The sequence below is a fragment of the Podarcis filfolensis genome (assembly GCF_964270895.1).
Source record: "Podarcis filfolensis genome assembly, chromosome: 5".
NCBI classification, from domain to species: Eukaryota; Metazoa; Chordata; class Lepidosauria; order Squamata; family Lacertidae; genus Podarcis; species Podarcis filfolensis.
The window spans coordinates 64,675,548-64,736,495 of NC_139608.1; the positions used below are offsets into that span (position 1 = coordinate 64,675,548).

The following is a 60,948-nucleotide window of genomic DNA, read 5'->3' on the forward strand; positions in this document are numbered from 1 at the left end:
TGCAGTTCTAGGTATTTACAGAAGAGGTATGTAGATCTTCTACCAACAAGCCCCTCACCTAGCTTAAGTTCAAAGTATCTCCAATGAAAATGAATGGAGGAAAATGTTGGTGTTGTCATTTTGCTTAGGTTTTTTGTGAGTGTTGTGAATTTTTGAAACGAAAAGCCGCCCTGGATATTACTCCACATTGTCCCCAAATGAGGAAGATGTGCTCCCTAATCTCAGACACAGCAGAGGTTAATTATGATTAGTCTAGTACGATCTACTCTACAGGAGTAGAGATTATCACTGCACATTTTCAGGACTGAAACATGGATTGCAAATGTGTTTTGATGTGCTCTGCCTCAAATGAAACCATCATTTTTTGTGAGTTGGTTGGAAAACCTGTTCCTTTACTTTAGAATATAAAAATGTTTTGGATAATAAAAAGTTAAATTGATTTTTTTGAGACAAGAAGACTGCATTCAGCAGGAAGCAAGTGTTCTTCAAAAGTTTTTTGTGTTTTGTTTACTTTTTGGCAATGGATCTGGGTGCAATCGATGCATGAATTCAAGAAGCTTCACATCTCCATTTTGGCAGAAACAGAACACAATGTATTCATTATTCACACTTTAGAATGTTTAGGGAGATGTATGGTACTTGACTATGCAAAAGCCTTTGACTGTGACGACCACAGCAAACTATGGCAAGTTCTTAAAGAAATGGGAGTGCCTGATCATCTCATCTGTCTCCTGAGAAATCTCTATGTGGGACAAGAAGCTACAGTTAGAACTGGATATGGAACAACTGATTGGTTCAAAATTGGGAAAGGAGTACGGCAAGGCTGTATATTGTCCCCCTGCTTATTTAACTTATATGCAGAATTCATCATGAGAAAGGCTGGGCTGGATGAATCCCTAGCCGGAATTAAGATTGCCGGAAGAAATATCAACAACCTCAGAGATGCAGATGACACAACCTTGATGGCAGAAAGTGAGGAGGAATTAAAGAACCTTTTAATGAGGGTGAAAGAGGAGAGCGCAAAATATGGTCTGAAGCTCAACATCAAAAAAACGAAGATCATGGCCACTGGGCCCATCACCTCCTGGCAAATAGAAGGGGAAGAAATGGAGGCAGTGAGAGATTTTACTTTCTTGGGCTCCATGATCACTGCAGATGGTGACAGCAGTCACAAAATTAAAAGACGCCTGCTCCTTGGGAGAAAGGCGATGGCAAACCTAGACAGCATCTTAAAAAGCAGAGACATCACCTTACCAACAAAGGTCCATATAGTTAAAGCCATGGTTTTCCCAGTAGTGATGTATGGAAGTGAGAGCTGGACCATAAAGAAGGCTGATCGCCGAAGAATTGATGCTTTTGAATTGTGGTGCTGGAGGAGACTCTTGAGAGTTCCATGGACTGCAAGAAGATCAAACGTATCCATTCTTAAGGAAATCAGCCCTGAGTGCTCACTGGAAAGACAGATCGTGAAGCTGAGGCTCCAATACTTTGGCCACCTCATGAGAGGAGAAGACTCCCTGGAAAAGACCCTGATGTTGGGAAAGATGAAGGGCACAAGGAGAAGGGGACGACAGAGGACGAGATGGTTGGACAGTGTTCTCGAAGCTCCAAACATGAGTCTGACCAAACTGCGGGAGGCAGTGGAAGACAGGAGTGCCTGGCGTGCTCTGGTCCCTAGGGTCACAAAGAGTTGGACACGACTAAACAACAACAACATGGTACTTGCATTTTTATGTACACAAATGCAACTTAATTTTGACTATGTACTTAAGTTTACTGACAAAGCGATAAATCTCAGTGACTCGTTGGAAATGTCTAACTAGACATTTGTAAATGTCTAACCGTTGTAGCTTACTTGTTTTATCACATATATTTGTCACACTATTATATATTTAAATCAAACACTAGTCTAGGGTGTTTGAAACAAACGCCTGTTTTTTCCAGGAAATTCAATAGGATATAATGTATCACTCTACATAGGGTACCTTCCTGATGCAATAAATAAATAAAACCTCCTTGCTGATCTTATATTAATACCTTGTGGTGCTCCTACCTGGGCCTGGGTCTAAAAAACTTCTTTTCATTTCAGTCCTTTTTGGAGCTGATTTTCATTGTGATCCTTTCTGGCTCCCTTGGAGAAGGGCTGTCTAGGAGGTTTGCAAGCAAGGCTAATTGAATAATCAAAATGAGGCGACATATATTTAAACTTTATTTCTGAAGATTGTGGGGATCTCAGGATCCCACCTTGATTTCACCATTAATAGAGCAACAATAACCAAACAGTTTCCCAGCTACTTCTCCATCAGGTCAAGTATTTCTGGGTACATCAGCTGAAAAGCATCGAGGCCCCAAATGAAATCCCAGTGGTTCCACTTAGGAAACTCTGTGTCATGAATGAGGTTAGTAATTCGAGGCCTCAATTCTGCAATTTCCTTGGGCTGTGAAACCCAGTCCTGTCCTCCACTCCACATCGCTGTTGGGATGGTGATCTCTTCAATTCTGTACAAGGGAGGAGTCGTCTAGGAAGAGACAGATAGATTGAATATCGCCTAGATACATGCACACATCTGCAGCTTAAAAAAAATAATCTGTGAAACTGCACACAACAAACTTTCACCAAAGTAAGCCAAGTGATGTTAAATTCAGTTCTTTTATTGGATTATCAATAAGTTGTGAAAATCAGAAGTAATTTGAGGGAAGTGTGGACTGCTACTTGAATGAGGATGGTGTTGTGTGGATGATGCACAAAAAATGCACACAAGGGGTGTATCAAATCCAATTTAAACTGCCCCTTGATACATACCCTCACTTTTAATCACCTTTGCAGACAACACAAAAATCCAGCAAATTCCTACCTGGTTGTATATATCTATGTTCTTTGAGCCACAGTCAAAATATCTGAATTGACCTGCCATAGCTGTCTAGAAAACAAAATAGATAGGTGAGTATACAGCCTGCCAACGAAATCAAACAACAAGCAAAGCTAACCCAAGAGGAAGATGTTGGGAGAGGGCACTCACTGAGAGTATCTTTCACTTTCATTTCATTTAACATTTAATTTGTATACCACCTTTCTATTTTACTATACCCAAGGCGGTTTACAAGCTAAAGAAACAAAGAATGTACACCTTATGACACCTTGTATGTACACCTTATAACAATCTAATCCAACACAAAAAATGTGATAATAAAACATAACTTTAAAATAAGCAACTTATATCAAATAAAGTAATATTCAACAATCCATTAGAATAGTATAGAATATTAAATATCAGCATATAAAAATTAAACAAAAATCCACCCTTAAATTACAATAAATAATTTATAAACTGTCATCAATAAAAACAACGGCAAGCCACAGTGCATAAAATAATACAATACAAATTGAGAAGCAGAAACTGGAGGGTGGGGCAAGGCAGGTGGAAGGAGGCCTTGCCTGATGAAGTCTCTCCCCTCACAGTTCTTCCTCTAAGCACAGCTCCCTTATGAGGATTCCTAGGGCTGGAAGGTGGAGCAAGGCAGGTGAAACAACGGTGATTGCACTGGCAGTTGAATCTTGCTGGAACTCTAGCAATGGAGAGCAACTTATGCTGCACATGAAGGCAGCAGGCTAGCTTAAGGGCCACAAGGCAGCCCACACAGCTCTCTCCTCCAGCACTTTGCTTGATCCTTGCACACTTCCCAATCAAACAAATGCCATGGGCCAGGCTAGTAGCTGCCTCTTTTCCTGCTCACTCAGCCAAGGACCTTTCTTAATGGTGTTCTCTTTGATGCATTGGGAGAAAGTAAATAGGCAAGACTTCCATACTGCCCAGTTTAGCAATAAGCAAGCATTACTGCTACTGGGGCACAGGCTCAGGACAGGGGCACTGGCTTAAACATGAGGTGGGCTTCTGCTGCTGCACCTCCAGCACCTACCACCTAAATCGACAGCTTCACTTAACCTCATGGTAAGGCCAATTTAGGCAGTGTCTGGGTTACAATGGCTTGTTGGTTCTGGTTTTGCCACTGCTAAATTGGGGGGTCAGCTATACAGCTGCAAATATAGCGTTAAAAGTTTGTTTTAAGTGCATTATGCAAATTTGTCACTAGATGACGATAGTGAGCTTATGTAAAATTCAATACATTTTTCAAATCATTTTTCACATCGTTTTTTGTGTCATTTTACACTGGAAACTCCGCTACAATATATTCTGGCTCCCTTCTATTCAAACAATATCTAAGTTTTTATAAGGCAGACAACATTCAACAGAGAGAGAATGAGAGAGAGAAGGGAGATCTTAGTATCTCTACCTGGCCCCAGTGGATCATATTTTTCACAGACGTATAATCTGGGAATCGTGATACATATACATCAGTCCGACTCTGTAAGGGAATGGTAAATTTAGAAGTCATTTCACTTAACCAAAACTCATTGTACTGGACTGTTGGCAGAGGACAAAAGCAGATATATGTTATTACATGTTTTTCTGAAGTGCAAAACTGATGCTGAGGAAACCCTGACATGCAGTTCATAGCAACTCATTCATCATGAATGAGTTGTGTGAACCAGCTGGGTGCCTGAACTCCACAGTTCTAGGATTTTATGATTCAGATAACTGTGAGCAACCCTTCAAATGAACAGCCCTTATGTGCCACAAGGAGTTGGCTCATGGCTATCTGGCCTATTTCCCCACCCAGGACACACCTGTTGTCTGTGCCCACCACCACCCACCTGCCCATTCAGTGACATGTCTAGAGCTCCCTGATGTTATATGGAGTCTTGATTCGGCCAGGGTCTCCCCCATCCTTGCTCATGGGCCTGCAGAGCCCCTTCTTCCATTTGACAAGCCCCATCTGCCTCTCACTTCCCTCTTCAGCATGTGCAGAAACTGCTTTCTTGAGCATTGGATCCAATACTAGTCTTGTCCACTCAGTCTGCCACAGCCTGTCTATGCATGCAAGGGAAATCTCTAACTCACCAAAGGTTTGAGACCCATTGCTTACCCTCACCAGATTTAGCAGGCCAGGTGAAAGCTGACTGTAGGGTGGGGGGACCAATGGTGTACAAACTACCCCAGAAGGAGAAGAAGAGGAGTTTAGATTTGATATCCCGCTTTATCACTACCCAAAGGAGTCTCAAAGCGGCTAATATTCTCCTTTCCCTTCCTCCCCCACAACAAACACTCTGTGAGGTGAGTGGGGCTGAGAGACTTCAGAGAAGTGTGACTGGCCCAAGGTCACCCAGCAGCTGCATGTTGAGGAGCGGGGACCCGAACCCGGTTCCCCAGAATACGAGTCTACCGCTCTTAACCACTACACCACACTGGCTCTCCACCACACTACACCACACTGGCACAACATGTCCCCCAACAGAAGTACTACCTCTCCTTTAACATTACACCCCAGTCATAAATATGATAAATAAATGAAGAGACATACCGCATTTAGATTTTTTTCATTGAATCCACTGACAAGAAAAAGAGCTTGTTTGCAAAGCTCATCTACCGGGCGACGGCTGCACTTTGGGGCCAGAAGGGCTTTCAGTTTTGGACTCAGCAGACAAAATTCCTTTGTGCCAAATATAGCCTGCAGAAAGTCAGAGATATTTCATAATCCCAATCTCTCAAAAGCATTCCTTAAATGGGGCAGTTTAAATGTCCCTGTAGCTGGTTCATATTAAGGGTTTTTTTGTTGCTGATTTGTAAAAAGGTTTTAATCGCCAAATATAAAAATTGCAAAGTTATCGCATTACAAAACAAGGGGATAAAGATGAATCTATTGGAATCTTTTAGAAGTTATTCTTTAAAAGGTAGAAATATTATACGTATCTTCCAAATGAAGAGTTTTAACTTCAGAAAGGTTGGGTGCAAGTTGATTTGACTGATTGATTTAGTTTGCACTGTGTGGGTTGGCTCTCCTAATATATCCATGAAGCTCAAACCTTGCCATTGCTTGTCTTGCACATCTTGGTAAACTGCAGTGACACTAATGTTGTGACAGAAGCTCAATGGCACCAGATCACTCAGTAGACCAGACACTCCTGCCATTTCCACAACTCTATTAATTCTCCTCCAGGCTTTCCCTTTTTATATCCTTATAAGGTGAGCCAAAACATCTTGTCTGGTCTTCTGTGTTATGATCCTTGGTCTTCATAATTTGGACTCTATATATCCAGTCTCAAGAGGGTACTTTTTTAAAAATAGTTTATCCTTCATGCTTTCTTTTCTGTCATTTGATAGCCATGATAACATTTTAGTGAAAAACAAATTGCATGTATGTCTGAAAATTTAAGGGTGTTGGAATCTAAATTATTAATTAACACCCCCCCCCCAAAAAAACACCATGTTTTTCCAGCTAATTTACCTACAAAAAAACTGGGCTTGAGCCATAAAATTAGACATCTCCCATTATGTCATGTCAATTAGAGCTTACGAAAATTGTGAAAAGATAATGATTGCACACATACCTTCACCAGTGCTGTTGGAAAGCGTATGATTTGTAGTGGGACACTGATAGTGTACTGCAACGTATAGGAAGGGGCCAGGGCAAAAAACATCTTAATTTTTTCAGGCATTTGAGGTAAAATAGAAAATGCCACAAAAGCTAGAGAGGAGGGGGAAATGGAGATTCAGTTTAGCATCCCTTGGTTTTGAATTTAAGTAATGCAGTATTTTTAGGCAGACTCTTACTTTAAAACATAGTTGAGCAAAATTAACATTCATTTCATGCGGCACAATTCTTTTTCAAAATGGAAGAGTTAGACTACATGCAATATACAAAGCTAATTTATAGGATGGAATTGGAACCTCACTACAGTAAATGACATAATTACCACCATTGCAACAAAATGACATAGGCTTTATGTCAGATGAATAGATACATGTTTGAAGCCTATGTGCTTTGCGATGGGGCAGAGTTGGGAAGCCCTCTATCCTATATATCAATTTCATTTACTCTCAGATTCTCATTTTTCCAATCTTAAATTCAGTTCTCCTCATTTCTACATCAATTAGAAATATTTTTTAAGCCCGCGTGGAAGGCTCTCTCAATGTAATCATGCCCCTGAAACCTTACTTCCCAATTATGTAGAAATTGTTCCCCACACATACACTTTCAGGCTCTATAAAAGGCTTATGCAAGAGATCAGCAACACACAATCCCACTCCCCCTTTCGTGCATTCAAATAAATATCCAAAGAGTACTATGTTTCTTATAAAGACAGCAAACCTATCACAGGTTCTTGGATAACTAAAACTTCAGTAGATATCTGGTGCAATCTACAGTAGATACCTGGTGCATTCAAAAAATGATGTGGTTTTTATGCCTTTATTTGAATTCTTTATATGACCAAGAACTAGTTCAACATTGGACCATCCCATGCCAAACTGGCCCTCTATAGAGTGCATGCCAAGGTTTATAGTTATCATACCCACAGAGCATCCTTGAGAATGGCAGACATAATAGATGTTCTTCTGTCCAGTTTTCTGCAGAATGAAGTCTACCATGGCAGTAAGGTCATAGATTCCCATCTCATGAAAACTGAAAACCACAAAACAAAGTAAATGAGAATTAAGTGCACTCATAATCTTTGGTTACAAGCATAAGCTCTTTCTCTAGAAAGCACTACTAAAAATATTTAAGGAACAAAAGGGAAGATTAAGCAGAATTTACCATCAAATACCTAAAATTAGGTGACAAGATGAGGGGAAAGAGAAACTTACTAGGGCCAGCTGTGCCCAGGCTGCGATACAACAAGTTAACACTAAAACCATGAGCACGTTTACTAAGAAGAAGGTTTCCGTTTACAGAATCACAGCAAAGTCAGATAGTAAAACTTTTCCTGGACCATAAAATCAGACTGTCGATGAAGGGATTGCAGTGAAATCATTTCATGGATGTGTCTATAAATTTTATGGCCTGGATAAGAACTAAAAACCATTTAGCACACATATAGAATTACTTTAATGGCTGAATATAGCCCGACATTAGCCTTCATCAAGTCTATTCAATGCATAATAAAGTAGGCAAGGGTGAGCATGCTTGAACTACAAAATAACATTGAATGCCAAATTCCAGTCACTCAACTGCAAAAGAATAAATCTCATTGAATGGTGAATTCCAGTGATTACACACCAAATGAACTTACCTAAAATCCCAGAATGCTTCTTCTTCAATTGAAAGGTTTTGGTGTCTTCTAGACCAGGAGTTTCCTCTGTTGTTTCCAATCCAAACATCATATCCAGCATCTGCTAATATGAAGCCCAGGCTCTGATGCGGCAGATTTGTGACCCAGACGCTGCCTTCCATGGTCAAACAGTGCAACAGCAGTATAGATGATTTGGAGCCTGGAAGTAAAAAAGACATTGATTGATTGATTGATTGATTGATTGATTGGCTGAGTGAGTGACTGACTGATTGGTACCTCCAAAACACAACACAAGATACAATTTTAAAACTTAATCTAACATGGAGCAGTAGGCTTGGGTCTAAATGTTGGGTTTGGATGCAAGAAAGATAGGCTCCAGTTCCTGTTCAGTTGGGAAGCTAAAGTCTCAATATTACACGCAGAAACATTGGAACTGAACCTTGAAACCTAAACCCCCTTTCTTTCTTTTTTAAAAAAAGAGCTAACCCAAAAATTCTCAGGAAAGAACATTTGATCTGTTGTTGTTTTTTCCCTTTTGTCTTGTCTTTCTTTCTTTCTTTCTTTCTTTTTGGAGCACCTAATAAATAGACAATTTTAGTCCTTCTGGAAAAAATCTTTGTTTCCCCAGTTTTGCTGCCCACAAATACCATGGAGGAATTATCTATATACCACTTCCTCCTGAAGCAGCTATCTATTTCTTTATAACTTTTATATGCCACCTTTTTTCTGAAGAGCTCTAGGGATTGTGAAAAGTCCCACCTCCCGCATTCGTATTAGAATCATAACAATTCAATGAAGTCATTTAGGGTAAGAGAGAGTCACCCGGAAGCTTCTTGGTCAGTTGGGGATTTGTACCTGAGTCTACCTAGTCTTGGGCCAAAGCTCTAACCATTGCACCACACAGAGTTAATAGAGGCAGAGCAAATCAGTGTTCACTGAAGGAGGTATGCTGCACATTCTAGCCATCAGGCTCTCTTCCTGCTCACAACTGCAGATAGAGCATTTGGGCTGGATTCAACTAACCCAGCGTGCTTGCATAAGCCAGCTCAAGGCATCCCATTAGCATAATGGGATTTTCCCCACACAAACACTCTGTGTCTCCTGAAAATCAGCTGTGGAGAACCTCAAGAACAGCACACAGGAAGGGAGGGAGGAAAAATTGCTCTGTCTAGCAATTAGAAATGTTTACATTCCTGAGAAGTTATGGAATAAGGACCTAAAATTTACTACTTGCTGTGAGCTAAAAGAGAATTTCATGAAAATGATGTATAGATGGTATTTGACTCCTACAAGACTTGCAAAAATGTATAAGAACACGACTAAGATATGTTGGAAGTGTAAAGTTTAAAGAGGGCATATTCCATCATATGTGGTGGACGTGTAAAGTAGCTAAGGCCTTCTGGGAAATGATTTATAGTGAACTGGAAAAAAATGTTCAAAATAACTTTTAATAAAAAACCAGAGGTTTTTTTATTAGGTTTAGTAGGAGAAGAATTACCAAAAGATAAGAAAGTATTGTTTATGTATGCGTCAGCAGCGACAAGAATATTATACGCCCAGGGATGGAAAGAAGAAAGAGCCCCATTGAAAGAAGAATGGAAATTGAAGATGATGGATTATGCAGAGATGGCAAGGCTAACCAGGAAGATCAGGCACCAAGAGGATAACAAATTTAGCGGAGAATGGCACAATTTTATTGAATATATCAAAGAACACTGTAAAAGTTTTAAAATAGTAGTAGGATTCACATAACACTTGTAATTTAAAACAACAAAGGATAAAAATGAAGTATAACAAATTGGAATAAATTAATTAGATGCAGTTAAAAGAGGGAGAACTTCAGAAGCCAAGGGAGGAGTTCAGGGAACTCCATAAAGGTAAGGATTTGATTATGGGGTTTTTTAAAAGAAAAAAAAGTGTGTGTGTGTGTGTGTGTGTGTGTGTGTGTGTGTGTGTAAAAACCCTGTGTTTTATTTTTGAAACCTTGAAAATAATTTTTTAAAAAAAGAAACGTTTACACTGCTGGAAAGATCAGAAGAGTACATTCCTCCCCATGTTTTCTTTCCCAGACCAGACTTCATGTTAGTGGCCATTACTGTACAATGAAATGAGTCACAGCAGAGCAGTGGCGTAGCGTGGGGGGTGCAGGGGGGGCGGGCCGCACCAGGCGCAACATCTGGGGTTAGGGCAAATCCATGGGTTAGGGGGCGCAAATCCACGGGTTAGGGGGCGCAAATCCACGGGTTTGGGGGCGCAAATTACTTGCCTTGCCCCGGGTGCTGACAACCCACGCTACGCCACTGCAGCAGAGTCCTTGAGACATTGGGTCTCATGAGCTTTTCTGTACCTCCTGGGATCCTGTTCAGGCTCAAGTAATAGCCGTCTTCTGTAAGGACCTCATACTCTTCCGAAGGATATCCCCAGTACTGGATTATCTGACTCTGTAAGGATACAAGGCCACATGTTAGACCATTTCCTCCACCAGCAGAGGTTTAAAAGTAATTGCTAGAAGCCGAAAGTTTTCGCCTAAAGGCTCATTTCTAAGCATTAAGCATGGATCCTTCCTGACATGATCAGAATGACCCAGGAGAGCCGTGTACGAGAGTGAATATTTATATTTGTATCTCTTTGGATATTTGGGGAAGAATGAGCCAATACCGGCAAAGTTTATCAGCAACCCCTTGGGGGAAAAGGCAGCACAAAGAAAGGTGAAAACAAAAAGATCCCTGGAAAGTACAAAGTGGAGACTACACAGAGGATGCAAAAACAAAAGCAACTTTAATACAGTTTATTTGAGGAGGAAACCATGCAATCGTTTGCTGCTTGTCAATAGAACAGAAACTAAAAGCGCAGTACTTGAGAAATGACTTACGTAGATAGTTCCTGATACAGCAAGCCAAGAAGACCAATACACCACAGTAATATGCCAATATATGTTTTTTCCACTCCTCAGGGGTGATTCATTTTAAATTAGTTTACAAAACAATGCAGATGCTCCTGCGCAAGACTGGCCAGTGGGATACGCTCCAGTTGTTGCTGGACTCCAACTCCCATCAGTCCCAGCCAGCATGGGTAGTGGGAGTTGTAGTCTAACATGATTTGGAGAGCACTACATTGACTCCCCCCTGTCTGAGTGCTTTCTGGACCAATCCTTTCACACGCAGGAGGATAGCTATGCCAGAGCCACATACCTAGTGCCAGAGCTACACACCCATTGCCAGCAGATAACATCAAACTTACAGAAGCTTTGCCAGCATCATGAAGTAATTACAACTGGGCTTCTTTTGCTGTGTTCAGGCAAGCCTCAGGCTGCCACCCATCTTGGAACACAGCTTGAGCTCTGGCATGTTCTCAGTCTTCGACTTTTCTAAGTTGAAGACCTGGCAAGCTTCCAATCTGAGGGACTAGTGTTCACTATGTGGACAAATTGTACTGCAAATTACACTGACATGCTTTTATGAACAGAGCGTGTGCAGAAGGAAGGGTTACCAGATGTCCCCAGTTCCTGGGGACAGTCCCCGGATTTGCAGATCTGTGCCCAAACAAATTCCATCCCTAGAATGTCCCCAGATTTGCAAATCTGTCCCCGGGAAAGCTCAGCAGCCCAGAGCCAGCTTGGTAGTGCAGTTGGCTCTGGCTGGCTTCAGGAGCTGCTTGTGAAGTGTATACTGCTTGCTGCTACCACCACTGCCGAAGGGGAACCAGGGACGTCCAGCGGTGCACATCTCCTGCCCCCTTCCCCCTTTGATTTGACAGATTGGGGGAGGCTTGGGAGTCATGGGCAGGCAGGCGCTGCCCAGAAGGGGCACAAGATGTGTGGTTTCTCTGCCAGGCAAGGCGCAAAGCCCTTCTTTGCACCCTGTGAAACATAAATGTGCAGAGTTTTTTTTTAAAAAAACTGGGCAACAGCTGCCTGCATGTGACTCCCAAGCCTCCTCCAATTAGTCAAAACAAAGGAGAAAGGGGGCAGGAGATCGGGGGAGGCTCAGGAATCATGGGTGGGCAGCGCTCAGTTGCCCAGTTTTTAAAATAACTCTGCACATTTATGTTTCACAGGGTGCAAAAGAAGGCTTTGCACCTTTATACAATATGCATGTGTGCTTGGGCCCAGGGTCTTTTGCCTCACCATCCCCACTACTGACTCCCTGTTGCTACTCAGCTTAAAAAATAAAAATAAAAAAATATTCATACAATATTCATACATTATTCAACTTACTTACAATATTCATAAACTGTTCAGGATTCAAGTCTTCTGAGCTCACTGCTCCATGTACTGCCATCATGATAAGCAATAGCCACATCCTTGAGAACCTGCAAAACAACTGGATATTTTAGATAATATAGGGGAAAGGTTTACTGAGCTTACTTATTTAAGAGAGTTTTTATATGACTGAGTCTTCAAAACCTCAAAGCAGTTTACAAAGATTAATATAAAATATCTATTAAAACACTGTTAAAATCAGATATTAAAAACAAGTTGACTTTTCAAAATTTCAAAAAATAAAATGTAATAAAATGAAATTACATGTTACAATGCAAATCTGGGTAGTGGTGCTTAAATAAAGGGTTGTTTTTTTTAACAGGCGCTGGAAACAGCAAAGCAGATGTGCTTGCCTAATATCAACGGGTATGTCATCATGCATCATCTCTCAAAGGGGCATTTCCAGCCCTATTTCAGAGCATGTGGCACCTAGATCCTGTTTAAAAAGAAAAATAAGTCAGAATGCTTCTTAATGCCAGAAGCATTTAGCACAGTCAGAGGCAGTGTGCTTCTGAATACCTAGGAAGGGGAAAGAGAGGAGGGAAGAGGGTTTTTTATCTATTTAAAAAAAATCACTTGTGCCATTCAAAACTGGAGAGAACAGAGTTAATACCAGTGATGTGTGTGACTTGCATGGACCATTTGTAGTATTGAAAGAGGACCTGAGTGTAGAGGAAACCTAGTTGACTATGCCAACTTTACCTTGCAAACATGCATTGACTTTTGAAATCCTGAACATTTTGTTTTTGCGGCAGTTGTAAGATAAGCTGTGATAGTAGAAGTTTACATATGTTCAACATTCGCAGGCAGAAAACACTTCTTTGCTGCTTCTAAATAATATGCCATTTTAGTATCAGTAGTTTTTTTTTAACATAAAGTGTCCGGAGGGCTTCCCGCATACCCAATGAAAATGCTCATATATTGGGTCAGTTTGTGCAGTCAATAAAATCAAGAGCTACAATGTTTATTAGATCATACAGGTTTAGACTATGGATGTAGAGAAGGGGGTGTATAATTAAATGGGTCTCTCCAATGCTTTTTTTCCTTAAAAAAAAATGTTTACAGTAGGACTACTCTCACTTTCCTACTCAAATTGAAATACTGCCCCTCAATGAGGCCAAACTTAGTTCACAAAATGTTTAGAGGCATGCGTACCCCTGTGTCCCTGCAGAAAAAAAAGCAGTAGGTCTCTCTCTCTCTCTCACGTACACAGATCTAGCCATGTAAAAAAGAAAAGAAAATTTGTGTGGAAGCATGCTGACTGAATCCTTGCACCTGAAATACTAAGGAGTAAGTATTTGGCAAAAAGAAAGCCAGTATGAATGTCATCAAAAACTTTGCGAATCAGAATTATCATTGTTAAGAACATAATTGTCACTTTCTGTACTTTAATTCCCCTCTGACCCTGCTTTTATATAATCACATACAGAAAGCATGCATATATGTACCTGCAATAATAATAATTATTATTATTTATTATTTATTCCCAGCCACTCAGGACAACATTTCATGCATCTCATGAAGAAGATTTTTGTCCATGAAAGTCTATGTTTGTTAAGTCTTTAAGAGACTACAAGACTGTTTGTTGTTTAAATATGGACTCTGATAGTTTTAGATCTCAAAAGAAGTCTTGGAATTAGATTCCATACACCTAGCATTTTGAATAATCCAATGCAGAACTCACATGAATGATCCTTTCATTCCTTCCACTGTTCTCATTTCACACACACCTGCTCAAATAGAAGAGTGAGTGTTTCTGATGAATGCAAAAGGAAACCTGAAAGTTTCCTTCATAAACACCTCAAGTCATCCAGCCATGCTCATTTACTGGGCTCAGCATCTTTCTTTTTCATTATGTGTACAGTTTCTGGTGTGTGTGTTGTACCTAACAGTGGGGTGATCTTATCAAATGTACCTGTTTAAGGTAGCAGACTACTGGCTGACACGCAACCCAGTCCACAGAGTTTTATCAGGCTTTCTCCCTAGAACCTAAGCATAGAATTGCAGCCTGGGAGTGTATTCACACATGTTTTTTCCGATTGTCCCACGAACATCCAGTGTACTCTGAAGTAGCAAGTTCTACTTCAAGTCCCAGTGGTGTTTAATGTGCATATCATTAAATAACAATTCACATCTTCTGTAGTGCTCTTGTTCAGATGTGGGCCAGTGAGGGGAAATAAACTGAGCTTGAATCTGGAAAGATGAGGGCACTGTGAGCAAGATAGGAGTTCATGCGTCTGAGAAATTGGCCAATTATTCTGAAGGAACAGCTTCTGGGTGTAGCTTTATCACTGGAGATCCAGGTGACAGGGTGACTAGGAAAGCTTTTCATTGACTTCAGCTGTTACAACATCTAGAGTCATTTGTGGACGGAGATAGCTTGGCCACAGAAGTCCAGGCACTGGTAACTTCATGACTGGATTACTGCAATGTACTCTGTGTGGGGCCTTCTACTTGATGCAGAAATGGCATGTAATGCAGAATGCTGCCAAACAAGAATGAGAATGAGTCCACGTGTTACACCCCAGCTCAAAGATTTGCACTGGCTGCTGATGTATTTCCAGGTCAAATTCAAGGTTTAACATTAACAGCTGGGGAGCACAGTTTACAAGCACCATGTATGTTCATTCCATGGTTGCAAGGTTTCTGTTTGCCAGCATTTATATTCTAGAACATCCTGTTCATTGATATTAGGCAAGCACCTTCAGCGTATTGTTTTCAGAGCCTGCTAAAAACTCTGGGTGGTATTAACCTTACAGGCACTGTCGGCAGAAACCATGCAAAAAAACCAAACCTTCCACTTGTGCGATTGGGATTTTGACCCTCTGCCCTCCTCCAAAATTGGCATGGGGGGTGGGGGGGTTCAGGGAAGCCCAAGTACAGTACACAGGGGGAGAAGATAGGGGGTATTGTTCCCTCTGGCAAGCTGAAATGCTTGAGCAGTTGGAAAGTCCGCCATACCACAATGTTGAGTTCCACCCTCTTGGCTTAAGCAGACCTACCCAAACATGTAATTATATTACAGTCTGCATGCATTTCATGCTGGGGTTCTGTTCCCGGGCCCCATACATGTCAGCACTGTGCATATAAGAATGTCCCATTCTGTACTGCACTACCCCCATTCCGCCTTTATCGTGACATTTCTGGTGGCATTTTCATTCCTTTCTGAGTTTGGCACTGTGCACACATGCACAAACGTGTGTCTTTCAGATGCATGTTAATCTCTCATTGCCTTATGTATATTTGGCTTAAAAGTGATATAATTTATATGTTGCTAGATTTCATACCTGTTTCTTTTTAACATTTTGTTTTACTTGTATTTTTAAAATAAGATTTCTATTTTTTTATTTTAAACCCCTTGGAGGTTTTTGTAGATTAAGCAGTATATAAAAATGTGTCCCTGAAAGTTTTCTACAAGAAATATCAGCCTAGGTTTATGAAAATCAAATCTACAGATAAACAAATGAAGTCAAGATTTAGATGAACTTGTGCTGGAGGAGACTCTTGAGAGTCCCATGGACTGCAAGAAGATCAAACCTATCCATTCTGAAGGAAATCAGCCCTGAGTGCTCACTGGAAGGACAGATCCTGTAGCTGCGTTTCCAATACTTTGGCCACCTCATGAGAAGAGAAGAATCCCTGGAAAAGACCCTGATGTTTGGAAAGATTGAGGGCACAAGAAGAAGGGGACGACAGAGGACGAGATGGTTGGACAGTGTTCTCGAGGCTACCAGCATGAGTTTGACCAAGCTGCGGGAGGTGGTAGAAGACAGGAGTGCCTGGCGTGCTCTGGTCTATGGGGTCACGAAGAGTCGGACAGGACTAAATGACTAAACAACAACAATATTTCCTTAATATTTGTATGCAAAAAAATTAAACTATGTCCAATCTATTGCCAAAAGCCATAGCATATGCAATAATGACTCAATCTTTTATGCCTTTGCAACATTTCTATACAAAGTATTAGCTCACATGAACACAGATGCTATTGTCCAAAGCCTTGAAACATATTGTTGAAAGAAGCTGCATTCCAAATGGTTTGCCCATATGTGTTTGGACCTTGAAGAGTCTTCTCCTCGTGCATGGACCTAGACCTTCCTAAAAAATATGGGGGAGGTTGCTTCTAATTAACAAAAAAATAACAGCTCTCTGGGTTTCCAATTAAACCTTAATAAAAAGTTGGACTTACCATGCAGCATACTGTATATTGGTGTGCAGGTTCAATTTGCAATAAATAAATTCCACAATGCAGCAGTATGCAAGACCCTGGAAAAAAAACCACTCTAAATTCTTATAATGCAATTTATTTAAAAACCTGAAAATTAAAACAATATGTCCTTGTTTCATAAAAAAAAGTTGTGTACTCACCAATGAGCTCTAAATCTCTACTTATAATTTTTTAAATAATACTTCGCCTGGTCTAATGTGTGTGTCAGCTTGTGGGTAGGCTCCCTAACCTTTCTTCAAATGGGCCATCAATTCACAAGTAAGCTTTCCAGCCTGCTGTTTCATGGGGCAAGACAGTAAGTCTACCCATTGTTGGTGGATTGATTCTCAGAAGCTGATAACTGATATAGAAGTCAACTGGAAAGTGTACTCTAGCCTTCTAGTGCTGATGAATTTCAGGGCTAGCCCAACGCATTTTGCTACCAGAAGCAAAAGACAAGATGGCCCCCTTTGTATACAAAAGCCTTCAGACTGGCAACAGGCCAATATCCTCCACTACACATGAGGGTAGGAGGTGAGCTTGAGGGTGCAGGGTAGGCTGCATGAAACACACAGCTCTGTCCAGGGCCATAGCTAGGGGTGGTGAGGTGGGCCCCCACCAGGGGCGCAGGCGATGGGGGGCACAAAATCAGCTAAAAGTATGTCCATAAATATAAATATTGATTATTGCCTCATAAGGACGTGGGTGGCGCTGTAGGACGCGGGTGGCGCTGTGGGTAAAACCTCAGCGCCTAGGACTTGCCGATTGCATGGTCGGCGGTTCATATCCCCGCGGCGGGGTGCGCTCCCGTTGCTCGGTCCCAGCGCCTGCCAACCTAGCAGTTCGAAAGCACCCCTGGGTGCAAGTAGATAAATAGGGACCGCTTACTAGCGGGAAGGTAAACGGCGTTCCGTGTGCTGCGCTGGCTCGCCAGAGCAGCTTCGTCACGCTGGCCTCGTGACCCGGAAGTGTCTGCGGACAGCGCTGTCTCCCGGCCTATAGAGTGAGATGAGAGCACAACCCTAGAGTCTGTCAAGACTGGCCCATACGGGCAGGGGTACCTTTACCTTTATTGCCTCATAAGAAATGGTTTTTAATAGAGGGTGAATTGAATGGGTAGAAGGGGGTTAGAGGAGAGGCGGAAATAAGAGCTACTGTATTTTTCGCCCTATAGGGCGCACCTAGTTTTGGTGATGGGGGAAATAAAGAAAAAATATTTATTCCCCCCCCCCAGGCACGGGGCTGGGGCGGGGGAAACCTGAGCTTCCCCCGACCCCAGCCCCCAGAACTGGCTGCTATCCGCAAGCCTCGGGAGCCCGGCAGGAACTCCTGCGGGCTCCCAAGGCTTGCGGATAGCTTCCTGAAGCCTGGAGAGCGAGAGGGGTCGGTGCGCACCTTCAGCGAAAGCCTGCATTCGCCCCATAGGACGCACACACATTTCCCCTTCAATTTTGGAGGGGGGAAAGTGCGTCCTATAGGGCGAAAAATACGGTAATTTGTCCATGGCTAGGGGGCGCAATCTGGACGGTTCTGCCAGGGGTGCAAGATCACCTAGCTATGGTTCTGGCTCTGTCCTCCAATGCTACCCCACTGCTCCATGCATCCCAAAATGTGAGCAAATTTGTGCTCAGTTTTGAGATCATGAATGAGCGTGCACAGCATGACAATAAACAGCCACCCACCATGAATACCAATGGCATGTAACCAATGATAATAATAATATAAGAATTAATAATACAGGCGACGACAGGGATAGTCTAACTTCTGTGGTTTAGGCTCTGGTAACCTCTTGGTTGGATTACTGCAATGTGTTATACGTGGGGCTGCCTTTGAAGGCAATTCAGAAACTTCAGCTGGTGCAAAATGCAATGGCCAGACGCTCACCAGAACAAGACGGTTTGAGCATATACCACCAATACTGGCACAACTGCAGTGGCTGCTGATTCAAGTCCCAGTTCAAAGTGCTGATCATGACAGAACAGCAATGAAATTCCCCCATAACTTGGGCCCTGATTGACCCGTTGGAACTCAGTTCACTGGCCAGGCAGGTACACCTCCACAGCTGTGATGGCTGGGGGGGGGGGATTCCACATCGGACAGTGACCATGTGGGTCTGGCTGCTGGGAAGGAGGTGGAGTGGGATGGTCTGCAACTGATGCCCACTGGGGAAACGGTGAGCGTCCATTATGAAACACAACATTTAGATTTAAGATGTATAGCTTGTTCTCCTGCTTCCAACTCACAAAAACTTTTAGAGGAAATGGAAAACTACTTTTTTAAAATTTATTTAATCATTTTTTCATACAAACATCAACCGCAAAAGACACATACAGCAAAAACCATAATGACAACACAATTTAACAATTCAGATTTGAATACACTGATATACCTATGACTACACCTTTTTAAACAATATTTTCCCACCTCTCTCTCCTCCCCCTACTTCCTGTCACTATCCACCTTATCGCTTAAATATTTGTTCCATATTTCTTCATATTTAGCCATTCTTATTTTGCAGCAACATGCAATTTGTTCGTATGTAGCTAATCTGTCCATATTATCAATCCATGTGCTCAATGGAATCTTATTGTGGCTCTTCCAATTCATCAAAACAAGTTTTTTTGCTTCTAATATAGCTGACACTATATAATTTAGCTGTACATCCAATTTTTTTGACCCTTTGAAATCTCCCACATTTCCAGAATATAATTTAGAATTAGATTCAGTTCTCCTAAATAAGAATTTCTTTTTATTACTCTTGCTATAAATATCCTCACCTCGCACCAAAATGATCTTATCATCGGGCAGTTAATCAACATATGTGCTAATTCTCATTTTTACTCCCACATCTCCAGCAGTTGTCTGCACTTGTTATTTTCCTTTGGTATAGTTTTGCTGGAGTCCAGTGGGCTCTGAATATTATTTTCTGTTGAATAAGTCTTAGTCTTAGATCCATAGAGGCTATTTCTGTTGATTTTATACTTGACTCTCATATATCATTTGTTATCTGTACCCCTAACTCTTCACTCCATTTTTGTCTATCAAATTCTAAATCATATTTCTTCCTGTTGAGTAGGATTTTATATAGTGCAAGTGTAGAGTTTTCTGATTTTGTTGCAGACATTAAATCATGTAGCAGCATGGGTGTTTCCAATGCTGCTATAGTGTCAGTGGAAGACCAGTGTTTTAAAGAAAAATCATTGCATAACAAAAGAGAAATCCCACAGCTATTTCTGCATCAGGTCAAGGATTTCCATGTACATCTGCTGATGAGCATCAATGCCCCAAATGAAGTCCCAGTGGTCCCAGTCTGGATACTCCTTATGGTAAACAAGGTGAGGGATTCGAGACCGCAGCTGCGCAGCTTCCTTTGGCCTGCAAACCCAGTCTTGTCCTCCGCTCCACATAGCAATTGGGACTGTGATCTCTTCTATCTTGTAGAAGGGTGGAGTCATCTGTGAAAAGAAGAAAAAATGAGAATAAACTACGGATGCCACTGAAATGTAATCTAAAGCAATTTTAGAATTTCTAAACTCTAATTCAAGGGATTCCCAGCCATGCCCTCTCAGCAAAGCTCAAGAGCCTTGTGGAAGTATTACTATACCAGTCAACTACTATTTTTGGTCAAAAAATTTCAGAGGTGGAAGTTGCGAATGGAGATAATTAGAACACGTGTGTAACGTAGGACACTGGAACCTGGGGTGGAGGGTGGGGGTACGGTGGGGGAGGTCTGACCCAGGTGTCACCACTGAAGGGGGTGACAAAATGCCAGGCAGCACTCACCATGGGGCCTGCAGTGCACCCGAGCCAAGCATCTCTCCTGGGAGTGACATGGTGGCTTGGGCACCCACAGGCTCCGCACTGCTCCGAACAGTCCACCCGCCGCCTCCCTCTCAGCTGTAGGGCAGCTGAGTGGGAGGAGGCAGGCAGACTCCTTGGAGGCCCCGTGGAGCATCCTGCCCCGGATCACCCTGCTACTGGGCGCAGGGCACGCATGCCACCCCAGGCGCCTGATCGGCTTGCTCCGCCACTGCTGGAACCAGACCTTTCCTAGTCATCCTTATCCAATCCAAGCAAAAATATACATACCTGTTTGTATTTATCTATGTTTTTTGGGCCATAATCGAAGTATTTGAATTCCCCAGTTCTACCAGACTAGAAAATGAAACATAACACCAAAGCTGTGTGAGCCTGTGTGCTTCTGCCAAGACATCAAAGCAGAGATTATCAGGAGAGGAAACGATTTAAGAAGAGTATTTCACAATTATTGCTCTATATCAGAGGTAAGGAATTTCCTAACTGTACCTGGTTCCAGTGGATTAAATTTTTCACAGAAGTATAATCCGGGAATATTGATGTGTACACATCAGTTCGGCTCTGAAAGAAAAGGTGCATTTAAATCTCCTTCCACTTCAGAGGTTTTTGCACTACAAGCTGCAAGAAACAGTGTCTGCAGCTGTGTGCATACCAGGCTTTGAAAGACCATACAAAGACCATCCCCCTAGAACTGCAATTTCCAGCACCCTTAAACTACAGCTCCCAGGTTCTTTGGTGCTTGCTTTGAATGAGCTTTAAAGTTTTGGTGTGTATGGAGACATAGCCTTGTGTGCATGCGTAGCATGGCTTCCTGGGATAAGTTAAGGAGGGATAAGTGCTGTGCTGATCAAAAGCAGCCACGTGCTATTGTATTAGTTGCTCAAGTGTATTGCTGATGGCTCAAGGAACGCATGTATAGATAGGTAACTGGCACCCCTTTAAGAAGTCATAAGTCAGTCCTTCTTAACTTGGAGTTCACAGTGATTCAGAGGCCAGTGACACATCCAACCTTTGACTTTGCAGGAGCCACGTCCGACAAACTCTTGAAAGTGGTCTTATTTTCCAGCAGGTTAAAATCCGTACACCTCAGGCTCGACTTTGTAACTTCTTTACTTTGAAATCAAGCACCCAGAATAATCAATTTTATTATTTGTGCTGGAGAGTTTTCCTGGTGCTTTTCATATTAAGTATTTTTATTGCTTGAATTAAGCCTATTTGAGCAGTGTGAATAGAAAAGTGTATAGTAGGAGGGATATTTATCAAGCACACATAAATACCGCATTTAAATTTTTCTCGTTGAATCCACTGATAAGTAAAAGAGCTTGTTTGCAGATTACATCAACTGGTCGGCAGCTGCATTTTTGAGCCAAAATTTCTTTGAGTTTGGGACTCAGCAGGCAGAATTCTTTCGTGCCAAATATAATCTGTAAAAATCCAGAGACTCTTTACATGGTGAACCAGTATATTTCCTAATACAGCAACAGATGTTCATATTATAATTTTAACCAGGATTACAGATTTTGCTGTCCTGACTTGATCAAATGCATTATTTACATAATTACTAATTTTATTTACTTAATTCCTGCATTGCAGGGGTTGGGTTGGTGACACTCAGGGTCCCTTCTATGATTCTGCTATATTTATAGGCCAGCTTTCAGTTGTGAAGGCTTCCAAAGCAACTCACAACAAATTACCCATGCTTTGATGATGACTCAACTCATTCTATGTATTCTCCTGCATGCAGATGGGTAAGAAAGTGAAATCTGAGCTAGCTCCCTCTTCTGGCAGGTTCGGTGTGGACAATGAAGGGTTTAGAGCTAGGCTACATGGCCTGAGGCATCTTAATGCTGAAGAGTTATTTAACCAATCACCCTCTCACAGCCAGTTGGCTCAAAGGAATGTGGGAGGGGAACTACTCTTGGGCCCTGCTGGCAACATTACATCTAAGCTAAGATGAGACGAGGCAGTCAGATATGTCATTGGCATACTTTAAGATAAGCAGGTAAGAACGAGATATCAGCCAATTGACTGATCTGGTCCTTGGAGTCAGGATGGAAGGCAGTTGCCCATGTTCAACATTGGAACAGTCTCCCTCAGGAGGTTGTGGAATCTCCTGCATTGCAGTGGGTTGGACTAGATGACCATTGGAAGTCCCTTCCAACTCTATGATTGTATGGTGCTATGTAAGCTAGACAGTGGGAGATGTGTCCTCTTAGCTCTTGCCCTGCTGCAGGGGTGGAGTTAGACAACTTCTGCTTATTACAGTTCCCTGTAAATTAAATAAAGTTGTGGCCCATTTTTATACCCGTATGCTTTCCCCTTAGCATCATTCCAATGTGTGCGTGTAGAGGGGAGTTGAGTGGATCCTTTGCACCCTGCTATTTTCATGGTCCCACTATTTCTCTGACAAGCTTCCTGCTCTGTTCTGCCTCCAGAGGCAGAGACAGTGTGCCCAGAATACAGTGGTACTTCGGTTCTTGAACGTAATCCATTCTGGAAGACCGTTCGAGTTCCAAAACATTTGGAAACTGAGGCAACTGAGGCAGGAATACCAGGTTCCACCCAACACTGATAGTGCCCAGCACACGTGCATGGTGTCATACATCGCCCCCGCCGTGGGAGGGCATGACAGAGCGACCCACCGCAGCATGCAACACATTGGGTTGCCTGGCAGGGCACCGACAGAGAACATTTTGTGGGTGCCTTGGCACCCGGTGCACCAGAGATGGCATCTATGACAAAAAGTAAATGAATTTAGTTTTATTTCCCCCCCCAAAAGCTAGCCTTGCTTGTTTATTTTTATTTTCCTATAAAACTTGGATAAGAACGTAACACTTGACATTACTGATCTTGTAAACCCTACATGATAATAAGAAAATCACCCTTTTACACATACCTTGAACAATGTGTTAGGCATACGCAGCACTCGTATAATGGGACTTATACTGAAGTGGAGCGTGTATGCAGGCCCCATGGCAAAAAACATCTTTATTTTTTCAGACATTTGAGGGATTACAGAAAATGCAACAAAAGCTGGGAGGAAAAGATGATAAATTCCATTTAGCATTCTTTTAATGGGGAGGGGATGGTGTGCAAAGCAAATCAGTATTTACAGTCAAAAACTTGTAACCAAATCAGTAATTTAAATTGTCAACCTGTGTGTATATAGAATTAGATTGGGCAGTTTTCTAGACTCTAGATGCCTAGTACTGTTGATTGGTGTGTACCTACCTGTTATGCAGATGAAAGGAAAGAAGGTAAATGGCAAAACTGGAAATATTGTTAAGGCCCTGCAGTCTATACAAACCACCTTTATGTCTGGACCTCTTCACAGCAAGTCATTTTGAGTCTCAGAGTACAAGTAGGTTAAACAATGCAATAGGTGTGTGTTGTGCAACAGTGAATGTGATGACAGGGCTGATATTTGCATTCTCCAATCAGCCAGGATGAAGTTCAGCACTCAGCCTTTTCAGTTAATCTGATTCTTGGATAAAACACACCTGACATGTGTTCCCCTGCATTTCTACTGCCCCTGAGTGTGGGGGGAGAGAGCAAATAATGCAGTCACAGACTACACATGTCTTTTTCACAGCTAAATGCCAACTTTTATGCTTCACATACCTATGGTGGATCCCTGAGCATGGCCACCACAGTAGATTTTATCCCGTCCGGTTTTCTGCAGAATAAAGTCTGTCATGGCAGGAAGGTCATAGATGCCCATTTCATGAAAACTGCAAGTCAGGAGACATCCGTAATAATTAAGTGTGTGTGCTATGCTATGCTTACATGCACTGGCTATTTTAGCAAAGAGAAGGTAAGATTAAATGATCTTCCGATAAATATGTAGAAAGAGAATATTTTCCAGGAACATTTGGTTTCAGGCTGAGTGAAAACAGTTTATGGTTACAATCCTGGAGTAAGTCTGCCAGGAGGTAAGTATCCATTTATACCATCACTGACCTCATCACATGTCTAGTGACATCATTAGCAGTGTGAGAGTTTTCAGAGGGGCATTCCCTCCAAAAAAATGTCAAGCTCTTTTGCTCAGCCGAATTCTGAATCAAGTCAAGAGTAGTTCACCCATCACTACTTCTGAGTAAATATGCTTAGGATCAAACTATTCAGGACCAGGAGTCTGTCTTCAAAGTTACCTGTGGGAGATGCAACTTGGATTGAGACAGTGCCATGATAGAGCTGGGGTTCTTCTGACCTTTGACCCAATATTCATTAACCCACCCTCAAAACTGTGACCAAAACTGTGCGTATAATTTTCCAGGGCCAAGAAATCAAGCACCTGCAATGTCCCAGGATCAATCCTGCCACCCTCAATTATTTCTGGGATACTTTCTCTAAAATTCTGGAGATGTATTTCCAGTCAGTGTAGATGCACTGAGCTGAGTTTTCTTTCATTTCCAGAGTGTGTTCAATGCGTATGTCCTTGTGAACTATTGAAAAACATTTTGCACATATATAAAATTATGAAACTTTATCTCATATTGATTACACTTACAAATCATCAAGTATACCTTGTTGAGTTATTTCACACAGGGGAGATCTTCAAAGGGGGAAAAACACAACAGTCCATTGAGTGCTGAATTCCAGTCTTTTCTGAACTTACCTGAAATCCCAAAATGCTTCTTCTTCAATGGTAAGGTTTTTGTGTCTTCTCGACCAAGAGTTTCCTCTGTTGTTTCCAATCCAGACATCATATCCGGCATCTGCTAGTATGAAACCCAGGCTCTGATGAGGCGTATTTGCTATCCAGTCGCTGCCTTCCAAGCCCAAACCATGAATCAGCAATATGGTGGCCTTTAAGCCTGGAAAATGAAAAAGCTTCAGAAGTTTAAACCTCTATAATGCCACTCATAATGCTCATACTAAGAGTGCAGCGTACAGTGGCTAAAATGTTTTGTATGGAAATGAAGAGGCTAGTTTCAAAGAGTCCTAGGTTCTCTTTTCATGGAATGGAAGACAACTGGCACTGTGTATGACAGAGAGAGAGAGAGAGAGAGAGAGAGAGAGAGAGAGAGAGAGAGAGAGAAAGTATACATGCATATCCACCCTAAAATTATTGGATCCAAATCAGAGTGCCCTCAGCAGCTTTCCCCCATCTCATAAATAGTTTTAGCAGCTTTACAGAAGAGGAAATTACAGCAGATGTAGTTTTAGTCACATCTGCATTACATGGTTGTTTCATTTGGCATTGCACATCAATCACAATTCATAGTCTCATGACCTTTATCAGCATTCTAGCCAATCGCTCACAGGAGGGCATCCTAACTGGTTGTCTGTCAGTCTGTCCTGCACTGTTGGTCCTCCGGGCTGCCTGTTTAAGACGGTACCAAGCGCACTGTCAAGAGGGAGCCAGAGGGAACCACCAATTAATTGCAAGGAGTGACGTTAACGCTTTATTAGAAGAAACAGGATCAGCTCAGGAGTGCCAGGTCTAATAAGCACAGCAGCTCTTTTCGGTAGGCCTTGCCCTGATGAGGCAGTTGTAGAGACTGAAGGTCTGTGCCAGTAACAGTGTTGTTGCACTGTACATTGGTGGTGCTTTTTCCTTATTGGCCCAAACTGTGCTCTTTGAGGAGAAAAGAAGAAGGCTAGTGTGCAAAGAGGCAGCCTTTATTTCCTCTATTACAATCGACTTTCATCCTCAAGTTTACCTCCTGGAATTCTGTTCAGGCTCAGGAAGTAGCCATCCTTTGTAATAACTTCGTATTCTTCAGAAGGATATCCCCAGTACCGGATTTTTTCACTCTGCAGGAATTAGAAAATCCTAACATTGGTGTGACGAAATGAATTTTGTCCTGACTTTACTATGAGTCGAGTTTGGTCTGTTGAATTGTTCATGGGAACAAATACAGTGGAACCTTGGTTCTTGAACCTAATCTGTTCCAGAAGTTCATTCGACTCCCAAAACCGTTCAAAAAACAAGGTGCAGCTTCCGATTGGCTGCAAGAGCTTCCTGCACTAGGACGTTCGGCTTCTGAAAAACGTTCAAAAACTGGAGCACTTATTTCCAAGTTTTTGGTGTTTGGGGGCCGATTTGTTCACCAACTAACCCGTTCAAGAACCAAGGTTCCACTGTATGTATTTTTCCACTCTTTGTATTCACGTATGGGGTGGGGGATGAGAAGGCATCTTCCAAGTGAATGAAGACCAGCAAATGAGGAGCAGCAAACAGAGAGTCATAGCTCAAAAAATAAAGATCTTGTTTTAATATGAGGTACAGTGTACCGTATTTTTTTGCTCTATAAGTCTCACTTTTTCCCTCCTAAAAAGTAAGGGGAAATGTGTGTGCGTCTTATGGAGCAAATGCAGGCTGCACAGCTATCCCAGAAGCCAGAACAGCAAGAGGGATTGCTGCTTTCACTGCGCAGCGATCCCTCTTGCTGTTCTGGCTTCTGAGATTCAGAATATTTTTTTTCTTGTTTTCCTCCTCCAAAAACTAGGTGCATCTTGTGGTCTGGTCCGTCTTATAGAGCGAAATTGCTCTGAAACGTTTTAAAGTATAGAGCAATATATATCTAATGAAACAAATCATGTGCTTCCAGAGAGGTTGTCATGCCAGAAGGGGCTAGCAGGGGCACTTGGATAAACATGTTTAGAAGCTTCTTCACAAAAGTGACCCCTGATAACACAGAGTGCCAAATAGTGAGGAAGCTGGTAAGCCAGTTGTAAGTTCCACTCAGACCTGCTCAACACAGGGAAGCCAGAAGCGGAGAGCTGCGGCACCATCTTCAGGCACACATTTTGCACTTGCATGTTCAGGCTAAACACTTGAAGAGGCCTTCTGTCATAGCATATTCTGAAATCTCTTTGGATGTAGAAAGTCTTTGGGGGGGACTCAGCCATTTCTAAGAAACAAAGAGCTATGAGAATTTGCTTTCCAACACAAAAAATGAGTTCCAAAGCTTTACTGGAAACAATCTTGAAATAGTTCCAAATAAACATTACAAAATGCAAAGCAGCACATTGCTGTTAAACCAGCAATCAATGTGGTTCTGCCTTCTTTTGGGTCTTTAATACAGTTCAATAAACCTTCCTGTCTCTGGTCCCATAGATAGATGCTAAGCAATTTGCATGTTCATCAGCGTGGACAATGAGTTCTCAAGTTTGACCTTCCTCCTATGAAAGATCTCTTGGTTTTCAGAATGAGTCATCGGTTAGCCTAAACACTCTCCTAGCCGCATTTACCTAGAGACAAACCTCTCTTGCCTCTCTAATTTGAAGAGAGAGAAAACTTATGTAAAAGTTTTCATTTGCAGACTTCAATGTGTATAAACTTTATATTTTACGCATATTGGACATTGCTGACAGTTCTTCAGTACTCTTGAATAAAAATAACATGGCCCAAGTTTCCCTGTTTGGTCATGGAAGGCACCAGAATACTGTAGATTCACCATGAACTGGGCCCTTCAGATCCTATTAAGTCAAAATATGTGAATTTTCCCCAATGAAAGAGAGAGAAAGAATTAGTTTAATTGGGCGCTCACATAGTCAGGCACTTATGTAGATGGCCCAGTTCACTGTGACAGCCACCTGCAAGGTAGGAAGATTTGCTGCCACTTTCCACCACTGCATCCCTACCAAACGTGTGAACCAGGGCAAACTATCACTAACACTGCTATAGTGCTGCTTTGTCTCAAGAGCTTAACTTACAATATTCATATATACTTCAGGATTCACTTCTGTTTTGCTCTTGGATTCTACTGGATTCACAGTGCCTTGTACAACCATCATGATAACCAGCAGCCACATCCTGGAACACCTGAAAAACGGATTATTTTAGAGAAACCTTTTTTCTTTTAGTGATGAAATGGATCTACTTTTTAGTTGAAAAGCTGCTGAACATGAGCCAGTCGTGTGACATGGCAGTCTTAGGCTTCATTCACAGATGCAGTTTGCTCAGATCACAAGCAGCTAGGGCTCCACTCTCTTCTGCTCAGGGAACATGCATTTCTTTTTGCATTTTAATTGCTCCCAAGGCAATTAAACAGCTAGGTTGGCGGGAGCTGGGATTGAACAATGGGAGCTCACCCTGTCACGGGGATTCGAACTGCCGACCTTCTGATCGGCAAGCCCTTTATAAAATTACCAATCTATAAAGAAAGGGTTTCAGTCCATGAATGCTTATGCTTACGCATGTTAGAATTAAGTTCAGCAGGTGACTGACATTTCCACTGGATTCAAAATAACAGTAATGCCCTTTATTCCATGTAACTGAAGAATGAAAACTTTACAGAAAAGCAGAGAAATGGGAACTGCCTAAACTCACATTTTTCAGAGAAGTGAATATTAAGGTGCATTCTGCTTTGTTAGAGAAGGGAATTTTCTTCAGGGCTTAATTAAATATAACACATTATTGGTAATAATCACATGTAACACAACTATTGCCCAAATCTTCATTTACAAAGCCATATTTATTTCCCCCCATTATCTTTATTTCTGTTTTACATGACAGAAAGGGTTTGTGTTTTAAACCAGGCAATAGCTGCCCCCTACAAATCCTGGAGACAGACAGTCATGCCACGTATCCACAGCAGTGACCAGATGAAAAAATGAGAATTAGAGAAGCACAGAGAGAAGAAAAACCACAGTGCATCTGCTGCAACAGAATCGGACGCCTTCATCTGCCTTACCTGTGATAAAACATGTCTCTCCTGTATCTGTCTCTACAGCCACAGCAGGTGCTTTAACTCTCCAGCAGTTTGACTTCACTCCTGAAAGTGCACTCCTAAATTGTCTCCCAAGACAGATGGATGCCAAAAACAAATCCAAATCCAAGTACAAATACAAATCATTAAAAGTATATACTGACTATAATATTTGAGCTCTGGAGAGCTACAAGAGAAGCAGAAACCTAAAAATCTCCAATGCCTTAAAAAAATTCATTGTCCCAAAAGACAAAATGAGGACCGAAAAAGGCCAATCGACTCTCCATGCACAGATGTAAAGAAATACTCACATCTAAAGTTCATATAAATAGTTTCCCACGATGTTAATTTGCTTTCATTATTTTGACGTATTCTCATAAAAAAAGTCCGGTATAACCAGTTTAATACATAATGCTTGTTTCATCGTTCCAGTGCCATGGCTTTCACAACCTGCTATGATAGGATATCTAAATTATTCTTCCATTTCACTAACGTATCCAACCAAGTAACCTCATTTTTGCAAGGAATTCTGCCTTTGAAGAGGCGTTTCTTTTCCCCCTTCCCTTTCATCCCTGGGCCCCCTGAAATTTGCTCTGGAAAGTTGGGTGGAGATCAAGTACAGATTTGGGGGAGCATGGTGGGTGGGAGGAACTAAAGGAAGAGGAAACTCCATTGCACAAGCAGAAGTCTTTGTGTGAACAGGACAACTTTGTTGGCTAAATCCTTTAATTCAAAAGTGTTGTTTCTATACAGTAGACAGGGTGCACTGCATTTTATGTATCTATTTATTTAAACAAAATTTCTATTGCTTTATTGTGCAATGGTACCTTGGGTTAAAAACTTAATTCGTTCTGGAGGTCCGTTCTTAACCTGAAACTGTTCTTAACCTGAAGCACCACTTGAGGGGGAGCTAATGGGGCCTCCCGCTGCCACCATGCCATCACCGCATGATTTCTGTTCTCATCCTGAAGCAAAGTTCTTAACCCGAGGTACTACTTCTGGGTTAGCTGAGTCTGTAACCTGAAGCGTCTGTAACCTGAAGTGTCTGTAACCCGAGGTACCACTGTATATAGAATGTGTGAGTGAACCGCCCTGAGATCTTGTGATGAAGGGATGGTATATAAATCTAATAAATAATAGTAATAAATTTACCCAAAAAACCACGAAACTAACATTAAAATGACCAATAAAAGACAGAGTTAAAAACTGGAAATAAAGAATTCAAAAAAAAAACATTCTACTCCAAGCTAAAAACATATAGTAGAGAAAGTTGTCTATGTGGTAAGAATTCGCTTCTGCAACACCACAGAACCAAGGAAACTATGTTCAATTTCAGCATCCAAATTTAGGGACCCAGCATTTATTATAGCTATTTCAGCTGTCCCATGTTACCATGGCAACCTCGCCTTCAGTGAGGAAAGAGCATCATAAAATCCTCTTCCTGGGTCTCAGATAGCTTCAAGGATTGCTGATTTACACTCTGCTGCAGAGACTGTCTGCAGGCAATGACCGCTCCCCACATTAAATGGGGAGCGCCCTTTGCGTGATTGCACCCAGCCCCTGGGCCCTATGCGGCACCATTAGCACAGGCTTGGCTTCACCTTCCTCCAGGTGGGATAATTGGAGGTCTCCGCCTACCTCAGTCACTTGCCCAATCCCGCCTGGGGAAGCGTTGCCAAGGTGACGAGACCAGGTAGGGGGAGGGACTACCAGCCCACACAATAGAAGGTGGATCTTACCTGGGAATTGTCAGTTGGCTTCAGAGCTTCTCCCACCCTACCCACCCTCAGTTAAGACTTCTTTTGCAGGTTAACCTTTTCTCCACGGGTACGCGGGCGCTGCTATGTCAAGGTCGCTGTTGAAGGGCCGGAAAGGAATTTCCCTGCATGACCCACACCCTCCTCCTCTTTGCGGTGGTGATACCAGGGCTCCCCGTTAAAGGGGTTGTTTGAGGGGAGGCTTTGGCCGTATGCCTAGAGATTGTCATTGCTCTCCCCTGGAACGGAGGTGGGATCTCTCTGCTTGAACATATGTTCTGCAGAGCCAGCCCATCCCACACACACACTGGATAACCCTGATGTTCCCCAGATCCCCAGATGTCCTCTCATAATGGAAGTTCAGCTTACCTTTCCCTCATCCATCCCACCATTGCATCGAGGCACTAGTCCAGAACCTGATTTGCATCTTCAGGTCCAGATTTTGTGGAGAAACAGAGCTGAGCATCATCAGTATACTAATAACATCTTGCCATCAAAGTCCTAATGTACAGTTGAGGGTTTAGGGCCACAGATAATAATCTAGGACCTAGTAGCAGACACATCTTATGATGATGATTTTCTCATACTGTCGGGCAAAAGGCAGTAATTCCACAGCAACAACACCCTCCCCACAAATTTCCCATTGAGGGGGAACCCCACCAAACCCAACTCCCCATCCCGCAAGGTCTCACCGTGGCTAAGGGTCACAGGCCTGTCTCTTACAGTGCCTGGCCTACAATTCCATTTCCTGATAGACAGAAGGGTCACCCCCTGCCCTGTGCCCCCCCCCGATGTGCCAACCCACAATGCAGATCCCTCTTGGTGTTGGCCCCTCTCTTATAGCAAAGGCAGACCCTAGAACAGTGTTTCCCAACCTTTTTTTGGCCACGCCTCACCTAAGCCTCTCTAAAATCCTGGTGCCCCCCCCCCAAACATATAATTCTTATTTTTCAAAAAGTAAACTCCTATTCACGTGGAGGAAGCGTAAAAGGCCATTAACTTGGTTTAACTCATTCTCAAATTGCCCCCCTTAAAGATCAAATAGCCCCCCTGTGGGGCATGTGCCCCACATTGGGAACCACAGCCCTAGACTCAGGAACCAGCTTTATTCACTCAGACAGCAATCAAAGAATACCACATACACGAACTAGCAATAAACTTTCTAAACCAGCAGGCAGGCCGGCAGGCTTGAAGGCATGAATGAACCATGCAAGATTCATAGGCAGGTGCAAGAAGAACACATATTCTTGCTAGCAAAACCAGTCCCTCCTGCTTAGTTTTCCTGCAAGCCTGCTCTCCTTATTACCTACCAACAAAATAATGTCTGAATAAAAGAACAAAAAGAAGCACATGCTCCAATGAGGAGGCTTCTAGACTGCTGCTATTCTGTGGATGTGGTTGAATTATATACTGGCAAAGTATTAAACATGGCCTGTATTAGGTCTGAAGATGCCAAATTTCTGTAAATAATTTTACTTCAATTATTATTATTTAATAGGTAGTTAACAGCCAATTCAACATTACCTGCTGCTCTGAACTGCAGGGCCCAAGGATGGCCCTTGAGAGTGGTTTGGTGCAGGGATAACCAAAGAAGGATGACAAAAACATCAGAGTGATCAATTCTAATGCTTTATTGTAAGACGGAAGCATAAACTCGTAACACAGCCTGCAGAGCCTCACCGCCTTTACAGACACAGAGCGAACAGAAGCAGCAAGAGGCCCTCACGACTTGTCCATGAAGTGCTATGTTAAGCATTATTTATACACAAGGCAAGCTACATAAGCTGGAATCAATAGCCTAATTAACTCACCCATGGCTTAGAGGCTCCCTTTCAACTCTCATCCATCTCAGATAAGGGAATGACTGACAGACAGGCAGCCAGCAGGAGAACTCTCCCAACTAGCTGAACCAAAACTAAGCCTTCAAAGCAGATAGGCCTATGAGCTCATTCTGGTATCAAATAACAATTAGTCTCGGAGTCATCTTAACTACCAAGATGGCATTTACCAGTCTTCCAGAACAGTCTCACTTTTGGTTCAACACAGCTGCATTAAAAAAAATAAAAAATATATCCAATATGAAGGTATCAGTAATGTATTCAGTCTTTTATAATTATAAAGAATAACAGAAACGAAAGAGATAGTTAATAACTAGCTTTGGCATAAGAATCCTTTGGGGTGAGTGGGGAAGGAAATTTGGCACCCAAATTGGAGAGAATATAGGCTTCCTTTCAGAAGCCTATCCTTTCCTCCCTTCCCCTTCCCCCAGACTTCAGCTGATCTATTACTATCCACTATAGATGGAGTTCAGAAGAATTTTTAAAGATGTTGTAGGAAATGTAAAAATTAAAAAAAGTTGTGCAACGTGTCATCATTTTGGGGAACTTTGCAGTTCAGATTGAACTTAAAAATGAAAATTGTGCCTGTAATATAAAGTGTATTGGACCATCAGTCAATTAAGATTTGAACACTCTCCCACCCAGGTGCTTTGTTCTATTTTTGTATAAAAATCAATAGGAGTACAACAACACATGACTTGAATTACTCTTTGAAAACCAGTGGAATAAAACTGTCTTCCGCCTCCCTAAAAATCCCAAGTTTCTATTGGGTTTCTCTTCATCATATCAAGCACTTCTGAATAAAGGCGTTGAGGTGCATCAAGTCCAAAGAGGAAATTAAAGTGGCTCCAGTCAGGAAAGCACTTGTAGTGAATGAGATTAGAAATCCGAGGTATTAATTTTGCATTGTCCTTTGGGCGAGACAACCAGTCTTGCCCCCCAATCCACACGGCAGTTGGCACAGTCATAGCTTCTATTTTATAAAATGGCGGAGTTTTCTGGAAGGGAACATTGTCAGACTTTAATTAGTGAACTGCCCACGGGGCACTCCGTATATAAATGCCAAAAGCAAATAAATAAATGAACATGTTTCAAGTACTGTAAACTTGAATAAAAGGAAGAATGAGAAAAATAAGTTTCAAAGAATTTGGAAACATGCAGCAGATTATATATTCAAATACAGAAAAGCACCACAACTATAGGGGAGGGGCAATGGACTTTGGGCAAATCCCCTTGTTTGGTAAAATCTAAAATGAACATTCGAAATTACCAAAGAATTTTAAATTTAAATGTTTTTCCTCAGGAGAAAGTTGTAGAGAATATGAAATGAAGCTAAGACAGTTTGACAAGGGGGGAAATCTATACATTTACCTCATCTTTTGCAATAGTTTTGCTACAGTGTTGACAAATTGATGAATTAAGAGTAAGGGATTCTGACATGTATGTAGCAAGAATGCCATACAGTCAATTCCACATTTCCGTGGGGGTTACATTCTGGGGCACTGCAAAATCCTGCAAATACCACATTCGCTCCCTCTAAACCTCCTTGCTCAAACTCCAACTCTCCACAGACTTCAAAGATTGGTGCGAGGGCTCCTGGGATTACTAAACTCTGGTTTCGTGCCATTTTCATGCTCTCTCAGAGCCATTTTATGCCCCTTTCCATGCCATTTCCGGGTTCATGGCAATGCACATGTGTGCATACATACCTTGAGCATGCATAAATGGGGAGTTGCCTGTATATTATGCTTTCTTTTTTAATAATAATTATTAATTATTATTTATACCCCGCCCAAATTGAAAGTTCTCCACATGAAATATAATAAAAGCCAAGCTAATCTGAAAAGAAAAGATTAAAAAAAAGAATAAGAGAAGGAAGAAAAGAAAAAGAAAAGTGAAAGTGAATACAAATCCGCCTATTACAATTGCATCGTACCCCTGATTCCACTCACCTGGAAGCTTCCCCTTCTTCCCCTAGCCTGCCACCCTGGAAGATCCTCTCTATCCTGCCTCTCATGCAGGGCCCTTCGTATCCCATCTATCATCTTCCTGTGTGTAAAGGTAAAGGGACCCCTGACCATTAGGTCCAGTCGTGGCCGACTCTGGGGTTGCGGCGCTCATCTCGCTTTATTGGCCGAGGGAGCCGGCATTTGTCCGCAGACAGCTTCCGGGTCATGTGGCCAGCATGACTAAGCCGCTTCTGGCAAACCAGAGCAGCGCATAGAAACGCCGTTTACTTTCCTGCAGGGCAGTACCTATTTATTTGCACTTTGATATGCTTTTGAACTGCTAGGTTGGCAGGAGCAGAGACTGAGTAACGGGAGCTCACCCCGTCGCGGGGATTCAAACCGCCAACCTTCTGATCGGCAAGTCCTAGGCTCTGTGGTTTAACCTACAGCGCCATCCGCGTCCCTTCCTGTGTGTATATCTTCATTAATGCAAAACAGGGAACTAAAATATCAACCAAAAAATGGAGGAACTCCCAATTCTCTGTCTGCCAATTATACATATGGCAATTATTCAAAATATTCAAAGCAAACACTCCAGGATAACATCTAGCTATATTATAGAGCTGCTTCTCAGTGTGCTAGGTGTTGCTTTCTCCATCATCCCAGGCATCTCCAATTCACCTTTTTCCACTCAAGAAGTCCAGCCTGTACAGCCAGAAACCTCCAATGCCATTGTACAGGGATGGGGGAAAACTTGTGCCTTGCATTTACCAACACTAATGTAACAACAACAAAGCACATCCTTGCCTGATGGTATTTTTCTTCGTTCTTGCAGCCGTAGTCAAAATATTTCAGTTCCCCTGTTTTTGCTGCCTATAAGGAATAAAATTAAGCAGGCATTATATTTATAAAACATTAGGTAGGCTACATATGCAGTCAGCAGGCTAATTTGCACATGTCTCCAAGAAGGTGGAGTTTTTTAAGCTGGGTGACAATTGAATTGAACGGACCAGTTCTAATGGGTGGAACTGATTTTTTTCTTCTGATTATACCGAAAGTTGCATTAAGCTTGCCTGGTGCAGTTTTTCAAGCTCTGAGAATGATGTCAGCTCTAAAGTACAGAAGACAATAATTGTCAGGGCAAAGCTAAAGAGCAGTTGAAAGCTTTCAGGTGTTTCAATGTGACCTGAATTGTAGAATAACAGTTTGCCTTAAATACAGTGGTACCTCTAGTTATGGACTCGATCCGTTCTGGGGTGCCGATCGCATCCCAAAAAGTCTGCAACTAGAGCGCCGCTTCTGCGCGCGCACACACGCGGCACAATAGAGTGCTTCTGTGCACGTGCGAGGTAAGCAGAATGCTTCTGCACAGGCGAGCACGGCGAAACCCGGAAGTATATACTTCTGGGTTTGGCGCGTTCGTATCCTGAAAAAACACAACCGGAGACTGACGTAACAAGAGGTACAACTGTATTGGTTTGTGTCTTCAGAACCATGGGTGATGTCCTGCTCACAAAATGCAGCTTCTCTGCCTCCTCTTTCTCATTACATCCTAGGAGCTTCTATATTTAGAACAAAAATCACAACCTTAGCTGATTATTATTTTTAAAAGAAGTACGCGTTGCTTTAAAGACGTTACCTGACCCCAGTGTACAATATTTTTTACAGAAGTAAAGTCTGGAAAGTGAGCCTGGTACACATCAACTCGGCTCTGAAAAAAACATTTTAGAAAGACAAACTGTTAATGTGGCAGATACAATGAAAAAGGGCCAACAACTGTGAGAAACAAACATCAGTGCATACGCTAAGAAGAGGCCTTGAAATCTATCCAAGTCAACCCTTATATTTCTCTTTTTATAAAAACGACAGAATGAAAAAGTACCACAATCAATAGTCCTGTAGTCAAGAGACTAAGAATGGGAAACCACAAGCCAAGGGATCAGAAGTAAAAGAGAAAGAAAATAATTAAAGATACATACCACATTTAAGCTGTTCTTATTGAAGCCACCTATAAGGTAAAGGCTTTGGGCGCAAAGGTTTTGTATTAATTGGTAGCTGCAAATCTTAGCAACTAATGCTCTCAGACTTCTACTTAATAAGCGGAATTCTTTCGTGCCAAATATAACCTGTGAAACATTTAAAAAAATGTGAACTTACAAATTTATGTCTTTGTTCTCTTGCACTTACCGGTATATTTCTCGTATCACACTCATGTGCCCAAGTGACAAATCTAAACATATATGCAATGAATAAAAATACATATACAATTTACCTGGAAGTAAGCCCCATTGATTCTATGGGACATACTTCTGAGTAGACATGGTTAGGATTACATTGTTGGATAGCCCAATACATTTTAGCACCTGAGAGGCGAATCACAAAATTCCCACCGCCACCAGAGAAGAAGGAGCGAGTGAAGTTCTATGTCAGGAACAAAGGTAGGAGGAGACCTGCAGTAACTCCTGTTCGCCAAGAAGCTACTGTAGAGGTGGGACTTGGGGGCAGGGCTGCCAAGGAGGTGGCAGATCCAGTCTCTAAGGAGTACATCACAGCTGACATTGCCACTGCAGTGGCGGCAGCAGGTGATGCGTTCCTTGGAGGCCAGATCTGCTGACCCTGTGGATCCTGCCACCTGAGGCAGCGACCTCACCTTATCTCATGAGTGGGCTGGCCCTGATAATAAGTCACAGCAAAGAAACACAGGGGAGATTCAGGTCACACACAAACATACAAATTGAAAGATTATATTGGGGATTATAGGGCTGTGTGGACTAGGCCTTGCTCCAGATGCTGACACACATACAGTGACCACACCCCGCTGTCCGTGTGTCTGGTTGGCATGTGAAGTGCCTTGGTGTGTGTATCAATAGGGCCACACACACATGGAAGCACCTTAAATAATAACAAATGGGCTATATAGTCTTTTGTAGGGGAGAAGAACTACCGTACTTGCCCCAATACATGAAGTGTTTACGTAAGTGGGCAGTTTTTAAACCCCGAATAAATAGAGAAGAAAGATTTTATTTCTATCTAAGGAGGCCTTAGGCTCAGGAAAGGCAAAAGATAGCATAGATAGGTGTGCAGAACACAAACGAATACAACATGAAATTAAGTTAATACAAAAGCCAATCAGCAGGGGTGAGACATACTCCCGACTTACTGCCATCAGTAATGAGAAGCCATAGCAAGATTGACAGCTTAAATAAAGACCTTAAAAAGTTCAATTTATTTCTGTTGCAAGCTTTGGCTAGGCAAACTTATAATAAAGACTGGCTCCTGCTCTGAATGCCCTAGAGTGCCTCCTGTGGTACTGAGAACCATTTGAAAGAGCATTTGTTGTTATATTACTATATATAATTATATATAATAATGCAGCCATATACACTTTATCCTCACATGGCTGTCTGCCCTTTCATTTGCAGATCAGGTGTGGCAGGACCTAGCTGCCTCATTCAAGCAAAATATTCAGCAATGAGTTTTTCGGGGCGTGGCAGAGTAAACCAGCTTTCTTGCTGGCTGAAAGATACTGCTGAATGCTCGGTTCCTTAAAGAGACAACACCTGCATTTAGCTCTAGTTGATGCCATTCTACTCTGTTCTAAGACATGAATCCTCATTTCCCACTTATTGCGTGGTATCTTACAGCCAGCTGGAGCTCCAGTAAGTTTTTAAGAGCTCTGCTTGGTTTTTCCTCCACCCTCAACAAATTAATTCCAATCCCCACCCACAAACATTTGTGTTGGGCCTCCAGGGTTTGGACTGGAGTCCTCAGAGAATAACTCCAGGTGTTTCCTGAGACAAGTGCTGGAGATTTGAAACCACATTATAACTAGTTGGGTCCATGCGCAAGGTGCTATCACAACACTGCTGAGCCTTTTAAGAAAAGAACACAGCTACAGGGAGTTGTTGAGCACCCCACCTGTTGGCCAGGGTGGCAAAAAGAGAAAAGAGAAACATGGAAACCAGCCCTGGTTGATTGTTTCAAAAAGAAGTAATGAGACTAGAAGAGGTGATGAGACAGCCTTAGGAGGGACAAAGAGAAGGAGCTGGGCATTAATTCATTCAGATTAGCTTTGGGGGGGGTCATTCATTCCCACCAATAAATCTGTTTTCCTAGTCATTTCCCTACCAAACAAAGGTCAATACTGTAAACTGGTGAGAGGAGTTGTAGTGGAGAGGTAATCTAGAATGAGCAGTCCCCTGTATGTGGCCCCTATGACAAAGTGTGCGACAGATGTTGGACTAAAAGTCATTGGGACTGCAACATGGGGCAATCACTTTTCCCACCAGTCACCGTCCTGATCTTGTTTGGGTCCCCTGTTCTTACTTGCATGTTAACTACTTTCATGCAATTAACATCATTTTTTAATTTTGCTCACTTTCAAAAAGGGTTATTTAATGGCTTCCTGTTTACCTCTCATAAAAACGTTAGAGAAGGACACTTTATAAACAATTTGCTGTTTTAGCAAATTTACCATTTTTGTATTATTAAGCAAACTATACAAGTAGCTTGTCTAAGAAAACTGCATTCTGCAGATTCACATTGTGGGAAACAACTGAATGAATCCATAAAGAGCAAGAACAATGCAACTGATACCTTTATAAGAAAATCAGGAAAAAATAATATCTGGATTACTGGGCCTTTGCTGTTCTGAAATGTGTACGCAGGAGCAAAAACAAAGAATAACTTGATTTTTTCAGCCACCTCTGGCATCATAGAAAAGGCTATGAACCCTGCAAAAAATAATAATTTATTTACAACGATAATTGCGGAAAGCAAAGGAAGAAAAGACTCATCAGTCAGAAAGGCAAAGGTACAGAAGTCAGTCAGTTTTACTAACTGCCCTGACAAGAAAAAAGTTTTTACTTGGGAATTGGACACATAGTTGTGGGCAAATGTGCATACAGACTTGCATCACACAGAGATTTGTACCAAGCCATGAAGCATCCAATGTGCTCTCCACTCATACTACAGGGTGTTACTGGAGATGCATATTAAGTATCATTAATTAAGCTCACAAATATTAGCTCTGGCTCAGGGTTGAGGTCTTGAACATACTAACAAGCTCATCATCCGAGTGATGGCAAAAATTGCTAGATTGCAGAGATATCTCTAAGAATTGTATTTAGACTCGAGTATCAACCAGTTTGTGCAACTGGCTCTGTGGGTACCATATCTAAGAGCTGTTAAAAAATTGATGAAAGAAACTTCTGCAATCACATTGTAAGGACAATATTGAAGGAAATTTTGTTACAAACAAAAAAGACAGCTTCTGGCTTGCCGAAGCCAAATAAGGAGGAGGTGTGTGTGTGTGTGTGTGTGTGTGTGTGTGTGTGTGACACGACAGCCCTTCTCTATATTTGAAACTTACCTAAAGTAGCACCTTGAGAGTGTCCAATATAATAGATCTGCTTTTGGCCATTTTCCTGCAGAATGTAGTCTATCATGGCTGGAAGGTCATAGAGGCTCATTTCATGAAAGCTGCGGAGCAGAAACACAACGTTGGGCATGTAATGCTGGTACACAAGATGACTCATCGTTGATTAAAGCAGCAGCATTTCATATGCATGAACAGTGTGAGCTGACCATTCATGGATCTCAAGACACAGAAGTCTCTTATGTTTGTAGTCGTAAACCATGTGTATTTATTTCCTGCAGCTGAAATCTAACATAAACTCCAGAAACAGATTGACAGTTGGGGAGCAGCAACACAACTAGCTTCCTGGCAGATGGGTCACTGTTTCTTACTGGGTGGGGCAGATATGAGTGTGGCTCAAACGCACTGGTGGAGCCAATCTGGCAGTTCTGTAGTTACCTGTGCACCATGTCACCTCCCCCTCTTCCTCCTGGTAAGTAGCAGCGAGCCACCTGCCAGGTAGCTCACTTAGCTGCTCAGTCCCACCCAGCAAGCCACTCCTGATAAGCCCCGGTGCTTCATTGCTTGACAGTAATAGACAACTGCATATGCGTTTCAAAAGTCTCACCCCCAGTTTGTGAGGATCTACCTGAAATTCCAGAATTCCTGTTGCAAGACCGAAAGGTTCTGGTGCTTTCTCGACCAGGACGTTCCTCTAACATTCCCAAGCCAAACATCGTAACCAGCATCTGCCAAGATGAAGCCCAAACTATTGTTGGGTATATTGGAGACCCAGGTGCTACTTTCCATTATTAATCCAGGAATCACCAAGACAGCAGGTCTGGAACCTGAAACAGATACAAATAATTAACTTTTGTAAGAAAGACTGCAGCACATTAGGATGGCCATGTGGCCTTCTCTGCAAAGGACAGCCTGTCAAGACCCTATAACAGCAGTCCTGAAAGACCTATATTGGCTCTCAGTACATTACCAAGCAAAATTCAAAGTGTTGGTGCTGACCTTTAAAGCCCTAAATGGCCTCGGCCCAGTATACCTGAAGGAGCATCTCCACCCCCATCATCCAGCTCCGAGGGCCTTTCCGAGGGCGGTTCCCTCACAACAAGAAATGAGTTTACAGGGAACCAGGCAGAGTGCCTTCTCAGTAGTGGCGCCCTGTGGAATGCCCTCCCGTCAGATGTTAAGGAAATAAACAACTATCTGACTTTTAGAAGACATTTAGGGAAGTTTTTAATGTTTGTTCTTTTATTGTGTTTTTAATATTCTATTGGGAGCCGCCCAGAGTGGCCGGAGAAACCCAACCACATGGGCGGGATATAAATAATATATTATCACTATTATTATTATTATTATTATTATTATTATTATTATTATTATTATTATTATTACTGGAAGGGCTGGCAGAGGGCTATCCTGTATTTGAAGGCACCCTCTGTTTGTCCAGTCCAAGGCTAGTTTCAAAGAGAGAGCAAGGACTTTGAAGTTTCCCCCTCAACAGTTTGCACCCAGACAGCAGACTGAGCAGGCATACAGGTCACCTGATCACAATATTCTCCACTGTATATTGTATTTATATTTAAATTATAGGAATTATATCTAAATTTGCACCTGTACTACATAAAGTAGCACCTATGCTACATAAATTTGCACCTATGCTACATAAATTTGCACCTATGCTACATAAAGTAGCATAAAGGGCTCAGTAAGTGGACATCCTGCTGCACATCCAAAAAAAATTCTCATCCCTATATTTTACTATCTAGAGTTGTCTGTGGGATAATGCAACACGTGGACTGGAAAGGGACTCTGACCTCTGCTTTGAAGGGCCTGAAGATGGGAAAGACTCTGGTTTGGTGTTCTTGGAAAGAAACTTCTAAGAAACAGGCCTGCCCATAAGATTTCTACTTAATTGCTACTCAGTGTTGGAGAATGCATGGGGCTTGCTATTACATTTTCATTTCTTCTTTCACATTGGAGACCCACCATGTTTGCCTCCTCTGCCATAAGGAATTCTGTTCATGGTTAAATAATAGCCGTCAGCTGTCAGGATCTTATCATGGACCTCACTTGGATAGTCCCAGCGACGGATGATTCCATCCTAGATAAAGAACAAACAAAATTTTCCAAAATGAAGTACTTTCAGAAAGGTTGCCTATGCTTCTTGGTCCATTGTTGTTGCGGGATTTAAACTGGTTAAATGAAAACCAGAATTCAGATTTTAGCTCATTTTCACATATATGCACTTTCCACTTTGGGCAGAATAGGGGACAAATATGGAATAGTATGAAAATTCATAATATAATGCAATAAGGTTATGTAAAGGATTGTCTCCCAAGCAGCCTTGAATGCATCCCGCTGTGAACTAGTTCGTTTTTTATTAATGCATGTATTGTGTATGCATACAAATTGTCACTTTTCTCAGCAAAATGCACAGCAGTGCTGTCTCCAAGCTTGAAGCAAATTATATGCTCCCCCCACCCCAAATCGCTGTGCAGAGCAACAGGAAAAAGCTCCAGATTCAAAAGGCACTCAATTCTGCTTGCAAATGAAGGAATGAACTGTGCTTGCAATGCTTCCTTTGCAGTTTCAAATTCGAGCCTCAGCAACATCAAGCATGGTAAAGGTGGCCAATTCATGCTTCACCCAGAATGGCCTGGCTGGCCAGCCACCAAGGCCTGGTAAACCTAATTAGGTATGTGGACCAGAGATTTGGAGAAACGGGGGGGGGGGACACCCTCAGGTTGCAGATTCTTGGGGGACAGTTGGTAGTTGGAGGACAAAGCTGCCAAGCAGATTAAATCTCATTTGCTCTATATTTGCACATGAAATTGTTGATTGGTTCAGGCAGCAAGATGCCCTGAGCTATACCTGCATCAAGCATTTATTTTTGTATACAGCACCAAGAAAAGTAGTCATTCAAGATACATGCACCTTTCAAACGCACTACCAACCTTGTGTATTATCTGGTTAAACATTTGCACCCAATACTAAGTACTCTGAGGTGGCAAAATCCTATATGTAGGGAGGATGAAACTGTAAATAGTGTCAAGCAATATCATGCTCCTTTCACATCCAGAGATGTACTTACAGTATTCAAAAATTGCTCTGGATTTGGCTTATTTAACTCTTGGAATTCTCCTGAAGACACAAGTCCTTCAGTCATGTACACCAACACAATCATCAGCCACATTTTGATTCTCTGTAAAAAGTAAATAAATAAATGGGTCACCCATAAATGGACAACCAACTGGGTGCTCCTTCATTTGAAAATCATCAACACAATAGGAATAGGCGCCTGAAGCTGTTCGTGATATTAAACTGAATGGAGAAGGTCTGTTCCTATTAAAATGTGAACCAAACTGAATTGCTCCCCCATCCCACCATGCAGCAGCTTCACTAAAAATAGTGTATCAGCCAACTGCCTTTAGTAATATTTTATCAGGAAGGGCCTTCCTTGAGGAAGGGCATAGCCCGTCTGCTTTGCATGCAGAAGATACAATCCCTGGCACCTCCAGGTAGGGTTGTTAAGATTACCTGTCTGAAAACCTGGAGAGTCACAGCCAGTCCGAGTAAACAAAACTGAGCTAGACTGACCCTGAGTAGTATATAACACAGCATCCCATGCTTCAGGTCTACCTCCCAACATTCTCCACCATCATGCCCCATCTCCATAACAGCAGACAATCTCCCAACTACTCTTCCAAACCTACCTGGTGATAACTCTCCTATCCCTGTTTCAGCAGAGGACAGGTACATTTGCAAATTAGGACCTGGTTTACACAAAAGGCAGGCAGGGACGCTTCTAAAGGATAGGGCCCTTGCCCTTACTTCATCCCAAAGCAAAGATTTCATTGGCGTTTCCCTTCATAGTTGACTTGCCAGTAGCAACCCACTGCTAGCAAGGAACCTCAGGATATGACATCACCTGGAAGTAGTTTCCAAACAAATTCTGAACCATATGTCAACCACAAATGCTGCTAGAGAGCTGGGGGATCAAATCTGCCAAAAGCTCCCTGCCCAACCCCCAGCTGGTCCTGATAGTCCCTCAGCGGCTGCATCCTTAGAGGGCATTCCTTTGTTGGTATTCATAATAGCATAATCCAAGATCTCGGTGATTAAATAATAGAAGCAAAATCTCCAGACAAGTTTTCAGTTGCGGCTGAGTTAGCTCAGTGTTGGAGCGTCTTCATTCATTGCAGGCAGAAGGTTCCATGCTCAATCCCCGACTAGTCTAGTCAGGCCTAGGACAGTTCTCTAGCTGAAACCCTGGTGAAGCACTCCTAGTTATTGCAGACAGTACTGAGTTAACCCTAACCCTAACCCTAACTCAATATAAGGCAGTTGCCAAGGTACCTAAAAAGAGGTGGTGCTAGTTTTTGGTTTTAGCCAGTATGTTTTGGCCGGCCGGCCAAGGATTGACAACACAGAAATATTGTTAGTGACTGGTTCCTCTGGTTGGATATGTAAAACGCCTTCTGTCAGCAAGGTGGTATACTGTTCTTTGTCAGCATTTGAAGCCTTTGGCAAAAAGCCAATCCTATTTCAGACATCCAATCACACCCAAACTTTTAGAAAACCTGTAAACTCTGGGGTGCATGGTATTTGCTACTTCACACACTGTTATGCTTCCTGTGATTGATTTCCAAGCCTTGAGATTCCCACAGTGCATGCTGCAGTAACATGCACAAGAAGCCCAAATCTTCTAGGCTCTATTTGTATGCAGAAAACGTGTTTTCTTACCATGTTCCAGAATCTCAAGACCATTGCTATATCCAGACCAGCTCCTTCTTAAAATCTTGAAAGGTAATATTGCTATGGTTTCATTCAAAACATGCATCCCTCCTGTACTGATGATAAGCTGAGCCCAAATTTTCATAAAGTTGAGGTGCAGCTTTTAAGGTCTTCTACAGTGGTACCTCGGGTTACATACGCTTCAGGTTACAGACTCCGCTAACCCAGAAATATTACCTCAGGTTAAGAACTTTGCTTCAGGATGAGAACAGAAATTGCACGGTGGCGGCACGGCAGCAGCGGGAGGCCCCATTAGCTAAAGTGGTGCTTCAGGTTAAGAACAGTTTCAGGTTAAGAACGGACCTCCAGAACGAATTAAGTACATAACCAGAGGTACCGCTGTACTTCCATTATGGCTCCCTGCTGCCACCACTGTTCCCTTCTGCTGCTGTCCTAAACTTACGTGCTGCTGATAATTGTAGTCACTTTCATACAAACTCTCTCTCTTATTATTCCACATTATATAACAACAGATTTTCTAATAGATTATGGAATAGATCCAGCAACCCCATTATCCAACTTTAATTTTTAACCTCCCGCACCCTTTATTTCCATCAAAAGCATTCGAAATACACACCACATGTGCTGAAATTCACTCCTTCCACACTTTTTCAGTACAAAGTGGCTATGACCCTGGGAGCCGGCAGTTGTCTGTAGTTAAAACAAAAAAAAACAACCTTCTCATCCAGCTGCTTGTGGTATTTTTGCAAGCCAGGAAAGTGACAGAACACTTCCACTCCAGAACTTTGCCAGAGGTAGTTGTAGCGAATATCACAAGTCTACATTCACTTACCAAGTTCTGCAGGATCTGCTAGACACCTGAATGTGCAGGTTCTAATGTTGCTCAGGTGTTAAAGCAAAAGATATTAAGGAATGCATGATCATAGACTATTACACTTTCAGAACGTACAATTATGCTGTGTACATCCCACCCATAAAGTACCTTGATGTATCTTTTCATTAACTGCTCATTCATTTTAGCTACCTTATCCCCAAAGCCCAATATGATAGAATTGCATACACATAATGTCTCAGCTATATTCCTTCTTTCATAATAAAGAAGTGGCAATTTCATTCTTTGAAAAACAACATGGTGGTTCATTCTTGGATAGGAATGGGAAACCTGTGGCCCTTTGGATGTTGTTGAACTATAAGTACCATTATCTCTGAACTTGCTGATGGAATCCAACAATTACAGTTGTAATCTAGAAGAAGTTCAGGTTTAGAAACCCGACATTTCTGGTTCTATAGCCTCTGGATCAACTGGTATGCCTTTTGAATTCTCATCTCAGAACAGTGGGGTTGCTGAATTTATCCCATTATATATTAAGAAGCTAAACTAGTAGAGGATCAATTGTATATAAGCATAACCAGGGAACTGGAGGTGTGAGAGTTCCGTCATTTATTCACTACACTGTCTGAAATGTACGTGTGACTTGCAGGAGGTAGTAGGCAAAATAATAATCTGGAAGTAGGGATAGGAGAGAGATTCAATTCAGTTCACATTGAAAGCAAAATCTATAAAATCCGTACTTTCCAAAACAATATGTGGACTGAAATACAGTTATCCTTCGAATTCACTGAATTTTGCAATCCAGTTGTCTAATCAACCAATGTTTACAAAAATGCATATATTAGGAAAGTGTGCATAAAAATGAATATAGTAATGGAAATAGCATCTAAAAATGCATTATATTGCTTGTAAATGTGCTTACAGTAGTCAAAGCTGCATAGAAAAGTGTTTATTCTGAGAAATTCACCCTAAAATGCTGGAGAATTTTCACGAAGGATTATTTTTAAAAATCACAAATTGCTGCAGGAATGTAGAGAAGTGAACGTAAGATTGGAAACATGGGAAACTGGGAGAACTGATATCAACAGATCGTTCCATTCCTATCTGGAAGTAATGGAAGCCTGAAGTACCCTCATATCATACAGAATCGAGTTCTCAGCCTCTTTCTTAGCTGATAATATCATCATGGTAGAAAAAATTGCTTGAAAAAGACACATTATATTCTAGGATTATTAGGCTGGATCCAGATTTAGGCATGCTTAGAATAGACGCACTGAAAACAATGGGGCTTAAATTGGTCACATCTAACTTGAATCTGCTCAAAGCATGACTAACAGTACAATCCTAGCATCACCTTAGAAGTAATTTCTATTTAATGCAATGTGGTAAGTGGGATTAGGAGTGTAGGCTAAAGCTGGGTCCAACCCATGTTATTATACCCATTGATAATTTTTGTATAATTAGTGGATAAAAGCTACAAGATAGGATGGTGCTGTTATTTGTCCATGTCTCAAATAAAGAACCATTGGATGGTTGAGGATGCATGCAGTATATAACTTTGTCTGGAATAATGCACTAGCTGAGGAACTGAGCAAACAACTTCAAGCACTGAGATGGCCAGACTGTGAGGATTATTTTGTGGGTCAGCAGCAATGGCTTTATTCCATGCATAAAGAGACCAAAGGACACTATAACACTTTCTCATGGAACTCTATGGCATGACCTGTTTGGGTGAAGAAGAAGAAAGCTTTAGAGGGACATTATTTTTAACCATCTCATCAACGTGAAACACTGTTGTTGTTGGGTTTGTTTGTTTGTTTGTTTGTTTGTTTGTTTGTTTGTTTGTTTTAAAGAAACTTTGGGTTTGTCTTAATCAATTCATTGAAAAGAAATAGAACCATCCAATTCTAATTAACAACATTTAAAGAGACCACATAAGTGTTTTCTTGAGATGATGTGCAGTGCAATTCTATACATGGTTACTCTCAGAACATGTTTATAGGCTTGCAGACCTATTAAGGAGAGTATAATTGGGAAATATACTGAACAAATTGCAGTCTGTGACTTCTTCTCCTTATGTGTGATGCATTCTTTAATAGTTCATTCAGGCTTTGTTATTTATATTACTTTTTTTTATCGTTCTGCAGTTTGAAGAGTCAGGTTCCGTAGCCTGTTTATAGCAGAACTGTGCAATCCAATACTGATTTGAGAAGAATTATGATTTGACAAATTTGGAATTGGGCAGTTTATGATTTGCGTCAGATTTGTGCAGTTAGCTGTAGCAGATTATTGGTTTGGGGGCTAACTTAACTGTTTTACGTGGACTTGTGTAACTTGAGGGATTGTGCAATTTTCCATACAGTGTGGTACACTCTGATATGGTTTAAAATTGGAAGCTTTAACTTGATTTGTTTTAAATGAGGCTGTACAATCTTCCATATAGTCAGTGTAATTTCATTTATATGGAGCTAGGACTGTGCAACTTTTATTCAATTAGAATTTCCATCACTTTGCCCCCAATCACTTCAAAGAAGTGATGAAACTTAAATGTTCTCACTGATGTTCTCACTGACTGGAGAAAATTTTGTGCAGGTGTATTGTTCCCTTCAAATAAAAATGATTGATTTCCTTTTATTTATATTTAATCTTCCATTCCTTTGATCCTGCATACTGCTGCTATATAAGATTAAACAAATAATTACAACTCAGCAGCTTACATAACAACACCATATTCTGAACAGACACATGGCTTCTCTTTGCAGATAAACCTGTTTTTTGGGTCAGGAGTTCCTCTTGCTAAATGATGTCATTTTGCACCTAGAGCTGCAGGGTGACCTCGTGCCTTGTAATTAAACAGAATATCAGCATATTGGATTATTGTGGGTGTGGCAGAATGGGGAAACTCAAGAAAGCCTTCTTGCACCTTGCCTTGCGCAACTGCTGCACAACAGTGCTGTAGGGTTGGCCAATTGCTTCTTAATAATCTGATAGTCACTACTTAACTTCCATCTCAAACCACAGCCAGGAAGAAATCTGGGGGTGCTTATTACAACCTCTAAGATCCTGGGATAACACTCCCTGCATTTCCGAGCCAGATCCCTTGCAGTCTACTCAGAGAGTAAAGCCAGCCCACAGTTCTCTGAATTCTTAGAGCTCATTGGAGCCTGCTAGTCTTTAACAACCCTGATCCTAAGCTCCTGTAGTATCAACCCAAGTGACCTAAGCCTGTGGGAGATTACACAATCTTTGAGTTTGGCAAGCATATACACTCTAGTCCTCCAAATTATATGAATGAATGAATGAAACTTTATTTGCGTCAGCCGTCAGCCATAACAACAAAAGAACATTGCAATATAATTGGGAAACACACTGAACAAATTGCAGTCTGTGACTTCTTCTCCTTATGTGTGATGCATTCATTAATAGAACAAAATAAAAAGTTGATTATAAAAACACAGTTTAGGGTCTTGAGTCAGCAGTCAGATAGTGGATCTTATTCTGATTGTGCAAGCTTTGCTATCATCTGCTCCTCTTGTTCTGCCAGGAGACAGGACACTCTGGCAGTGATTGAGCAACCTAGAAATATGAAATTTCATTAAGAAAATAAAGGAAGGGAGAAGGCGGCAAATGGACAAAACAGAATGCTGAAATAAAGGAGACTTGGGGAGACAATAACACACATCCTTTCTTAGATAGCTTAACCCAAGAATGAGAAGAAACTGCCAGGGAAGCCAAGGGCATGAGCTATTTACTTTCTTCTGCTGCCACCTACTGACTTGTCCAGGAAATGAATAGCAATATGTTACTTGTTTCTGGAAAGCTTCTCCCTATAGATAGACACAGGTGGAATCTACACACATATAAAAGCATTCTGAAAATGCTTGTTTTAAAAATACATTGAATTTTCCATAAGTCTCACCATCACCATCTAGTGTCACATGTATATTGCACTTAAAACACACTTAAAATGTTTTATTTGCAGCTGAGTCCGCAGGCTCTGCATTGCATCCCTCCTATACTTTCCCCCATTCAGATCAATAGCATTTTTATTCTTTATTTTTTTAAGTGCTTAAGTAGTGCTGGATTTTATAGCCTGCATAGCAGGAATTTCTGCAAATGAACTTATTTCTGTTTTTTTGAAAGAGAGAGAGCAAGAGACAGACAGAGAGAGAAGAGAAGAGAAGAGAAGAGAAGAGAAGAGAAGAGAAGAGAAAAGAAAAGAAAAGAAAAGAAAAGAAAAGAAAAGAAAAGAAAAGAGGTAGAAATGAAGAATGGGAAACCAAACAACGTGTCAGGTCCTGAAACCAAAAGATGGAAGAAACACACAATTTGTGGGCAGTTTTGTATATCTGTAGCCTGACACAGATGGAATGGCATAAGATGATCCATTATCAGCTTGGGAATTGAGGGACGAAAGATACGTATAATTCAGATAAGCGTTGGAAGAGGGGTCTTTAAACTCCCTTCTGCCCACACCAACCACACACTGAAGGCTCCACAGGGTCAAAGAGCACTCTCCAAGCATCCCTCTCTGGAAACAACCATCCAAGTAGGACTGGAAGCAGCACAAAGTGGTGCCACCCATCCCTAAACTCAGACAGCTGCTCCAGAAAGATACCATGGCTGATGGTATCGAAAGCTGCTGAGAGGTCAAGGAGAATTAACAAACACACAATTTGGGCAGCTTGAATGCTTACATACTAAGCTGGTGCTTTTGCTCCAGTAGAGTGACTGTCTCCAGTGCAATAAAAAATTAATTATTATTATTACATTTGTTAGTTGCTTTATGTTGCCCAGGGCAACCCAGAGCAACTTCCAACCAAACAACCAAATAATAATAATAATAATAATAATAAATCACATTGATACTGTCATGAGTTTGACAGTGTGGGTTGGGGACTAGGCTTTATGTCATTCTAAGCCTGGATCCAGCAAGTGTGAAAATATAAGCCAGGTTAACTTTCCATGTTGATGTGTTAGTCTGGCTGCCCACGCATTCCCTCAGCTGGCTGCTAGCTTCAGAAAGTCAAAAGACAAGAGATGAGAGTGGAGTGATGTGACCTTGAGGTAAAACAGCAAGCTGGAGAGAGAGTCAGAGCAACGCTGAAGAGCAATGTTTGATTTACGTTTGAATCCAAGGCTGCGACTATGGGGAAAACTGTTAGGAGCTCAGCCTACACTCGAGTAGGACCCTGGCAGAGACACATGCCCAATTGGCATGTTCTCTCCCTCCTGGTTGATCGTTCAGGAGCTTCAAAAGCTTTCTTCAGCCCGAACATCACCGGCACACTTAGGGATCCTCAGAGTCTTCACAGCTTCGCGTGACGGACCTCAGCAACTCAGCATTTTGGCTAATCTACTTTATTTGCATATAAACACACACGGAGCACTGCAACATGGCTCCCCCTCTCTCTAGCATCAGACAGCAAAGGGAAAAAAGAACAAAGGACAATAGTCCCACTTCATGGAACACAGTAACACAAACATCCTGTCTCCATCACATCCCACTCTGTGGAGTCAAAACATACCACGTCATGTGAAAGACAACAATCCCATGACTGCAATCATGGAGCAGGAATTCTAACAGAAACAAGACCCCTTTTGGGTGTGGATGCTGTGAACCCCTCCATTGTTGGCTCAGGTTGTATACAGTGGTATCTTAGTTCTCGAACTTAATCTGTTCTGGGAGTCTGTTCGACTCCCGAAACCGTTCGAAAACCAAGGCGCAGCTTCTGATTGGCTGCAGGAGCTTCCTGCACTCAAAAAGAAGCCGCATCAGACGTTCAACTTCCAAAAAAAAATTGCAAACCAGAACACTTACTTCTGGGTTTGCGGTGTTTGGGAGTCGATTTGTTCGAGAGACAAGCTGCTCGAATACAAAGGTACCACTATATATGTGTAAATAAACTGCATATCGTGAGGACACCAGAGTCTCTGCTGTGCCACATATCCAAAAACCCTGGAATCTTGCAACGCGTGGAGACTGAGGTGGCGCACAATATTACAATAAAATAGTGGAAAGCTTTTGCTTGGTGCCTAAAGATATATGATGATGGTGCCAGGCAAGCCCCACTGGCGAGAGCATTTCACAAATGGGGAACCACCACAGAAAAGGCCATTCTCCATGATTTTCAGGTAGAATTCAGCAGGGCAGGAGATATCAGACCCTGAGATCATCTCCTGAGGCCCTTCTTCATGTGCCTCTTCCTTGAGAGGTCTAGAGGGTGGCAACACGAGAACAGGACTTCTCTGCAGTGACTCCCTGTCTGTGGAATGCTCTCCCCAGGGAAGTTCGCCTGGTGCCTTCATTATACACCTTTAGGAGCCAGGCAAAAATGTTCCTTTTTAACCAGGCTGTTGATTGATCTGATTTACAACCTATGCTCTTTTAAAATGTGGTTTGCAGGGGTATTGGGTTATTGTTTTTATTTTTATTAGTTATTATATTGTTTTATATCTTGATTTTATTCTGTGAACTGCCCTGAGACCCTTGGGTATAGGGCTGTATATAAATTCAATAAATCATCATCATCATCAGGAATGTCCTGGGTGATGTATAAATTGGGTAATATATTTATCAAATCCAATTTGACTGATGTGCATTTAAATCTGAGGTGGGGTGATAGTAATACTATGAGACAGTAATACTATGAGAAAGTTTTATAAAGTATTAGTTTATTTCTTTATTTTAAAAAATCAGACAATCAGGAAAGCAAAGGGACTTTGTTCCTATTCCAAGAGAAACATTTCCTTAAAGGTTCTCTTTTAAATTCTCAATGATTTTATAATACATTCGATCAGCAGCATCAAGACCAAACACAAAATCCAGATGATTCCACTCAGGAATATACTCGTGGTAAAGAAGGTTTTTGATCTTGGGGATTAACATATTGACATCCTCAGGGCCAGAAAGCCAATCTTCTCCAGAACTCCAGACTATTGTTGTTACATTCATATTCCTTATATTGTATTCAGGAGGTTGAACCTTTAAAAAAGATTGAAAGAGAAAATGAGCTCAAATGAAACAGAATAAGATTTTAGCAAAGTTTTGTCCATTTTTTATGTGTAAGGGGAGGGGGAAGAAATGTAAAGAAATATTTCATAAAAGTTATGCACTGTTAAACAAGAAGAACCCTAAATCTGGTTTACAAAGGGGATTTTTTTAAAAAATCAATAAGAGTTAACAACAATAATCTAATACTTCTGCAAAGTTAAAATAACAAAAAACAAAAAACAGATTGAGATCCTGTAGCATTTTTTTATTAGCTTGTTTTACTTTAGTTGTTTGGTAAAAGGTACAGATTATTATTATTATTATTATTATTTAATTAATTTTAATCACTTCAATGTTTTAATCACTTCATCAGGCAGTGTAAGCCAGCTTACTCTCTTGAACAATCTACTTTCTTTCGCCTTCTCACCCTTGCCCCACTGTCACCTGTCAGTTGCTTTTTAGAATAAATACAGCATGGCATTCAATGCTTTAAGGGCAGTGGAGATAGTAAGGGCATTTGCAAACTTTCAGTATTTTTATTTTCATTTTGGAACAAAATCTGAAAAAGTTGGAAAAGTCTCTACCTTGCCATAACGAGCTAGGTTGTCAAACAATCCATAATCATAAGCTTGGAGTTTACCACCAAGGACGCTCTGCAGATAGAAGAGAATCTCAAATGTATGCATGTATCAAGAAAAGGAACAATGGGAGACGGGGAGGTTAATATTTCCGGTGGACCATACCTGCTTCCAATGGATTATATTCTGCACAGATGTTCCAGATGGGGCTTGGGCTGCATACACATCTATTCGGCTCTGAAAGATAAAACAGCTTCTTTTTCACAACCCAACCCAGGCATCGAAAAGGTTAAACAAGTGACTCAGAATAACAATATTTATAGGATTAGCTAAACGAGCATGCAGTGATGTACAGAACTGTGGCCTGAAGACAGCTGAAATTTTGTGTATGATTGCAGTTTGTTCCCTTCTTGCCTCGACTGCTTAGACCAGTGATGGGGAACCTAGTGGACATTGTTGGACTCCCATCAGCCCCAGACAGCATGTTCAAAGGTCAGGAATCATAGGAATTGTAGTCCAATATCTGGATGACCGGAGGTACTTGGTTTAGACAGAACCAGACAGATAATGTGTCTCTGTTTATCCAAGCCAGGCACCATCTACTCAGTTGCATGTTCAGGCTCCTTCCTTGGTCTTTAAGTGGTCTATACTTGAGTGAGGCCATTGCTTTTCATAATACATGCGATTCAGGAGGAGTAGGTGGATGGAACAGATAGTCTTGAGAATGCAGAAGAGCATATATTAAAAAATTCTACTCACCAGGTTTAGGTTCTTCTCATTAAATCCACACAACATGAACAGGAGGTTGCCACAAATGGGGGCCAATAAGTTTCGGCCGCAAAATTCAGCAGCAACCAAAGAACCAAAAAAAGTTTTTGGTAAAAATTCTTTCCTTCCAAACATGGCCTGCAAAATTTCAAAGTGACACTTGTGTTAAGGATACAGAATCCTCGTTATTCCAGTTCCGTAGAGTGATAATATGATCTAAAAAGTCCCATATTATAAGCACTTAAGATAGGCCAGGCACAGACACTGCTCTGCATGGCAAATGTCTCTAGTTTAAGTACTATTGGAATGCGATGAAATGTGGGCCTTAAGAGAGCCCTTCTAATAGACTATATTATCTATTAATTGATTAAAATTTTGGAAAGGCATCTGCACATGGATTCCAGTGCAAATGAAAATACAAACATTTGTACAATATTAAAACAACAACGTTCAGTGTAATGCGGTAAAATCTAAAGTAATTGTACATCATATATGAAGGACAATCCTAAAGTCCTGAAAAGTTAAAGACCAAGAGTGGCAGGAACAAAGTGAGGTGGGGGCAGGACTTAAAGCAGACAGAATGCACCTGAATGGAGATGCAAATCATCCCCTCCCTGGTCAGCAGATTTGATGGAGTGTGAGGAAACAATCCTCCTCCTTCTCAGCTGACCTGCACAGATCAGCTGACCTGCACTGTGTATCCTGTGTGTGCATGGGATAAGTGTGTGAGCAAGAGTGTGAGGTGGCCACACCCACTGCTGTCCACAACCGCTGTTGGCATGGGGCCCCCCAGAGGCTTAGCCATGAGTGAATGTGGTCCTCAAGTCAAAAACATATAGCCAGTGCTGAGTTAAACCAACCGTCTGCCTAGTTTACAAGGCAAAGTTGTCCACTGATGCACTTTTTTCACGGGGCCACTGCAAGGTTTAATAAGGGCCTGGCCAAAGTGCCCTCTGGTGGTGCCCTTTCACAGCCTCCCAGTTGTTTCACCCGAAGCTTACCAAGAGATGGGTGTTGGCAGTGGCAGGCAGCAGAGGAAATGGGCAGCTGCGGTGAAGGCACTGCAGACCTAGCCACCCGATACTACGACTGCCGCCATGCTTCACTTCACAGTGCCAGGCCACAGAGAAAAAAAGAGGCTGTCAGCTCCAATGCTTGCCCAACCCACGTCAGGTGTTGATGCCCAGCCTGTCAGGCATCACACAGTGCTAAAGGGTAAGGAGTTGCTCTTGTGGTTCTTAGGCCGCAGCAGCACTAAATTGTTTACCGCTACAGGGTATTCCGCTCTGGATCTGTATAGTGAAGACTCAGAAGAACGGCATACCTTGATTTGCACTTCATCAGGCAGAGAGAGCTTTGCCAGAGGAGTTTTAGCATATTTAACTGTGGCAACGGGAGCCAAGGCAATGTACAGCTTGATTTTTGCAGCCAGTCGAGGATTGGTAGAAAAAGCTATAAAAGCTGAGGGGAAGAAAGAGGAGAGAGGAACAGGTTTTGTCATCAAAGAAAGGAACTATGGGGGGGGTGGAGTTTAATGGTAAACTTGAAGAACTGGTTTGTTGACATTTTAGCTTCTAGGGACAAGGCAAAGCCAGGACCCCACACCCCACCCATCACACAACTACAAGCAAACAAGTTTAGCAAAATTGTCATCTACAACTTCATATTTCACTGCATGTGGCTATGCAGAGTGAATGTAAATAGGAACCTTTAAATAGGTTGCAAATCTAGGCTTGCCTATTTGGAAATAAGTTTTACGTGTACCTGCTGGTTAAGTTGCAAGCTTTTGAACTTACCCATGGTGGTTCCTTGTGAATGGCCAATATAAAACAGTTGTTTCTGTCCAGTTTTCTGCAGAACATAATCTATAGATGCCGGAAGGTCATATTTTGCCATCTGATCAAAGCTGGGGGGGAAATATTATCCACATTAAGCTGGCTTCATGGGGATAACAAAGGACTTTCCAGACTCTTTGAATTCCAGAATGTTATGTCAGGACTATTATCTTCCCATTTGCACTGTGCTCAGTAACTGCAGATACTCTGAGGTTACTGAGAGAAGAGGGCCTAACATTATGATCTTTTCAGCACAATAGATGCTGATGTGATCAATGCATTCTCCAATGTGTGGCTGTCTGTAATGAGAGCTTTATAGCTGGGACAAGAATGCTGCTGCCAGACTGCACACTTTTGCTGTGCAACAATCAGGTTACCTGAATTCCCAGAACTCCACTGATCTGGGTGAAAGAAAGTGATGTCTTCTGGACCAGCTGTTCCCTCGGCTGTTTCCTAGCCAAACATCATAGCCAGCATCAGCTAGCATGAATGCCAGGCTGTTATGAGGAAGGTTTTGAAACCAGTTTGCAGCATCTACAAGCAAGCCATGCTGCAGAAATACTACTGGCCTTGGCCCTGAAAGAAAGGAAAAGAGAGGGACACTGAACAATCTGGGGGATGCTTTGACTGGGCCCATTTTTATGATGCAGTAATTTTCCACAGGTGCAGCTTCAACTTGCACACACAGGATATCAGGGACAGGGAAAGAATTTGGATAAATGTCTTCAGAACATGAGAAGATTCTTGTATGATTGGCATGTTCATTTGTTTACTATTTAATAGCACATCCAAGGACAGATGATAAAGTGAGTTGAATTTTTACATTCCTCTTCCTAAAAGGACAGGATATTTAGCACATGCCACCCGTCTACTGTTGAAACACATCAATAGTATCCTCATCTTCCATTTCCAACTGTGCAGGTGTATCTGTTTCATTAATTGGTCGTCCATCAAGTCTGAATATAAACTGTCTCATTGACAAACCCTGCCTCTCACAATAGGCCTTCATTAGTTTACTTAGTGGTGTGTTGCATTTTGTTTTACTTTTAAATTGATATGGTCATTCTCCGTTTTTTACTCCTTCTTTGGGCTTCTCCTAGGACATGGTGTCGCGTCAGGCAGGGACCTCTCAAGGAGCCAGTCCGCGCATGCTCGGAGCCCCCGTCTTCCTGCACTCTCCTCTCCCGCCCACTTTCTGGCCTCCCATCATTATCTTTGAACTTTGGCAAGCTCAAAGGCAATGATGTCGGAGGATTCCATAGGAAACAGAAGCAGAAATTGTTGATATTTACTTCTTAGTCCCATGTCCAGAGCAGAAATCAATCCAGCAAATATAATTGGCATTTGCTGTTGTTTTCAGTCCACAAATGATATGTAATTGATTACTACACACACACACACACACACACACACACACGACTTGCATTTCCTCTGCATTTAAATAAATGGTGTGGAATAATGTAACAATAAAATGATTACCTCTGTAATGTAAAATTCTGCCAGAGGACAGTGAAAGGAATAACTTAGTTTTGTCAGAAGCTGAACTGCAGATTGGAAACAGTGCTGAATGCAATGAATGCAGGTCATAATTGAAATTGATGATTTTTTACATCACCACTCAATGGTAACTTTTGTCCTGTAATATATCACTTGCTGCTATATTAGATTATGGATCTATTGCTAAATACATATCTGGAAAAGTCTGTATGTCTATTGTAACTACTGGCTGCAAATATTTTGACATGCTCTATCTGAGCTAACCTGTCCCCAGTAGCAGTGATGCCACTCTAATTTTTAACCCCACTTTCAGTGCCCCAGACATGCACAGAGAAGGGTCAGATGAGTGGGAGTGGGGAGCAGAGGAAAGTTGAGCAATTTTAAAATTCAGGAGGCAAACTAGATATTTATACACAGATTGAAGGGAGGGGGGAAATGATTCCCCCTTTAAAAGCATATTAATTCTTAAGCATTGTTAAGTCTTAATGGAAATCAAGCAAATAAGAATTTATAGTACAAACTCGCGCCTGGGTCCGGCCTGTCAGCTCTGCCATGTGGAATTCTGAAGATGGTAAGTATATAGCCATCGTCTGTCGTGACATCATGTTCTTCAGCAGGGTATTCCCAGTACTCGATGAGTGATTTCTACAGGGACACACACAATATTTAAAATCAGTTTGAGAAGCTTTAAAAGGCTCTGCTACAAGTAAGTATTGTAAGTATTCTGTCACAGCTCATAGGGTCTGGAGGAGGAGTAAAATCCAGACACAGCCATGTGAATGAGAGCACGCCTTGCTCATGCATTCCCTTCTTTTTCACTTCCTCTCACATCTTTGACAATGTTGTGGGAGGCAGGAAAGGAGCATACCATGTATGGGGAAGGGGGAAGAAAAGAATCTGCCTCACCCTCTTTGTACAGAACAATGGTAGTAATAATCTGGCCCTCACCCATCCCTCATAACGTTTCTTTTTAGGGATGCTTCTCTTTTTCCAATGATAATAATCATTGTGGCCCCTAGAAGCTTTCCAACTCGTGTGTCCCCTGGAGTAGATCTGAGCTCAGTCAGCGTGGAATGGTGTTTGGCAGAGAACAGGTCACACATTTTGTGGGCTGAACCCATTTAACTGATCCCCTAATGGGCTTCTCTCATTCTGTGACTTGAGGAACATTCCCTGCTTTACATTACTTACCGCATTTAAAGTGGCTTCATAATCAACCGATCTATCCCCAATAAGTCCATGAGCTAATGCAGAGCCATAAACCAAGCAGATGAGAATGGAAGCCCACGACATCGTCTGTTTGCCTGTTGGGAATGGATCTTAATTAGCACACCCAAATTTGATGAGTTTGAGCTAACTTCACATGCGTCAAAGGCTTCTAAAACAATCAGCTTGGCGTCTTTCATCGGGTCATTGCACTTCAGGTAAGTCGACAGTGTTTTCAAATAAAAAAGTGAATTAACTGCTCTTAGGAGCACCGTCCTGGGATGCAGGTGGCGCTGTGGGTTAAACCACAGAGCCTAGGACTTGCCGATCAGAAGGTCGGCGGTTCGAATCCCTGCGATGGGGTGAGCTCCCGTTGCTCGGTCCCTGCACCTGCCAACCTAGCAGTTCGAAAGCACGTCAAAGTGCAAGTAGATAAATAGGTACCGCTCCGGCAGGAAGATAAACGGCGTTTCCGTGCGCTGCTCCGGTTTGCCAGAAGCGGCTTAGTCATGCTGGCCACATGACCCGGAAGCTGTACGCCGGCTCCCCCGGCCAATAAAGCGAGATGAGCGCTGCAACCCCAGAGTCGGTCACAACTGGACCTAATGGTCAGGGGTCCCTTTACCTTTACCTTTTAGGAACACCGTCCTAGACAGAAATCAACACTCAACAGATAAGAAGTATTGCAATGTTGGCCACTTAATAAAGTTTGCAAGAACAAAGAGATTAACAGTACCTCCAATTTGGTCCCCTTCTGCAATAACAAAAATAAACAAAGCACTTCCTGTCAAATAACATGTTACATTAGCTGCGTATCTGTGCCTTTAGGTTTCTACCCTTCCCCCTACACAGCAGCAAACCAGATCAGCAATAGGGAAAAATAAGTTCTCATCGAAGTGAAAATTAGAGGGGTTTTTCCTCAATGCAGATTGTAGGCACTGAGGGGTCGGTTGGGTGGTCTGAACCAGGACTGCAGCAGGTGGGTTAAAGTCACCCTAACACCATGCTAGGGTCCCTATCTGCATCAGGGTCCCTATGCTTACAATCTGTGTAAAACAAACAAACCAGCCCTGCATTTAAAGGCACAGATATGGAGCTAAACGTACCATATCGTTTGGCCCTTGTATGAAACATGGCTACCGCTGTAACTCAAGTTTTCTCCATCCATATACATTTTCCACATTATATATCATAGGTCTCTCTTCTGCAGTAGGCAGTGACCATCAGTTTTCTGTCAATCTGCTCCTCTCTGTGTAGAGAGAGGACATCTTCTACACCTATATCAGCAGAATCCATGTGCTGTACACATTGTGTGTGAACGATAAATCTAGTATTAAAAACATCTCCGATCTAACCGTATACACACTTATACACACCCTGGAAAGTTCTGAGAACCTTACCTCTGAAGATCCGATGCTTCGAAATGGTTCAACTGCAAAAACAGCAGCACCTGCAAAAGTCAGAAAACGCAAGTAAACCTAATGAAGGGCAGAGCTAAAACATTTAAGATGGCCAAAGGGAGCCACAGTTCTCTCACTACATACCGTTTAGAATAAACTGTGTCTCTTGTTGACCGAGCCTTTCTAATATATAAACTGTGGAGCTCAGGGGCTAGGGAGGGGAGAAGAATGCAGGGGTGACGTAAATAACTGTGACACTGTCTTGGCTATCAAAAGACAACAAGCCACTTGAGATAAGATCTTCTTACAGTTTAAGCAACCACTTGGGTCGGTTCTGCTTACATCCCCCTTTCCTCCTCCCAAAAAATATTTAAGTACACTTTTAAAAAATGATACATCTAACATCTTTACAGGGTCCCAGTTAACCTTCATGAAAAGGTTAGCTCATAAATCACAGCAGTTGCATGCTTTCCTAAGCTATTGTCAAACAGCTACGCAAATTACGTTTGGACAGCCAATTAATTGTTGGCTTCCAGAGGCTATTTTGAAAGTTTTTGTCAAACAAGGTTAATGTTAATCTCAAAGTTAATTTTAGGATTAACATTAATCTTAAAGCTAATCTTAAAAAAGCAGGGTTTGTATAAATAAGAGAATGAAGAAATCAGTAAATCGTGCTGTTTCAAAATCACAGCCTTGTGGTGATCCTTCAGTGGAATGGGGAAACTCTGTGAGGGTTTCCCCCTGTTCTTACCTGTGGACAACTGGTGGGATAAGGATGTGTCAGTAAGGTCAGACATCTGCCCAGGCTGACAGCCCAGGCACTAGCATTCAGTGCACTGCCAAGTTGCACCCCTACAACTGACTGCCACGCCAGACATAGCATTGGACTATTACCTTTGCACCATGTACAAAGCACTTTTTAAAAAATGGGGGAAAAGAAGCAAAGGTTCAGCCAGAGCAGTAAACAACTGCTGCTGCTGGTGGTGCTAAGCAAACTCAGCTAAGTCAGTTAAAAAAAAAAAAAAACCTGCTGCAATGCCCCCACCTACCAAACGTCAAAATGAGGGTAGCCTTCACATCGGCAAGATTAAATGTC

The 60,948-nt window shown here is 41.9% G+C and overlaps 4 protein-coding genes and 1 pseudogene across 7 annotated transcripts; all 5 read right to left on the reverse strand.

Moving 5' to 3' along the window:
• Window positions 1-2,264: 2,264 nt before the first annotated feature.
• Window positions 2,265-14,144, reverse strand: LOC310762741 (lipase member M-like). The gene is made up of 10 exons (XM_083614213.1): window positions 14,074-14,144; window positions 12,349-12,439; window positions 10,476-10,569; window positions 8,129-8,327; window positions 7,412-7,521; window positions 6,449-6,585; window positions 5,422-5,568; window positions 4,294-4,365; window positions 2,856-2,921; window positions 2,265-2,519 (listed from the first exon to the last, which is right to left on the reverse strand). Exons 1-10 carry the CDS (start codon window positions 14,106-14,108, stop codon window positions 2,292-2,294), a joined length of 1,179 nt encoding a protein of 392 aa, XP_083470339.1. The 5' UTR covers window positions 14,109-14,144; the 3' UTR covers window positions 2,265-2,291.
• Window positions 14,145-19,267: 5,123 nt separating this feature from the next.
• Window positions 19,268-28,182, reverse strand: LOC310762743 (putative lysosomal acid lipase/cholesteryl ester hydrolase). The gene is made up of 9 exons (XM_083614215.1): window positions 28,078-28,182; window positions 26,079-26,172; window positions 25,031-25,229; window positions 24,034-24,143; window positions 23,309-23,445; window positions 21,690-21,836; window positions 20,902-20,973; window positions 20,686-20,751; window positions 19,268-20,051 (listed from the first exon to the last, which is right to left on the reverse strand). The coding sequence occupies exons 1-9, from the start codon at window positions 28,174-28,176 to the stop codon at window positions 19,824-19,826; spliced, it is 1,152 nt and encodes a 383-aa protein (XP_083470341.1). The 5' UTR covers window positions 28,177-28,182; the 3' UTR covers window positions 19,268-19,823.
• Window positions 28,183-33,413: 5,231 nt separating this feature from the next.
• Window positions 33,414-43,714, reverse strand: LOC310763256 (lipase member M-like; the record flags this gene model as incomplete). The annotated part of the gene is made up of 10 exons (XM_083615141.1): window positions 43,701-43,714; window positions 43,079-43,189; window positions 41,974-42,088; window positions 40,622-40,820; window positions 39,988-40,097; window positions 39,213-39,349; window positions 36,596-36,742; window positions 36,256-36,327; window positions 35,424-35,489; window positions 33,414-33,665 (listed from the first exon to the last, which is right to left on the reverse strand). The coding sequence occupies exons 2-10, from the start codon at window positions 43,178-43,180 to the stop codon at window positions 33,414-33,416; spliced, it is 1,200 nt and encodes a 399-aa protein (XP_083471267.1). The 5' UTR covers window positions 43,181-43,189; window positions 43,701-43,714.
• Window positions 43,715-52,232: 8,518 nt separating this feature from the next.
• Window positions 52,233-60,722, reverse strand: LOC310762738 (gastric triacylglycerol lipase-like). 3 transcript variants are annotated; one of them, XM_083614210.1, is made up of 11 exons: window positions 60,604-60,722; window positions 59,853-59,902; window positions 58,438-58,550; window positions 57,774-57,891; window positions 56,127-56,325; window positions 55,711-55,820; window positions 55,239-55,375; window positions 53,906-54,052; window positions 53,312-53,383; window positions 53,153-53,221; window positions 52,233-52,559 (listed from the first exon to the last, which is right to left on the reverse strand). In XM_083614210.1, the coding sequence occupies exons 3-11, from the start codon at window positions 58,537-58,539 to the stop codon at window positions 52,326-52,328; spliced, it is 1,188 nt and encodes a 395-aa protein (XP_083470336.1). In that variant the 5' UTR covers window positions 58,540-58,550; window positions 59,853-59,902; window positions 60,604-60,722; the 3' UTR covers window positions 52,233-52,325. The 3 variants fall into 3 exon arrangements, with proteins under 3 accessions (XP_083470336.1, XP_083470334.1, XP_083470335.1); XM_083614208.1 differs by having other exon boundaries at window positions 57,768-57,891; XM_083614209.1 differs by lacking the exon at window positions 60,604-60,722 and adding an exon at window positions 59,997-60,073 and having other exon boundaries at window positions 57,768-57,891.
• Window positions 56,343-56,956, reverse strand: LOC310763257 (small ubiquitin-related modifier 3-like; annotated as a pseudogene). The gene is made up of 2 exons: window positions 56,942-56,956; window positions 56,343-56,845 (listed from the first exon to the last, which is right to left on the reverse strand). The product of its transcript is annotated as a small ubiquitin-related modifier 3-like (transcript).
• Window positions 60,723-60,948: the final 226 nt, after the last annotated feature.

Excerpts from the sequence above, each read along its gene's own strand:
- LOC310762741 (XM_083614213.1), bottom strand. The coding sequence starts at position 14,108 with ATGAGAACAGTGGAAGGAATGAAAGGATCATTCAT. Across the intron at positions 4,366-5,421 it reads ATGAAAAAAATCTAAATGCG|AGTCGGACTGATGTATATGT; the intron begins GTATGTCTCTTC and ends ATTCCCTTACAG. Across the intron at positions 2,520-2,855 it reads ACATAGATATATACAACCAG|ACGACTCCTCCCTTGTACAG; the intron begins GTAGGAATTTGC and ends GTCTCTTCCTAG.
- LOC310762743 (XM_083614215.1), bottom strand. The coding sequence starts at position 28,176 with ATGTGGCTGCTGGTTATCATGATGGTTGTACAAGGCACTGTGAATCCA. Across the intron at positions 23,446-24,033 it reads TGCTCAGGGATCCACCATAG|CTTTTGTTGCATTTTCTGTA; the intron begins GTATGTGAAGCA and ends TTTTCCTCCCAG. Across the intron at positions 21,837-23,308 it reads TGCCTAACACATTGTTCAAG|ATTATATTTGGCACGAAAGA; the intron begins GTATGTGTAAAA and ends GGATTTTTACAG.
- LOC310762738 (XM_083614208.1), bottom strand. The coding sequence starts at position 58,539 with ATGTCGTGGGCTTCCATTCTCATCTGCTTGGTTTATGGCTCTGCATTA. Across the intron at positions 55,821-56,126 it reads GTGGAGTTCTGGGAATTCAG|CTTTGATCAGATGGCAAAAT; the intron begins GTAACCTGATTG and ends TTTCCCCCCCAG. Across the intron at positions 53,222-53,311 it reads ATATAATCCATTGGAAGCAG|AGCGTCCTTGGTGGTAAACT; the intron begins GTATGGTCCACC and ends TTCTATCTGCAG.